This window comes from Ranitomeya imitator, chromosome 2, assembly GCF_032444005.1.
Source record: "Ranitomeya imitator isolate aRanImi1 chromosome 2, aRanImi1.pri, whole genome shotgun sequence".
Taxonomy (NCBI): domain Eukaryota; kingdom Metazoa; phylum Chordata; class Amphibia; order Anura; family Dendrobatidae; genus Ranitomeya; species Ranitomeya imitator.
The window spans coordinates 61,487,812-61,559,900 of record NC_091283.1 but is presented as its reverse complement, the minus strand read 5'-3'; the positions used below and the strand labels follow the sequence as shown (position 1 = coordinate 61,559,900).

The 72,089-nt window shown below is 44.5% G+C and overlaps 2 protein-coding genes across 2 annotated transcripts in view; one reads left to right on the top strand and one right to left on the bottom strand.

Moving 5' to 3' along the window:
- The window catches only part of LOC138666255 (uncharacterized), an 8,738-nt gene extending 5,552 nt beyond the window's left edge, over positions 1-3,186 (bottom strand). The window contains exons 1-2 of the mRNA XM_069754486.1: positions 2,885-3,186; positions 2,047-2,775 (exon numbers count right to left, since the gene is read on the bottom strand). Of these exons, the coding sequence (XP_069610587.1) occupies positions 2,047-2,775; positions 2,885-3,186 (1,031 nt within the window). The remainder of the gene's footprint in view (positions 1-2,046; positions 2,776-2,884) is intronic.
- A 15,816-nt stretch (positions 3,187-19,002) lies between these two features.
- On the top strand, positions 19,003-63,394 carry TMLHE (trimethyllysine hydroxylase, epsilon). Its single transcript, XM_069746852.1, has 9 exons — positions 19,003-19,163; positions 27,673-27,747; positions 29,794-29,975; positions 30,796-30,972; positions 31,540-31,819; positions 32,883-33,002; positions 34,506-34,742; positions 53,510-53,648; positions 63,036-63,394. The coding sequence occupies exons 3-9, from the start codon at positions 29,795-29,797 to the stop codon at positions 63,165-63,167; spliced, it is 1,266 nt and encodes a 421-aa protein (XP_069602953.1). The 5' UTR covers positions 19,003-19,163; positions 27,673-27,747; position 29,794; the 3' UTR covers positions 63,168-63,394.
- The last annotated feature ends 8,695 nt before the right edge of the window (positions 63,395-72,089 follow it).

Below are 72,089 nucleotides of genomic sequence, written 5' to 3'. Positions count from 1 at the left end.
CATCATATAGAGGACTCTCATCATATAGAGGACTATCATCATATAGAGGACTCTCATCATATAGAGGACGCTCGTTATATAGAGGACTGTCATCATATAGAGGATACTCGTTATATAGAGGACTCTCATCATATAGAGGACTCTCATCATATAGAGGACTCTCATCATATAGAGGACTCTCATTATATAGAGGACTCTCATCATATAGAGGACTCTCATTATATAGAGGACACTCATTATATAGAGGACTCTCATTATGTAGAGGACACTCGTTATATAGAGGACACTCGTTATATAGAGGACTCTCATCATATAGAGGACTCTCATCATATAGAGGACTCTCATTATATAGAGGACACTCGTTATATAGAGGACTCTCATCATATAGAGGACTCTCATCATATAGAGGACTCTCATTATATAGAGGACTCTCATCATATAGAGGACTCTCATCATATAGAGGACCCTCATCATATAGAGGACTCTCATTATATAGAGGACACTCGTTATATAGAGGACTCTCATTATATAGAGGACACTCATCATATAGAGGACTCTCATCATATAGAGGACTCTCGTTATATAGAGGACTGTCATCATATAGAGGACTCTCATCATATAGAGGACTCTCATTATATAGAGGACGCTCGTCTTATAGAGGACACTTGTTATATAGAGGACGCTCGTTATATAGAGGACTGTCATCATATAGAGGACACTTGTTATATAGAGGACTGTCATCATATAGAGGACACTTGTTATATAGAGGACTGTCATCATATAGAGGACTGTCGTCATATAGAGGACTCTCATCATATAGAGGACTGTCATCATATAGAGGACGCTCGTTATATAGAGGACTCTCATCATATAGAGGACACTCGTTATATAGAGGACTCTCATCATATAGAGGACTCTCATCATATAGAGGACTGTCATCATATAGAGGACTCTCATCATATAGAGGACTCTCATTATATAGAGGACACTCATCATATAGAGGACTCTCATTATATAGAGGACTGTCATCATATAGAGGACTCTCATCATATAGAGGGCTCTCGTTATATAGAGGACTCTCATCATATAGAGGACACTCATCATATAGAGGACTGTCATCATATAGAGGACTCTCATCATATAGAGGACACTCGTTATATAGAGGACTCTCATCATATAGAGGACACTCGTTATATAGAGGACTCTCATCATATAGAGGACTATCATCATATAGAGGACTGTCATATAGAGGACTGTCATCATATAGAGGACGCTCGTTATATAGAGGACTGTCATCATATAGAGGACACTCGTTATATAGAGGACTCTCATCATATAGAGGACTATCATCATATAGAGGACTCTCATCATATAGAGGACTCACATTATATAGAGGACTCTCATCATATAGAGGACTCTCATTATATAGAGGACTCTCATCATATAGAGGACTCTCATCATATAGAGGACTCTCATCATATAGAGGACTATCATCATATAGAGGACTCTCATCATATAGAGGACGCTCGTTATATAGAGGACTGTCATCATATAGAGGATACTCGTTATATAGAGGACTCTCATCATATAGAGGACTCTCATCATATAGAGGACTCTCATCATATAGAGGACTATCATCATATAGAGGACTCTCATCATATAGAGGATGCTCATCATATAGAGGACACTCATCATATAGAGGACTCATCATATAGAGGACTCTCATCATATAGAGGACTCTCATCATATAGAGGACTCTCATCATATAGAGGACGCTCGTTATATAGAGGACTGTCATCATATAGAGGACACTCATCATATAGAGGACTCTCATCATATAGAGGACTCTCATCATATAGAGGACTCTCATCATATAGAGGACGCTCGTTATATAGAGGACTGTCATCATATAGAGGACACTCATCATATAGAGGACTCTCATCATATAGAGGACTCTCATCATATAGAGGACTCTCATCATATAGAGGACTCTCATCATATAGAGGACGCTCGTTATATAGAGGACTCTCATCATATAGAGGACACTCATCATATAGAGGACTCTCATCATATAGAGGACGCTCGTTATATAGAGGACTGTCGTCATATAGAGGACGCTCGTTATATAGAGAACTCTCATTATATAGAGGACTCTCATCATATAGAGCACCGTCATCATATAGAGGACTCTCATCACATAGAGGACTCTCATTATATAGAGGACTGTCATCATATAGAGGGCTCTCATCATAAAGAGGACTGTCATCATATAGAGGATGCTTTTTATATAGAGGACTGTCATATAGAGGACTGTCATCATATAGAGGATGCTCGTTATATAGAAGACTGTTGTCATATAGAGGACACTCGTTATATAGAGGACACTCGTTATATAGAGGACACTCGTCATATAGAGGACACTCGTTATATAGAGGACTGTCGTCATATAGAGGACACTCATCATATAGAGGACGCTCGTTATATAGAGGAATGTCATCATATAGAGGACACTCATCATATAGAGGACTGTCATCATATAGAGGACGCTCGTTATATAGAGGAATGTCATCATATAGAGGATGCTGTTTATATAGAGGACTGTCATATAGAGGACGCTCGTTATATAGAGGACTCTCATCATATAGAGGACACTCGTTATATAGAGGACTCTCATCATATAGAGGACACTCGTTATATAGAGGACTCTCATCATATAAAGGACGCTCATTATATAGAGGACTCTCATCATATAGAGGACACTCGTTATATAGAGGACTGTCGTCATATAGAGGACTCTCATCATATAGAGGACTCTCATCATATAGAGGACACTCGTTATATAGAGGACTGTCGTCATATAGAGGACTCTCATCATATAGAGGACTCGTCATATAGAGGACTGTCGTCATATAGAGGACGCTCATCATATAGAGGACTCTCATCATATAAAGGACGCTCATTATATAGAGGACTGTCGTCATATAGAGGACTCTCATCATATAGAGGACTCGTCATATAGAGGACTGTCGTCATATAGAGGACGCTCATCATATACAGGACGCTCGTTATATAGAGGACTGTCATCATATAGAGGACGCTCATCATATAGAGGACTGTCATCATATAGAGGACGCTCATCATATAGAGCAGAGGTCCCCAACTCCAGTCCTCAAGGCCCACCAACATGTCATGTTTTCAGGACTTCCTTAGTCTTGTCCAGGTAATAATTGCATCACCTGTGCAATGCAAAGGAAATCCTGAAAACATGACCTGTTGGTGGGCCTTGAGGACTGGAGTTGGGGACCTCTGATATAGAGGACGCTCGTTATATAGAGGACTGTCATCATATAGAGGACTGTCATCATATAGAGGACGCTCGTTATGTAGAGGACTGTCAACATATAGAGGACTCTCGTAATATACAGGACTCTCGTCATATAGGACTATAGTTTTATAGAGGGCTATCGTCATATAGGGAAAATCACCAGTACAAAATACACTCATAAAGTCATAACCGAGAGAGCACAACAGCTCCAGGCAACAACATGTGTTTGAGAGCGCTCTCTCTGTTATGAAGTTACGAGTGCATTTTCCCTATATGACTATAGCCCTCTATATGATGAGAGTCCTCTATATGATGCTAGTGCTCTATTTGACGAGCATCCTCTATATGATTAGCGTCCTCTATATGACGAGGGTCCGCTATATGACGAAATTCCTCTATAAGACGAGCGTCCTCTCTATGATGAGTGTCCTCTATATGACAAGCGTCCTCTATATGATGATAGTCCTCTATATGACAAGCGTCCTCTATATGATGATAGTCCTCTATATGACAAGGGTCCTCTTTATGATGAAATTCCCCTATAAGATGAGCATCCTCTATATGATGAGTGTCCTCTATATTATGAGAGTTCTCTATATAATGGTTTGATTTACTGTTATGGTGCCAGTAGGATATAGATAAGTCAGACATATGTGGACTGGAGCCATAATATAGATCATTTCATGCTACAGGCTGTTGTTACACACTACTCTTGGGATTGTGGTGCCATCTTGTGGTTTCCCACTTTTTAACACGTTTTTACAATTTACAATTTAACATGTTTTTGTATTGTTGTAATAAAAATAATTTGATGTTTTCTGATTATATAGATATGTACTTTTTTGTATTATTGTACATTAGCGATCAGCGTTTTTTATGCAGCTAAAACCTTCACTCCTGGCAGTAAAAACGCTGCAGATAAAATGTGGCTTTCTGGTGCATATTTCAGGCGAATGACACGTGTGATTTATCCACAGAACATGTTAATAAAGTTAGTTTTACTCACCAGAAGCACAAATGTTATGCTGCGATTCTGCTGCAGTTTTCACTTTCTCATTACTTTCAATGGGAAAAAACCAGTGCAAAAACGCTGAAAGAATTAACATGTCGCAGATTTTCAAAAATGCAGCCTGAGAAAAGCAGGCACAGTTCGTGCTGTTTTCAGGCACTGGGTGCTGGAGACAGCTCACATCATTGTCGCCTGCTCTCCCTGCGATCATCACAAACAGGAGACAATGTTGAAAGTTGTACTCAGCTCCTGCTGTCTACAAGGAGTGTAAAATGAAGAATAAAATAAAAAAAACATTGTACTCACCTTAACACCTAATCCCCGAAGCCATTGTCCCCTGTTAAAAAAACAAAAAAAAATATCCCCTCACCTTTACGAAGTTGAAAGAATCAATAGTGTCCTATGCCGTAATCCATCTATGCGACATTTGCTCATCAGCCTATAAGCGGTGGCCTGAGGTGACCGCTCATGCTAAAGAGAGGAGAATGACTTTCTGCAGCGAGAAAGGGCCTATGAGCTGCGCTGACCTCAGTGAGATCATCACAGTTTACCGTAAGACTTCAGCAGCCACCGTTCATGCTGAAGAGCATTTGTTGCAGATGGATTACGGTGTCAGACACTATGGATTCTTTCAACTTCGGACCGGTGAAGGATTTTGTTTTTTATTTTTTTTTTACAGGGGACAATGGCTTCAGTGAACTAGTTGTTAAGGTGAGTATGTTTTCTTTATCTTTTTTATTCTTCGTTTTACACTCGATGTACACAGCGGGGACCGAATACAATGCTCAACATTTTCCCCTGCTCGCGATGATCTCAAATGATGAGAGCTGCCTCCAGCAGCCGGTGCCAGGGATCAGCGCAAATAGTACTGCTGATTGCCAGGCGCTGGTACATGCGATGCTGATGACACACGGATGTCATCCATGTGTCATCAATGTGCACCTGTGCGGGACGTTTTGCGGCCTGTGCTGCTGAAAAAAAAAACAGACATGTCAGCGTGTTTTGCTCAAGGACACATGGTCCATGGAAACACACTGACATGTGTAAGTGTCTCTGATACACGTGAAAACTTTTCACCACACTTACTGGAAACACAGACGTGTGAAGTAGGCCTTAGATTGAGAGTTTTAATGGGAGAAGAAAGAATGAATGCTACAAGGATGTGCACACCTAAGGCTACGTTCACTTTTGCGTTGTGCGGTGCAGCGTCGGCGACGCAACGCACAACGCAAATGTAAACGCATGCACAACGCAGCGTTTTGTGAAGCATGCGTCCACTTTTGCATGGTATTTGGCGCAGAAAAAACTGCATCATGCAGCGTCCTCTGCGCCCTGACGCATGCGCCACAAAACGCAAGTGCAACGCATGTCCATGCGCCCCCCATGTTAAATATAGGGGCGCATGACGCATGCGTCGCCGCGGCTGCGCCCGACGCAACGCTAATGTGAACGTAGCCTAATATATGAATAATTGTATAATTGTATTGATACAAAAGGGACATACATAAGAGTAATACATTCATTTAAAACATGCAACAATACAAAATCATACCCCTGGCCAAATACTGTATAACCAACTAGTACAACAAATTGATATAATAATCAAAAACAACCATGGAAATGAGTTGGAAGGAAACAGATTCTGCTTACCCTCAATGAGCTCAAATAACCGTGCACTGGAGGAGAGGTTGTATGAATACAGTGCCCAGTGACAATAGGGGTATGAATATGTCTTATGGGGCAAATACCTGAATAATTAAAAATGAGAGTGACCCAAGCTACTAATAAAGGTATATGTTGTAATAAACACAACCTAGGCATCCCCAGGAAGACATTATAGAAAGAAACACAAACTATGGAGAGGAATAATCTTTATGAGACATGTACAGTGCCTTGCAAAAGTATTCGGCTCCCTGGAACTTTTCAACCTTTTCCCACATATCATGCTTCAAACGTAAAGATACCAAATGTAAATTTTTGGTGAAGAATCAACAAGTGGAACACAATTGTGAAGTTGAACGAAATTTATTGGTTATTTTAAATTTTTGTGGAAATTCAGAAACTGAAAAGTGGGGCGTGAAATATTATTCGGCCCCTTTACTTTCAGTGCAGCAAACTCACTCCAGTAGATCACTGTGGATCTCTGAATGATCCAATGTTGTCCTAAATGCCTAATGATGATAAATATAATCCACCTGTGTGTGATCAAGTCTCCGTATAAATACACCTGCTCTGTAATCGTCTCAGGGTTCTGTTTGAAGCACAGAGAGCATCATGAAGACCAAGGACAACAATCAGTCGCACACTGCACAAATCTGGCCTTTATGGAAGAGTGGCAAGAAGAAAGCCATTTCTTAAAGATATCCATAAAAAGTGTTGTTTAAAGTATGCAACAAGCCGCCTGGGAGACACACCAAACATGTGGAAGAAGGTGCTCTGGTCAGATGAAACCAAAATCAAACATTTTGGCAACAATGCCAAACGATATGTTTGGCGTAAAGGCAACACAGCTCATCACCCGGAACACACCATCCCCACTGTCAAACATGGTGGTGGCAGCATCATGGTTTGGGCCTGCTTTTCTTCAGCAGGGACAGGGAAGATGGTTAAAATTGATGTGAAGATGGATGGAGCCAAATACAGGGCCATTGTTGAAGAAAACCTGTTGGAGTCTGCAAAAGACCTGAGACTGGGACGGAGATTTGTCTTCCAACAAGACAATGATCCCAAACATAAAGCAAAATCTACAATGGAATGGTTCACAAATAAATGTATCCAGGTGTTAGAATGGCCAAGTCAAAGTCCAGACCTCGATCCAATCGAGAATCTGTGGAAAGAGCTGAAAACTGCTATTCACAAACGATCTCCATCAAACCTCACTGAGCTCGAGCTGTTTGCCAAGGAAGAATGGGCAAGAATTTCAGTCTCTCGATGTACAAAACTGATAGAGACGTACCCCAATCGACTTGCATCTGTAATTGCAGCAAAAGGTGGCGCAACAAAGTATTAAGTTAAAGGGGCCGAATAATATTGCACGCCCCACTGTTCAGTTTTTGAAATGCCACAAAAATTTAAAATAAGCAAATTTCGTTCAACTTCACAATTGTGTTCCACTTGTTGTTGATTCTTCACTGAAAATTTACATTTGGTATCTTTATGTTTGAAGCATGATATGTGGGAAAAGGTTGAAAAGTTCCAGGGGGCAGAATACGTTTGCAAGACATTGTATATGTTGCAATTAACACAAGCTACAACCCTAGGCATCCCCAGAAAGGCGTAATAGAAAGAAACACTAACTATGGAGAGGAATAATCTTTATGGGACATGTAACTATTGAGGTAAAAAGGCAGAAACACCCCCTGCAAGGCAAACCGATATGATCTAATAACATACCCATGGGAAGCGACAGGTACAAGGCACAATGGAGTCTTACATTGGGCTAGGATAAGCCTGATAAATAGGAGAGAGTCAGCATGGGGAGAGGGTGAGGAGAAAGGGGCAAGGGTATGTTAGGCACCCACGTGTATCATCGCCATGCAGCTTCATCAGGGCAAGTGGTGCCATAAAGTATCAATATATGTATAAATAAGTAATCAAGGGAGTTACAGGTTTGCGTGTCTCAGGTCGCGCTAGTTGTTTTGTCACTATGGGCAATGTTGTCCTTACTTTCTTACCTGGGCTTTGCATGCCACATGACACACCCATGTGAGCTACTCATGTGATACTGACCACTTGACTGACTCTGACCCGCCTCCTCATTTCCGGAATGCTGAGACACTGGAAGAAGCTGGCGGCAAAACGCGCGTCGGGGTGAGAGGATGCTGTGGCGAGTCATGCACACATTGAGTATTTTTGACTTGCATATTTGGTGCAGAAAGTAATCTACAGTGTGTCAATTCTCTGTGCGTTTTTCACCATTCACTTCACTCAAATCAATCAAAAATGCAAGGAAAAAAATCTGTGTTTGAGATGCAGAAATTTTACTTGACATGTGCACATACCCTTAAGGTCTCAATGCATGAACATTCTCCGGTTCTGCTGAAATAAACTTCAGTAGGGCAGCAAAAGACCCAGGTATTGAGGTCTTACTATGAAAATATATGTATCTGCATTGTGCACATTTGAAATCAGCCTTAAGCTATGTTCACACGTTGCATTTTTGCTGCGTTTTTTTTTTTTCTGCAGGCAAAATCTATTCTCTTGGCAATAAAGAAGCTGCTTAAAAAAGTCAGTTTTCGCTGAGTTTTTCGCTGCATTTTTCAGGCTCATACATTTCTGCAGCAAAACCTGATACCTGCGTGTTTGCAGTTTTTGGACTTACGCATTACTTTCTATGGTTGAGGAAAATGCTGCAAAAATACTGAAAAAAAGTGACATCCTGCAGATTTAAAAAACGCAGCAGTTTCCCAATACAGTCAGGAAAAAAAAAAAACAATGTGTGTACATGAGATTTCTGAAGTCTCATAGCTTTTTCTCGTAAAACAAAGCATTTAATGTGCATTTTTTTTTAAAAACGCAATGTGTGAACATAGCCTTAGATGTCATTTTTTGTCATATAAAAAAAATGCTAACTGGCCGAAGCAGGGACCGAACTCAGCCAGTGACTCGTCATTTTGGGTATGTTGAGATGAGGCGTCATGACAGAAGAAGCAGGGAATTGATGAGGGGGTTACTTTAAAAAAATAAGTTTAAAGGGACTCTGTCAACACAAAATGACTGTACAAACAAAACACAGGCGCGAAAACACAGGCGCTCGGTGCTCCATGGCTGGGACAAACAATTATATACACCTTCCCACCTGCTTGTTTTCCTCCTGTCGCCTCCCTTCTCTGGCCCTATGAATCCAGAGCTGTCAATCAAAGAAGAGAGATGGAGGGAGCACAAGTGTAACACCCCAGGTTCCTGGTTGTTACAGTGACAATGCTTTCCTCATGGGGAGAGTGATGTCACACTTGGAAGAGAGGAAGGATCCCTCTTATCAGGTAATCACAAGCATGCAACATATTCATACTCCAGGCCAGAAGGGGGAGCTCTGACCCAGTTTGTGGGTGGCTCCCCTATATATATTCTGGTCTGGAGGGAAAGTCAGTGAGTGAGTGTGAGGAGGGAGTGAGTGCCAGACAGCAGACTGGAGCAGTCAGAGGCAGAGAGGAAAGAGAGGGGCTGTGCAGCCACGAGAGGTGCTGGAAAGAGACAAGAGAAAGCAGAACAGATTGCAGTGAGCGTGTAGGGGAAGCGGAGCGCAGGAGAGTGAAGAACTGGGGAGTTAGCTGCGACTGGGCTACCTCCCTACTGAGTGCAGACACCAGTAGCCGGAAGACTGGGGTTGTGAGGGATTCCACGTCTCATAGCAGAAACCGGCAGGACAGCTGGATTACAAGTCACCTGTCCGCCCTTACACCTGAGGACACAGTAGCGCATAGAGCCTGGGTCATGATAGAGATCCTGTAAAAAGGCTCCAGCTACCTGTCGTACGGGTAGTGTCCTACCAACCTGGAGGACAGAGAGAACATGTGAGGACCTTGTGAGAGGCTTAAGGCAGCAAGGGAATACACCACAGCGCTAGCAGGAAGGCTTGTAACCCCATCTGGTAAGGGGGGCTCCCAACTCGCTTCCAAGCTGGCCGGACCATACCTGCACCTGTGATTCGATACCCTGACTGTGGCTGTCTCAATCCTTCAGTAAACCAGGTAAAGAGACTGCAAACCTGTGTCCTCCGTTTCTTGCTACATCATTAACCATCTCTATCTACACACCGGGAGCCCTGGGGACCCAGCTTCACATGTGGGAAGCCATACCATCTCTGCTGCCACAACATCACCCGAGGACCCCATTAAGCAGCGTTGGTCACCTCTGACCGAGAACCACAGGTGGTGTCACAAACACAAACTTTATTCACATAATCCCTTTCAAAGACCTTTCCCTTTTACTTGGGCGCCTAGGGCCACGGACCGGGTCACTGCCACCGTGACACATCCCCTTTAAGTACCGGACCCGATACAGAGTACCCCATGGCCCTGGCAGGCATCACAACTTGGTGTCACAAACAGGATGGACCGACCCATTGAAGTGGGTCTTGTGCGCCTCAGAGACTGTGCTTTATTGAGAGACTATTAAATTGCTAATTGCTGCCAAAACTGCGGCCATTATAGCAACATGGGGCATGCAGGAGAAGGACGTGTTGTCGTGGGTGGCACCTGGAGGAACGGTGCGAGAGCTATGGCCGGCCCTCATCAATACTACTACTGTATGCTCGAGAAGTATGCCCATCAACGAGAAAAGTCCGCCTCCTGGTCTGGGATGACGGGAAGACGATGAGGAACCGCCCACGAAGTCAGGCTTGGTGGAGTGAAACCACGGGAAACCAATCTGAGGAGGAAGTACCGGAAAGCAACCTGGCGGAGGGAGGTGAGCGAGCACCGGAGTGTGGGGTGGAGCAGGAGGATTCCCCAGCCGAGGTCTGCAAGAACTGCACCCGGCATAGAAGTTGGATCCGGACCTCCTGCAGAGAGAAGTGGAAGAACTCACCTGGCAACTCGTGCGGATGCAGCTGGAGGCTGTGGCCAGGTGGAAGGAGGCCTTCCTCGGGAACTTTACCGGATGACCGCCAGCAACCTTGTCTGGTCCGGAGTGAGAACGAATATCCGGGGCTCCGGAAGAAAAGGTAAAGGATGCGACCCTTCCCCCGGCGGCGGAAGTCCCAACAGCTAGGCTTGAGTCACCCCTACCGCAGTACACACCCGACCAGGCTTTTGGGTCCCTCAGCAAAATGTCACCCTAGGCCGAGGGTATCCCGGCCTCCAGTCCCGCTGCAATCCCTGTGCCAGATGACACCCTGGTGGCCCCCCTACCAGCCCCACCAACTCAAAGGCCTGGAGAAGTACGCCATTGGCTACCCCGGGACCGGAGAGACAGCAGCTTGGGTCAGATGGCTGGTCCGCTTATTCCAACCAGTGTGCCCCAGGTTAGCTCTCCGGAACCCGTAGTGTTGGAAGAAGGAACCGCAGGGTAGGACATGATCGCGTTGCAAGGGGAGATCCCCATGATAACCTGGCGGGAGAATTGCAGACAGCGGGAGGAGAGAGATAGCAATCCCTGGCCCAACAGGCAGCCTTTGAAGAGAGGAACTTAAGGCCCCTTCACACTTAGCGACGCTGCAGCGATACAGACAACGATCCGGATCGCTGCAGCGTCGCTGTTTGGTCGCTGGAGAGCTGTCACACAGACCGCTCTCCAGCGACCAACGATGCCGGTAACCAGGGTAAACATCGGGTAACTAAGCGCAGGGCCGCGCTTAGTAACCCGATGTTTACCCTGGTTACCATGCCAAAAGTTAAAAAAAAAACAAAAAAAAAAACAAACACTAGATACTTACCTACCGCTGTCTGTCCTAGAGCGCTGCGCTCTGCTTCTCTGCTCTCCTCCTGTACTGGCTGTGAGCCGGAAAGCAGAGCGGTGACGTCACCGCTCTGCTTTCCGGCTCACAGCCAGTACAGGAGGAGTGCAGAGCAGAGCGCTGGAGGACAGACAGCGGTAGGTAAGTATCTAGTGTTTGTTTTTTTTTTCTTTTAGCATGGTAACCAGGGTAAACATCGGGTTACTAAGCGCGGCCCTGCGCTTAGTTACCCGATGTTTACCCTGGTTACCAGTGAAGACATCGCTGGATCGGTGTCACACACGCCGATCCAGCGATGTCAGCAGGAGTCCAGCGACGAAATAAAGTTCTGGACTTTATTCAGCGACCAACGATCTCCCAGCAGGGGCCTGATCGTTGGTCGCTGTCACACATAACGATTTCATTAACGATATCGTTGCTACGTCACAAAAAGCAATGATATCGTTAACAATATCGTTATGTGTGAAGGTACCTTTAGAGGCCAAGGCCCGAACGTGCAAGATCCCATGGGCAGAAAGGGACCACTACGGCAGGGAGAAGTAGTGGTCTTCAACCAGAGGAGAGGCTGGGGCTTCATTAAAGAACAAGGCACGATAAATGAGATATTTGTCAAACGCCGGGACATTGAAATGCACCTTATGGAAGGACACCCGGACAGGGACCTGAACCCTAGTGACAGAATGATGTATACCCACCATATCGGCGTCAAAGGGTGGTACGCTCTGGACTTCAGAAAGTGCGTACCAGTGCAACAGCAGGCAAAGCACCCAGGCCAGACTGTAATGTCAGTCCCTGGAGGAGCAGCAGGCCAGGCCAACTACAAAATGCCATCAGTCCACCCAGACACCAGTGGTGGAACCAGCCAGTATGCCCTGGTATGCCGTACCAGTGGAAAGATATGATCCAGAATTTTCCCGGTCATGGAGTAGCAGCCGTCCAGAGCTGCCCTGGCAAAGGAGATAGACAGTTTTGATTGCAAGTTTGAATATGACTGTGAATAGTTAAAAGCTTAAAAGTTCGTTTAACCTGACCAGGTTTCCGTTAACAGTTAATTTGCTTGAAAAGACTCTGAGGCCATGGACAGTGAATGGTCCACAAATTTTCTCTGTACATAGTTGGCACCTCTTTATGTGCTTTCTACTGGTTTTACAAGTAACCACTAAAGATACTGCTCATCATTGTTTTGCACTAAAAATTTTGTTTGTCTTCAAGTGACCTGAGGAAAAAACGTCTGGCGTGGCTGAAGACCAGGTCTGGATGCTATGCCTTGTAGCCCGCCTAAGCCTACGTTGGGGGTTTATGACGGGTCCCCGCATCGTTGCTGCTGTTTAAATGTTACTGAATGACTTTAATATCGATTGCACCTTTAATTACACTATCTCCGGATAGGAAAATGTTGAATTGATTGCACTTTATTAAAGTGATAATAATTAATATTGTTAGTGAAGTTAGCTAGCATTTTATTTTATATACCAGATAGTTGATGTATGCATCAGTGATAGTGAGTATTGCAGAGAGTTTAGTAGAGATAATGTTTTGCATAGTGTTGGAAGAAGCTAGTAGAAGATAGTATATCCTTAATGGTAATTGCTGTTTCATATTTAGTATTTAATAACTAATGTTATAAGAAAGTTCTATTTTTTGAAAGTTATTTATACCCTAAATTGAAGTTTGCAACGTTAAAAATGAATTACCTCCCCTAAAGGGAAGCCTAAGTTTTACACCTGTTACATGCATTTTTCAAAATTTTGTATGTCTGTGTTTAACCTGTTATTGTTGTTTTTCTTTTCCCAGTCCAGGATTACTGGATTTAATAGGGGGGAGGGGGAGTGTAACACCCCAGGTTCCTGATTGTTACAGTGACATTGCTTTCCTCACGGAGAAAGTGATGTCACCCTTGGAAGTGAGGAAGGATCTCTCTTATCAGGTAATCACAAACATGCAACATATTCATACTCCAGGCCAGATGGGGGAGCTCTGATCCAGTTTGTGGGTGGCTCCCCTATATATATTCTTTTCTGGGGGGAAAGTCAGTCAGTGAGTGTGAGGAGGTAGTGAGTGCCAGACAGCAGACTGGAGCAGTCTGAGGCAGAGAGGAAAGAGAGGGGCTGTGCAGCCACGAGAGGTGCTGCAGCTCCAGGAAAGAGAGAAGAGAAAGCAGAACAGATTGTAGTGCGCGTGTAGGGGAAGTGGAGCGCAGGAGAGTGAAGAACTGAGGAGTTAGCTGCGACTGGGCTACCTCCCTACAGAATGCAGACACCAGTAGCCGGAAGACTGGGGTTGTGAGGGACTCTACGTCTCACAGCACAAACCGGCAGGACAGCTGGATTACAAGTCACCTGTCTGCCCTCACACCTGAAGACACAGTACCGCATAGAGCCCGGGTCATGATAGAGACCCTGTAAAAAGGCTCCAGCTACCTGTTGTACGGGTAGTGTCCTACCAACCTGGAGGACAGAGAGAACACGTGCGGACCTTGTGAGAGGCTTAAGACAGCAAGGGACTACACCACAGTGCTAGAGGGAAGGTGTCTAACCCCACCTGGTAAGGGGGACTCCCAACTCGCTTCCAAGCCGGCCGTACCACACCTGCACCTGTGATCCGATACCCTGGACTGTGGCTGTCTGAATCCTTCAGTAAACCAGGTAAAGAGACTGCAAACTTGTGTCCTCTGTTTCTTGCTACATCATTCACCATTTCTATCAACACACTGGGAGCCCTGGGGACCCAGCTTCACCTGTGGGAAGCCATACCATCTCTGCTGCCACAACATCACCCCAGAGGACCCCTTTAAGCAGCGTCGGTCACCTCTGACCAAGAACCACAGGTGGTGTCACGAACACAAACTTTATTCACATAATCCCTTTTAAAGACCTTTCCCTTTTACTTGGGCGCCTAGGGCCACGGATCGGATCGCCGCCTCCATGACATATCCCCTTTAAGTACCGGACCCGGTACCGAATACCCCACGGCCCTGGCGGGTGTTCCACAAGCAGGTGGCAAGGTGCACCTAAACGTCTGGCCCCGCCATGGAGCACAAATCACCTATGCTTAGTTTGAACAGTCATTCTGTGCCAACACAGTCTTTCAGATTCCCCCAGAACATCCTTTTAATGTCTATCGTCAAGTGTAATCAGTCTCTTGCAGCAGACACCGATTAGAGAAAGTGGTGGAGGATCTTTTTTTCTATGTTCCTGCTCTCTGCTGTTTGTGATACCGCATTCAGACAAAACAGATAGGTTAGAAGAAATTAGATAATGGCGGGTGCAATATAACCTGAGAAGTGAGGAAAGTTCCAGCTCCTATAGTTCTGGCAGAATACCAATAAATAAGAACCCCTTAATTTCCATGAGCATAAGAAGCAGGACAGTTCCAGAACATATTAGACTGGTATGTACACAAAATGAAATTTAACTTTCTGTGTGAGATGAGGACAAGACCGTGTTTTTCTACTGATTTTGCTTGAAAGGACCCAAGTAGGTTTTCAATAAAAAAGTAAATTAAAGAAATATACACAAGAGTGATCCAGCTATCTTGTAATGCTCCTTACTTGGGTGCTTATCCTCAAGCAGATTTTATTCTATACGGGCGTCATGGTGGGAGACGAGCGGTCTTACATCATTGTCCTTGACCTTCTATTCTAGAATTAGTTCTGACATCAAAGTGCACATTCTGGCGCGCGTCCCATCTCTTTCCTGCCATTTAAGCAACACAACAGTTCCCGTTCACTAAATAAATCACTGTGGAAGGAAACCTATTTATTTAACCTGTGACACGTTCCTGATAAATCCTATCTGTCGTTCAGCGGCTTCTCAGGGCTCAGAATCGGTCGCTTGGTGCAGATTTTGGCGCAGTAAGGCTATGTTCACACGTTGCGGATTGGTGTGCGGATTTTTCCGCACTGTTTTTGCAAAATCCACAGGTAAACCGCACTGCGGATTACGCGCGGATTTACTGCAGTTTTTGTGCGGATTCCTATTATGGAGCAGGTGTAAACCGCCGAGGAATCCGCACAAAGAATTGACATGCTGCGGAAAAAACACCGCTGCATTTCCGCGCCTTTTTTTTCCGCGTCTTTTTTTTCCGCAGCATGTTCACTGCTGATTTTGTTTTCCATACGTTTACATGGTATTGTAAACTCGGGGAAAACTGCTGCGAATCCACAGCCGTCAAAACCGCTGCGGATCCGCAGCAAAATCCAGAACGTGTGCACATAGCCTAAACAACATGCGCCTCTATGGGAAAGAAGGCTAACACTAGGGTTAGTCAGAGCACACCATCGCCGGACATTCCCCCTGCTAATTTACAATGCCCCGGACCAAGGAACCCTCCACATCTACTGAAACATTAGAGAAATGCTGCGTTGGTTAAATAGCAATTCCCTAATATGATGTCACGACAATCAGTAATTTTAGCATCTTTTTTCGCGATACAAATTGCTTTATCTTTACGTCGTCGTTGTCATGCTCTCTGACATTGGGCGATATCAGGGAAAATAAGGGAAATAAGTGTCCTTTTTTTTTTTTTTCCCAACAAATTTTATTGAATTTTAACTTTTTTTTAAACTGGGAAGGATAGACAGGGAAGGGGAGGGGGGGTGAGGGGTAAGGAGAGGGGAAAGAACCCCTATGAGAATAGGGGAAACAGGCAATCATATAATACTGTAAAAATTTACAAGATAGAAGTGGCATCATATAATAATACATAGTAGATTTTGAGTAGGATAAGCGTTAGTCTAGGAAATAATATATATAGCTCTATTAAACCAGGAAAGTATTGACTTTGGAGTTGCGGTAGGCTATAGAATTTAGGCTATTTGTAATGTTATAGCTTAGTATGGCTGAGACAACGTAGTAAAGCCTATAAAATAATAGAATACCATTATTCGCCATAAGTATAGGGAATGTATGAAGACTCTGTATAAACTTGATTAGATCCGCTGTGACATTACGCTGTAGATTAAAGAAGAGAAAAACCTAGAATAAAAGGGATGGTTAAGGAATGCGATGACATACGTAATGCAATAAAGTTCTAAAGCTGTCCAGTAGACATGAGTATCACGTGAAGTGACAGGCCTTCACGTGATACTCATAAGTGTCCTTTTTTCACTTTTTTTTATGACCACGAAGGACCATTAAAATACATTTAAAAATATCTTCCACATTATGTATCTATGTTCCCATTTTTTTTTTTTAAATAGGAGCAGGGCTAGTAACTGGTTTGGATCGAGAGTGGAATTTTTATTTTTTTAACCCGGTATTTTTTTTATTTATTTATTTCACATGTTGGGGCCCCTACAAGGTCATAAAAAAAACATTTGGGACAGGGGATGGGGGGGGGCATTTCAATGTTTAAATATTTGTATTTTAATTTTATTTCCCTTGTAACTGGGAGACGTATATTGGCCCCAGGTTACAGAGGAAATGCAACACACCGGCACCATAATTACAGGGAGAAGTGTCATCAGTGCTTCCTTTTACTCCATACACAGCGATTGAGAAAACATGGACGGTAATAAACCATCTCTGCCTTCTCTATGGGGAGTCTGACTGCTCCCGACAGCCGGAACGCTGCTCCCGAAGCGGTTTAAAAGTAACCATCCTTTTAGTTTATTTTTTCCATAAATCAATAACACACATAAGATATGCAATAAAGTTTCTTATTTTTATCAGATCAATGTTTCTTTCTCCTCCTGGATGGATTATTATTCACTATTTCACAGGGAAAAGTCTGTCTTCGGTGACTACAGACTTTCCATTACTCAGATAGATGACAGTTGGTGCTCATGAAGGTCTATGGAGAAGGGGAGGAGCTGGAGGAAGACCACAGAGATTCTACTGCAAGTTCTCCTATAACAACAGTTACACTTTAAATAAGTGACCTTAAAGAGAATCTGGCAGCAGATTTTTGCTATGTAATCTGAGGACAGCATGAGGTAGGGGTTAAAACGATGAATTCAACTATGCGTCACGTGTCCGGCTGCGTGCTGCTGTTTGCGTAGACTGAAGCTTTAATCACCTGGTGATTATTATCACTGTCTGGAACACAGCAGGGTGTGCATGCTAGACTGACTCCGCCCCCTCCTGTGATAAGCAGCTCACTGTCTATAAACTCTGTACATATACAACCTGGTGTGGGCGGAGTTAGCTTCCTCAGCTCGGCTGCACTGCCAAATCTAAAAACTGCGATTGTGTCACAACTGCTGTACCCAGTAATCCACGTGATACATCGTTGGATTCAGGGTCTCAACCCCTACATTAGGCTGCTGTCAAATGTGGTAGCAAAAGACCTGCAGATGGATAAACTGTAGGATCTCTCTGACTGCCAACCTTCAGTCATCCTCACGTAGAAATCGGGCCACATTTATTTAAAGCACCAACAGGTCAACTACGTTCTTGTGCCCCTCGGAAAAGACGGACACAACCTCAAATGAAAGCAGCGTCCATCTGAACCGCATTAAGTCGCATCGTAATATCTCCATCAAGGAAATCGTGGCCAGAAGCCATGAAAGCGCTACTCCACAGTGTGAATCCAGAAAATTAGGGGTTAAAGCACTGCAAAAGTGATTGCGGCCTAAGGCTTCCTTTATACTAGGCATGTGATCTAGTGACGTCAATGTGTCTCTTACGGTCATGTGATTTTCATGTATAAAAGGCAACAAGAAACAAAGAAAAAAATACATAAAATCAAGTTTTAAGGTTTCTTAACAGAGAGGAAAAAAATAAACGTCTACGGGTAAAAAAAAAAAATGTCACGAGGATGCAGGAAAAAAATAAACGCCGTTACCACAGCATGCTGCCATTTGGAAGCCATAAACAGAAAAAATAAAGAAATAAGAAACGCCATGTGTATATTGTATGCAATAAAAAAAAATTATGCCCTTTACTTCTTTTTTTCTCCTGAATACAAGTAAAAAAATGCAACAAAAATCCACAAAAACAGGTTTATAAATGGAAGACTCGCTTTAAAAAATAGGAAAAAAAATTGAAAAACAAACATTGAACAAATTTGTACAGGAATATCATAACCATGAATGCAGCGCTTTCTTCCACACACGAGGCCAGCCAGCAAGTAACAAGCGCAGGCCAGTCTGCAGGACAGAAAGGAGCCTCGTCCAGCGTGGACGCCGCTTAGAATTCTGGGAGTGATAGTTCCCCTCTTCCTCATAGTGATGAGGCTGATTTGGATCTAAACTACATTTCCCGTCGTCCTTCAGCAGTGGGCGTCTATTGGTGAGTAGCTCGGCGAGTGAGGTCTCGTTTAACTGTGCGCAGTGCATCCTGGGCAATGTAGTCCAGATTATGCATTCTGTAGGGTAATAGAGCATCAAAAAAAACTACAACTGCCATGAGGCCTGGAGTGTAAAGAATTGTGCTGTCCAGATGAAATGTAAAGCTCAGTAACTCGTCCGCAAGGGGCCCCGGTCTTGCCAGGTAATGTGCTGCAAAACTGCTTTTCGTGGTAAAATGTCTCTTTATTTTATAGGCTGGGAATGTGTCATCATAGCTGCACTGAATTGCATTGCTACTACTTACAGTTATAATGCATCTGTTTTTTTTTTTTTGTTTGTTTGTTTTGTCGTTTTTATGTTACAGTGGCTAACTTTGTAAAGCCACAACCCCAAGCATGTCTTTAAAAGTCAGGATCTGCTGAGAGGTGTAATCTCACATTAACCAGTGAGCCGCAGGCGGCAGAATGCTATGAATGTACTGACAAACTGGTTTTTATACTATTTCTGCTGGTTGCCCTCGGTAACAGACTACAGTTTGGGTCTGCTCTGTAGTCAGATACCTTAATTTACGCTGTATGTCCAGCGGCGGTCAACCAAATGTGTTTGGGGGCCTCCATACTTGTCTCTAAGGCTAGGTTCACATTGCGTTAGTGCGTGTCCGCTAACGGAATCCGTTACATGGCGAAATTGTCGCAATTAACACCATAAAACGGATCCATTAGTGCACCCATTGGCTGCAATGTGCTAACAGATCACTAACGCATCGCTAACGTATGCCATTTTTGGCATGCGTCAGCGATGTGCCGTTAGTTTCGGACGGACCTCGAACGCTGCTTGCAGCGTTCAGGGTCCGTTCTTCGCTAGCGCAGAGAGGAGATCTGCACTAGCGGGATTGCCAAACGCAATCCCTTTTTGGACATTGCGATAGCGCAATCCGTTAGCGTATCCGCTAAAAGTATTGCACTGACGCAATGTGAACCTAGCCTTAAACGGTAGATTTAATTTCTCTCCCCCCTCCCAGACTTAAAATAATCTGCTGCCGGGAATGTCCAGTCCCTTTACCCAACGATCCACTGGTAATTGTGCGCAGATGTGACAGCCGCACTATTAACATGCATGGGTAGGAGGTGATTCTACGTAACATTGCTGTGTGACCTATACCAGTAGCCAACATCCTGATCACGGGACCCCCGGCTGGTGCTGCGGCTTCTGGTCTCTGGCAGTTGGCCTTACATCACCGAGATGTGACCCGGTCTCCCGCACTCCCCCTTGTAGGTGGTGTTTCACCGCTGATATTCGAGCGCAGTCCAATATTTTACACGCACCCATAGACTTGAGCAGATCTGAGCTGCTCCATCGTATAACTTTGGGCCAAGTGCAGTCTGATAAAACATTTGATAGCACTCATGCAAGTTATGCGCTCGTGACCCGTACCTACCGTGCCGGCACTGGCTCTCCCGGGGAATTGCATCACGTGAGGTCTCGCGAACCCTGTGGCCAATCAGCGCTGGCTTCACCCGCTCCTCCTTCAGACATAATTGACATTCGGAGGGATCAGCCGCGGCTCTTGCTTCCTCCGGATGTCTGATTTGGGTCTTGATTCGCGATCCCCAGGAGGGCGAGTGCCAACACCACTGGAACGGCGCCGGCGGTGAGTATAGGTTTTATTATTTTACTGGGGGGGAGGGGAATAAAAGCAAAGTCACAATAAGAGGAATTGAAAATTCCCTCAAAAATTCTCAGAGCAAAAAAAAAAAAAGGGGCAGCAGTTTAGGATGTATCAAACCCATGTAATAAAGATAAGCGGCAACACAGGTGCACAATTCTGATGAGACAACCGCTCACAGCCTACCTGTCCATGGAGGGGGTGACTGCTTAATATTAAAATTGTACAAAAGCAGCTTGTATAGGGAGCTGGTCACACACAGGTAGTGCACAGTGTCTGGCTTACAGCCTTTAGTGACGCCCATACTATTAGATCAGGTGGCTGCCCAGCACTAAGTGCACCCCATGAGAACAGTTTTGCACCTGTGTTGCCGCCATCTTTATTACATGGGTTTGCTGCATCCTATTTAGTTCTGAGACCTGGGCAGGTAAATGCTGCTGCCCTCTTTGCTGTGCAAATATTTTGCTGGTGGGTGGGGGGGGTTTACATAGGAGAAAAATCACTGACGTGTGAATGAAGCATTAAGGTCGCCACATATTGGGCAATGGTTGGTCATATGATCGGCCATCTGATAGCTGTCAGACCCAGGACTATGGACACGAATGCTTGGCTCAGCAGAATGAAAAGAAATTAGTGAAAGCAAGGGATAAAAGAGGAAATAATGTCTGCAAATGTTAACTTTGGGGGAAGAACAGCACAATTTACAACAACTACAGTACATATTAGAGTTGAGTAATATGATTCGTAGAACCCTAATCCAGCGGCCATGTTCATAGTCCATGTGGCTGCTTGACCAAAGTTCTGAAAACCTTCTCCTACCTGTCTCTTACTCCTCAACCTCCGACTCCAACTCCACAGCACTGATCACTATGAACATGTACATAAAGTGCAGCACAGATTCATGTCAACTCTGACTCCACAGCACTGGTCACTAGTGATGAGCGAGTATACTCGTTGCTCGGGTGGTCTCCTATTTGTGACTGCTCGGAGATTTAGTTTTTGTTGACACAGCTGCATGATGTACAGCTACTAGCCAGCCTGACTACATGTGGGGGTTGCCTGGTTGCTAGGGAATCCCCATATGTATTCAAGCTGTCTATCAGCTGTAAATCATTCAGCTGAGGCAACGAAAACTAAATCTTCACACAGTCACAAATACTCGGAGACTACTCACCTGGTCACTAACTAAGCATGTACAGAAAGTGCAGCACAGATTCATTTCACATACGACTCCACAGCACTGGTCACTACGGAGCATGTACATAAAGTGCAGCACAGATTCATCTCAACTACGACTCCACAGCACTGGTCACTACTGAGCATGTGCATAAGGTGCAGCACAAATTCATCTCATCTACGACTCCACAGCACTGGTCACTACTGAGCATGTGCATAAAGTGCAGCACATATTCATTTCACATATGACTCCACAGCACTAGTCACTACTGAGCATGTACATAAAGTGCAGCACAGATTAATCTCAACTACGACTCCACAGCACTGGTCACTACTGAGCATGTACATAAAGTGCAGCACAGATTCATCTCAACTATGACTCCACAGCACTGGTCACTACTGAGCATGTACATAAAGTGCAGCACAGATTCATCTCACATACGACTCCACAGCACTGGTCACTACTGAGCATGTGCATAAAGTGCAGCACATATTCATTTCACATACGACTCCACAGCACTAGTCACTACTGAGCATGTACATAAAGTGCAGCACAGATTCATCTCAACTACGACTCCACAGCACTGGTCACTACTGGGCATGTACAGAAAGTGCAGCACAGATTCATCTCATCTACGACCCCACAGCACTGGTCACTACTGGGCATGTACAGAAAGTGCAGCACAGATACATCTCATCTACGACTCCACAGCACTGGTCACTACTGAGCATGTACATAAAGTGTAGCACAGATTCATCTCAACTATGACTCCACAGCACTGGTCACTACTGGGCATGTACATAAAGTGCAGCACAGATTCATCTCATCTACGACTCCACAGCACTGGTCACTACTGAGCATGTACATAAAGTGCAGCACAGATTCATCTCATCTACGACTCCACAGCACTGGTCACTACTGAGCATGTACATAAAGTGCAGCACAGATTCATCTTATCTACGACTCCACAGCACTGGTCACTACTGAGCATGTACATAAAGTACAGCACAGATTCATCTCACATACGACTCCACAGCACTGGTCACTACTGAGCATGTACATAAGGTGCATTCATGTCAGCTAAAAGCCGAGATCCTTAGATCAGGAACAGAACATAGTAACATAGTAACATAGTTAGTAAGGCCGAAAAAAGACATTTGTCCATCCAGTTCAGCCTATATTCCATCATAATAAATACCCAGATCTACGTCCTTCTACAGAACCTAATAATTGTATGATACAATATTGTTCTGCTCCAGGAAGACATCCAGGCCTCTCTTGAACCCCTCGACTGAGTTCGCCATCACCACCTCCTCAGGCAAGCAATTCCAGATTCTCACTGCCCTAACAGTAAAGAATCCTCTTCTATGTTGGTGGAAAAACCTTCTCTCCTCCAGACGCAAAGAATGCCCCCTTGTGCCCGTCACCTTCCTTGGTATAAACAGATCCTCAGCGAGATATTTGTATTGTCCCCTTATATACTTATACATGGTTATTAGATCGCCCCTCAGTCGTCTTTTTTCTAGACTAAATAATCCTAATTTCGCTAATCTATCTGGGTATTGTAGTTCTCCCATCCCCTTTATTAATTTTGTTGCCCTCCTTTGTACTCTCTCTAGTTCCATTATATCCTTCCTGAGCACCGGTGCCCAAAACTGGACACAGTACTCCATGTGCGGTCTAACTAGGGATTTGTACAGAGGCAGTATAATGCTCTCATCATGTGTATCCAGACCTCTTTTAATGCACCCCATGATCCTGTTTGCCTTGGCAGCTGCTGCCTGGCACTGGCTGCTCCAGGTAAGTTTATCATTAACTAGGATCCCCAAGTCCTTCTCCCTGTCAGATTTACCCAGTGGTTTCCCGTTCAGTGTGTAATGGTGATATTGATTCCCTCTTCCCATGTGTATAACCTTACATTTATCATTGTTAAACCTCATCTGCCACCTTTCAGCCCAAGTTTCCAACTTATCCAGATCCATCTGTAGCAGAATACTATCTTCTCTTGTATTAACTGCTTTACATAGTTTTGTATCATCTGCAAATATCGATATTTTACTGTGTAAACCTTCTACCAGATCATTAATGAATATGTTGAAGAGAACAGGTCCCAATACTGACCCCTGCGGTACCCCACTGGTCACAGCGACCCAGTTAGAGACTATACCATTTATAACCACCCTCTGCTTTCTATCACTAAGCCAGTTACTAACCCATTTACACACATTTTCCCCCAGACCAAGCATTCTCATTTTGTGTACCAACCTCTTGTGCGGCACGGTATCAAACGCTTTGGAAAAATCGAGATATACCACGTCCAATGACTCACCGTGGTCCAGCCTATAGCTTACCTCTTCATAAAAACTGATTAGATTGGTTTGACAGGAGCGATTTCTCATAAACCCATGCTGATATGGAGTTAAACAGTTATTCTCATTGAGATAATCCAGAATAACATCCCTCAGAAACCCTTCAAATATTTTACCAACAATAGAGGTTAGACTTACTGGCCTATAATTTCCAGGTTCACTTTTAGAGCCCTTTTTGAATATTGGTACCACATTTGCTATGCGCCAGTCCTGCGGAACAGACCCCGTCGCTATAGAGTCCCTAAAAATAAGAAATAATGGTTTATCTATTACATTACTTAGTTCTCTTAGTACTCGTGGGTGTATGCCATCCGGACCCGGAGATTTATCTATTTTAATCTTATTTAGCCGGTTTCGCACCTCTTCTTGGGTTAGATTGGTGACCCTTAATATAGGGTTTTCATTGTTTCTTGGGATTTCACCTAGCATTTCATTTTCCACCGTGAATACCGTGGAGAAGAAGGTGTTTAATATGTTAGCTTTTTCCTCGTCATCTACAACCATTCTTTCCTCACTATTTTTTAAGGGGCCTACATTTTCAGTTTTTATTCTTTTACTATTGATATAGTTGAAGAACAGTTTGGGATTAGTTTTACTCTCCTTAGCAATGTGCTTCTCTGTTTCCTTTTTGGCAGCTTTAATTAGTTTTTTAGATAAAGTATTTTTCTCCCTATAGTTTTTTAGAGCTTCAATGGTGCCATCCTGCTTTAATAGTGCAAATGCTTTCTTTTTACTGTTAATTGCCTGTCTTACTTCTTTGTTTAGCCACATTGGGTTTTTCCTATTTCTAGTCCTTTTATTCCCACAAGGTATAAACCGCTTACACTGCCTATTTAGGATGTTCTTAAACATTTCCCATTTATTATCTGTATTCTCATTTCTGAGGATATTGTCCCAGTCTACCAGATTAAGGGCATCTCTAAGCTGTTCAAACTTTGCCTTCCTAAAGTTCAATGTTTTTGTGACTCCCTGACAAGTCCCCCTAGTGAAAGACAGGTGAAACTGCACAATATTGTGGTCGCTATTTCCTAAATGCCCAACCACCTGCAGATTTGTTATTCTGTCAGGTCTATTAGATAGTATTAGGTCTAAAAGTGCTGCTCCTCTGGTTGGATTCTGCACCAATTGTGAAAGATAATTTTTCTTAGTTATTAGCAGAAACCTGTTGCCTTTATGGGTTTCACAGGTTTCTGTTTCCCAGTTAATATCCGGGTAGTTAAAGTCCCCCATAACCAGGACCTCATTATGGGTTGCAGCTTCATCTATCTGCTTTAGAAGTAGACTTTCCATGCTTTCTGTTATATTTGGGGGTTTGTAACAGACCCCAATGAGAATTTTGTTACCATTTTTCCCTCCATGAATTTCAACCCATATGGACTCGACATCCTCATTCCCTTCGCTAATATCCTCCCTTAAAGTGGACTTTAGACAAGACTTTACATAGAGACAAACCCCTCCTCCTCTCCGATTTTTACGATCCTTTCTAAACAGACTGTAACCCTGTAAGTTAACTGCCCAGTCATAGCTTTCATCTAACCATGTCTCGGTTATTCCCACTATGTCAAAGTTACCTGTAGATATTTCTGCTTCTAGTTCTTCCATCTTGTCCAGACATAGGACATTTCATAACTTTCCCAAATTCTTATGAAACTACAGCACATCTTGTACTGAACCCAATGTATGATATATTTTAGGAGTTTGAGTCGGTCTATTTTATTCCTACGTCACCAAAATGGACCCCGACTCCACATCCCTGCCAATCAGGGATGCTGCATGATAGGAGCAGGTTCGCAGGACTCCGGTGGGCCATGCACTAACGATGTGGCCACTGGACTAGGTTTCTGCAAATATTTTTGGTCAACTTTAGAACGTATGCAGTACATGCTATTTTAGTTTTGGACAGAATGTACAACTTTACTTTATATAGGAATAGTTCACAATTAAACCATAACGACAGAAAGCAGATAGACCTAAGCAGGGCTGTGGGGCCGGTAAGCCAAACCTCCAACTCCGACTCTTCTGCTCTAGTCCTCGGGATCTGTGAGCTGCTTCTCTCCTATGTAAAACTGTATAATTTGGCCTTATTCACACATCTGTTTTTCACGCCCTTTATAGTCTATGGGATTGACCATACGTGCAAGACAAATTATGAGATGAGTGTCTGCAAAAAAAAATGTGCACGTCCTTTTTTTGATCCAAAGAGTCATGGACAAACTTGAAATGCTCATCAATGGGTCATCAAAAAATAAATGGACAGTATATAGATGTCATCTTACTGCTGTGCATTTTTTACTGTTTACTGGGTAGGAGAAGCTTGCAAAAAAATATATATATTTTTTTTTGTATGCAAGAAAAACGTATGTGACACTGACGTAAAAAGTGAACACACTGACTGAAACTGGATACAGCCCAATGATGAAAACTCTCCCTTTTTTTACTTATGACATAAAATTCAGATGTCCTAAACGGGCATTACTTTTGGCCTTTTGTAAAATTCTTGTTCCCTGCGTGGTGACCACCATTCCTTAGACGCTTTCAGTGCTTACGTTCCCTTATGCTAATGTTTTTGGATCTGGTGAATTTTTTTCATTGTGAATATTCTTGGGTTCCAGTTTCTGGCATTTAGAAAGAAAAATCAAAACGGATCCAGAACAAGGAGATGGGAAGCCATCCGTATGGGAAAGTGTTCCTGTTTTTCCCGTGTGTCCTGCTCTGGGTGAATAGAGATGACAAAAAAAAAGATTTCCACGACCTCGTTTCAGCGTCTTCTGCTGTACTCTGCGGTTGTCGGACCTGGGCAGTGCTAATCTATTTGCTCTTCTCTAATGGTGAAAAATAATGCTTAGCTACTTACCGGTAGCGGTGTTTTTGGGATGCCATGACAGCACCCTTATAATCGTGGTGCTGTCATGGGTGACCGAATAAATGCTTAGCTACTTACCGGTAGAGGTGTTTTTCGGATACCATGACAGCACCCTTATCGTGGTGCTGTCATGGGAGACTGAATAAATGCTTAGCTACTTACCGGTAGCAGTGTTTTTCGGATACAAATGACAGCACCACGATTATAGGGATGCTGTCATGGGAGACCGAATAAAAGTGCACGGCCGATATATCCCCTATATTTCACTGAGTGCCACCATATTTGCGTAGACCTCCTACTACAGCGCCAGGTTCTCCTGCATTTTGCATTTTGGACCATAGGCGCTCAGTTTGCTGTCTCTAGTTACTTGCAGATTTCACTTTTTCCAGGGTAAAATTGTTAGCAAAACTTTAACATGCACGTTACTTTGCAGATTTGCAAAGCCTGTGGAGGCCATTAATGGCTTTTGTAGCCTCAGTCGCTTTCACTGTATTGCAATGTAATAACTTTGATATATTACGTTACGCCATTTGTGTCTCGTCTTTCCAGTTAACCTTTAACCCCTATTTGTAGACGATTCAGGAAAACACACCAACACTCTGGTTTACTCATCAATCATATTTTATGCTTCCTCAGCAACCTTTGATATCTGAGGAGTAAAGATTCCCGGTTCTTCGGTAAGAGCTGGCTTTGAAGACTCCACCAGAGAAGGTTTGTAGGTTTATTTCTTTTAATTCATAATTGTTAGTTTACTTTTTTTATGAATCTTTTTGTGAAATTGCTTTGCACTCCTTGCCTAGGAGCTCAGCCACTTCTGTTAGACTGCAGAGGTGGTCGGTAGTGATGAGCGCAAGTTCTCGTTACTCGACATCTGCTGTCGCTTCGTTTAGGATCTGTAAGATTGGCGGAGCAGTAGATGTCATTCACGGCCACGCTCCATTTCATCCTGACTATGAGGAACGGGGCTCAGAACCCCCCATTGTGTTGATCTTTGGGGCCTCACCGATAATTTATCATTTATCCTGTAGAATAGAAAATCTTTTAATACGTTTGATCATTGCTTTAGTCAAGATTTAGGGTGGTCCCGACAGTCTCTGCTTATTGGCTGCCGCATTTATGTGACCTCTGCAGCCAGTGATTGTCCGCAGAGGTCATGTGTTTGGTAGAGAGATCAGTAATTATCAGTAGCGGTCATTTGAATGATGCATGAGACATCCAGGAAATGAGCAGAGACCGTCAGCAGCAAGTGATTGAAATATCTGCTTTTGTTTTCTTTTTTTATTAACTAATTTCACGCTTTAGGTCATTTTTTCATATATCAGAGACAAAATTTGAAAGGGCTTGTCCACGGTTTTATCACTTATGTCAACTGTAAGGCTATGTTTACATATTGCTTTTTTTGCAGGCAAAACCTGCTTTCTCGGCAGTGAAGAAGCTGCTTAAGAAAAGCGGGTTTTGCACCTTTTTTTTATTTTTGGTGTTTTTTTTTTTTGTTTTTTTTACTGCATTTTTTGGTGCATATTGTATGTCATTTGTCTGTTAGTTTTATTCACCAAAAAATGCAGTAAAACACCTGGTTGGGTTTTTGCACGTACTCAGTTTTTTATGGTGAAAAAAAAAACACTAAAAAACGCTGAACGTGGCATGCTGCAGTATTCACACACCCAGCAGTTTTCCAATTCAGACAGGAAAAAGAAGCAATTGTGATTTCTGAAATCTCATACCTTTTGCTGGTAGTGTAAAAAGCAGCTTGTAATTTGCATTAAAAAAAAGCAGCAAAAACGCAACGTGTGAACATACCCTTAAAAAAAACATTCAAAGGGGGTTCTCTCTTGTTAATTCGGTAAAGCTGCAAAGTAAAAGCAAGAACCATTGCTGCTTACCTCTTATAAAAGGATTATTACTTCTATGGTTTAATACTCAGTGTCTGGGTTACCGGCCACCTCTGCAGCATATCAGCAGTGGCCAGTTTTCCATTTCTGAATAATCACTTACTACCTGGCCCAGGTTGATGAAGAAAGGAAGGGGGGAAAGGATACTTCGACTGGCGCCCATCCTCTGTAGTCAGCACCTCAATCCTGCTGGTCTGGTGGTCTAATCATCCAGCGTGGACATCGCGTGGTCGGCACTGTGGCATTGCAGTGAGGATAACGCGATATTGCTGATCTAGTTAATCTTTAATATAAAGTCTTCAGAGCAGAAGAAAGTGTCTGAGACTGTGCAGAGGTCGTCTGCGTCCCTTCTGCTGTGTAATTCTGCCGGTAATGTGATTACGTGGGGGGCCCGGTCTGCCGGTAATGTGATTACGTGGGGGGCCCAGTCTGCCGGTCGCTTTTGATGTGCACTTTAGGATCATTAGGGGGGCATGGCTGAGGCAGCACCAGGCCGACGGTGGGCTTAGTGTAGCCAGCCTGTGCCTGCTCCTCGGCCCTCAGCTTTGCCTTCCGTCCTGGACAGATTAGACGACTACTGGCCTGGAACCAAATTCTCTGGATGTGAGTTCAGTCCGCGCACTTTGGCGTCTTCACGCGGGTCCGCTCTGCTGACATGTTAATTGCTGGAGTGGTGACACAATAGGCGATGACATTTCAGATTTTTTTTTTTCCTGTCCTTTCATTCTGCTTATTTAGTCCTATATTTAGCAGTTTACCCCCTTTTTCAGTAACTCTGTGATTTTCCGTTGGTCGCTCTCCCGCCCTTTACTTCTGTCTGGCACTGTTGCTTACCATGTTCTCATGACTTTCCGTCCCGGGACAGCATGTGGTGTCGCAGGCTGGCATGGCTCTATCCACAGGCCAGGGGGCTTCTAACCAAGGGGGTTAAACGACAGCATCGATGGACTCCCAGATTGCAGAGATCTTCTCCTTCGGCGGTACGATGGCTCAGCACAGCCTCGGAGGCTCAGGAATGCTCGTGGCTCCTGCAGGCGGATCATTTCGGTAAGTTTACACTTTTGGGAAATATGTTACTATCAGTCACTATTGATTCATCCAATTTTGGAGTTTTTTTTATACTCCTTTGCCGGCCCCCCATCCCTTCCTTGTATATGTGATGTATGGGTGGGATCTTAAGCCACCACCTGCCCCAGATCTGTCTATTGATCACTAGATTCATCATCACCCCCATCATATCACCGTCTGACAACCGTCATTCCCCTCTTGGGGTCACTCAATCCCTTTCCCATCAGGGTCCTACCACAATGTCTATCCCTGTTAACCTATGTGTTGATTTCCGGTCCATGACTGCCGGTGCCCCAGGATCTTCCCGGCCTCATCTCGGTGTGGTCCTGGTTGCTCCTCACCATTGCCTCAGCCTTGTTTCTGTATTTGAGGGGTGCAACAGAAAGCTCCTTGCTGTACTCTGTATGCTTGGAAACAAACAAGCAAATCAGCATCCTGCCGATAACGGGGGTCCTTCCGATAGCCAAGAGCAGACAGCTGAACCTTGTGAAGAACCTCAGTCAGGTGGCCCCAGAGACGTCCATAGACGGGGGCTTTATCAGCACCATCATAAGGGAGAAAGCAAGCCGCCCGTAGTCCTGAAGTTACAAGGAAAGACACAAACAAGGACGCGCTGATCATCAGTCAGAGCATTTGTGAATTCATTGATTGTAAAGTAAGTGGTAAGGGGGTCCGGACGCTGTGAATTTACCCCGGGCTGCAGACTAAAAGATGCTGCTTACCACTTCCTTGCAAAAAAAATGAGTCTTATAGTTTGAAAAATGTTGCATTTATTTCCTTTATTCTTGCTTCTTAACAGAACTGCTGTACTCCGGCACTTGCATGCGCTTTGACTACGTGTGGCTCCGGGATCACTGCCGCTCAGCCTCCTGCTATAACACCAAAACCAACCAGCGCAGCCTGGACACGGCCAGCATCGAGCTGGACATCAAGCCAGCACAAGTGCGAGTAGATCAGACCACTCTGTACCTAACATGTAAGTCTTCAGCATAAGAGTTAGTTACAGGGAACGTTTCTCCCATCTTTAGCCACAATCTGAGCGTCCTTAAAGGGGTTATCTGGGCTGAAATGAAAAGTCTGCAGTCACTCTTTCTGACTAATGAATCGGCACAAGTCCCCTCCTTTCCCCTTGTAGTTGTGTGGTCACGTGCCATGTAGACTCACATGGCTTTTATAAATGGAAGAGAAGTAAAAGAACCTGGATAAGACTAGTCGGCACATGATCGCCCACCTGCATGAGGATAAAATATATGCACACAGCAAATTGTCACGGTTCAGCTGTCTGGAGTCACAGAGAGTGCCTTCAAATTTTTCATTTCAGCTCAGAAAATTCCTTTAAAAAGAATATCTAGGATTGGAAAAAAAAAAACAACAACAAAGGTCCTGCATTTTTTACATAAACAGCACCACTATTGTTGCTGGACTGTGTCTAGTATTAATATCAGATCAGTGACGCCCGACATTTCCAAGGATCAGCTGTTCTCGGTGCCTTTATGCAGCACGACCTATAGTACTACCCTATTATTGTTCCTTCTCATCGCAGGGCCGGACGGACACATGACCCGGTACAGCCTGGAGTGGCTCTCGCAGCACAGCTATGAAGGACAGAAGCAGCAACTCGTGCAGCCCAGGGTATTGTGGAACGAGAAGATCTATAGAGAGGCAAACGTCCCGGCCGTCAGCTACTCTGCTTTCCTGGAGACAAATGAGGGGCTGAAAGACTTTCTACAGAATTTCCTACTTTATGGTATTGCTTTTGTAGATGATGTTCCAGCCACCCGAGAAGACACGGAGAGAGTGGCAGAGAGGATAAGCCACATCCGGTAACTTCACGCTATATGTGTTGTATTCATCTACGTAAATAGACGATGAGCGATAAAATAGCGACAAAGGGAAGTAAATGCTGAGCACAGGGATGGTAAACCACAGCCATATTATTGTTCTACCCTCTATAAAGCTGCGCCCGGCAGAACGTCACATTTAATTGTGAGCTGAGCATTTTTTAACACAAAGGTTCAGGTTTCTGAATTAGGACTTTAGAGCAAAATTGTTCATATTATTTCTGATTACAATGGTTTCCCTAAAAAAAAAAAATTAAAATAATTTTCTTATTACCTACTAGGGGGAGCTTCAGATCTCCCAATGTTAATTTAGACCAATTAATTTTCTAGTCTGTGCTTAATATTTCATTATTTTAAAGAGGTTTTGAAGAGTTTAGCCAAGAGTGAGGATTGGGTTAACTCTCCCGACACTACATTGATACCCTCGACGTATTGGTTATTTCCCGCATTCATTGCATGCCATATATCCTTCACGGGCTGTATGTGCCCCCCATTAATGCCGAGAACAGTGATTGGCTGCAGGGGTTCTGTGAATGATGTGCATCATGTGATCGTTGCAGGAGGTAAGCAAAGACCAAACAGAGCCATCTAGAGTGTGCGTGAGATTGAAGAGGTTGAATATAGGATTTTTTTTCTTATTTTCACAATTCTCTTCCAAATCCTTTTAGAGGTTACAATTCTTATATTTTGCTAAAATTTAGTCATGTAACCTTGTGCAAATACATCTGTCCACCCCTTATAGAAGCTTTGCTCAGCCTGTCTTGTAAATCATTGTCATACTTTGACTTCAACAGGGAAGAAAGGAGAGAAACTTCTATTACAGTTACTGATGATTACTGCACAGCTCTTGTCACACAGTTCTACTGTAGCAGATGACAGTTCAGACTTATGGTGCATACCTATAAACTATTAGCTTATATAGAGGAGGATAATCAGTGTTACCAAAGCAGGCAGATATTTCTAGTGTCTTACATCAGAGCTGACTGCATGTGCCGGTATTCGTACATTATTATTATGATTATTTCTGTATTTTTAATTTCTCTAGCGAGACCATTTATGGTAAAATGTGGGACCTCACTTCTGATTTCTCACGAGGAGACACTGCATATACCAAACTCGCCCTGGACCGTCATACTGACACTACTTATTTTCAGGAGCCTTGTGGGTAAGTTGATTTTTGCTTGCAAACTATAGGAGCACTATTGTATCTAAAGGGGTCACCCGACCCTGATTTTTGTTTTCTAACTACCCAAGAATGCTCAAAATCTACAAAATGACGTATTCTGGGATTAGCCCTTTAAAGCACTTTGTTATGCTGCTCCATGTATTGGACTGCAAAGCCAAGCATCCTTATGGTATTAAAGGGGTTGTTCCAACTTCTGTGCTTGGGATCAGTGTGTTTTCCAGGTGCCAGCCTCCCCATTGATTAGCATGTTATCGTCACCTATCCCGTGGAACGGTGAAGACATGCTAAATTGAGACAACCCCTTTAAAAGGGGTTTTCCCCACAAACAAAGTACTTTTTAATTAAGCAATCTTGAAATAAAAATAAGTTCCACAATTGGAGGGGTTCATAAATGCTCCTGTGCTGCGATAATCTTATAAATGTGCCCCCGTTGTGTACTGTGTGATGACCGTGTCTGACCGTGCAGGAACATGGTGTGATCTTGGTTTGAACAGTCATTCTGTGCTGACAGTCCCTGTAAAAAAACAAAAACAAAAAAAACAAACTTTACAGTTTGGTATTGCTGTAATTTTACTGACCTGGGTCATTTTTATTGCATAATAGACACTGCAAAAACGAAATAGCAGCGGATTAACAGTTATTTATGTATTTCTTTTCACCTTGCACCGCAATAGGAATTTGTGTCTCCCATTTTCCAACACATTATATAGTAAAATCTATGGTATTATTCAAAACTACAACTCGTTTTAACAGAAAAAAAAAAAGCCCTGTTTATGGAAAAATTTAAATGCAAAAAAAAAGAACCGGAAAAATTGCCCGGTCATGAAAGGGTTAAAGGGTTATCCCAATCACCAAGATCCTAACTCAATATATAGTAGTTGTAGTAATAATACTATTAGCAAATACCTCCAATTAGAAATGTTGCATAGTTCTTCTGATTCACCATGTCGTTTACCCCATGTGCAAGGCATTGCAGTAGCTTAGGTATCCATAGTTACCAACACTAGCAACTCACTATATGAGTGGTCGTAACCATGGATACTTAAGCTACTGCAATGCCCTGCACATGGGGTAAGTGACGTAGTGAATTAGAAGAACTATACTACATTTCTTAATAGGAGGTATTTCTTAATATTATTACTACACCTACTACTTATTGAGATAGGATTTTGGACATGGGAATACCCCTTTAAGTGACTTGTGTTTTGGTTCTACTAACTGTAGACCACCTTAATCCCTTTCATGATCTAATCCTTAGATTTGCAGAATATCCAGGATTCTGCGGTTCCTTAATCTCAGCCACATTTTTCACTACTAGAGCAGAATTCCCGGGGAGTTATGAAAACAATAAACTTTTGCTTTTCTTTTACATCATCAAAGTACATTAGGGTTAATTTTTAACATTTTGATTTTTTGGGGGGCAGGAGACTTGTTTTATCCCTATACGTTACTATTAGTAATCCACGTGTTTCGCTGTTGCAGAATGCAGCTCTTCCATTGCCTGCGGCACGAAGGCACCGGGGGGCGCACTCTTTTGGTAGATGGCTTCTTTGGCGCCGAACAGGTGCGACAACATCACCCCGAAGAATTTGAAATCCTCAGTAACATTCCCCTGAGGCACGAGTATATTGAAAATGCCGGAAGGAGCCACAATCACATGGTGGGGATTGGACCAGTATTAAATGTTTACCCTTGGAATAAGGAGCTTTATATGATGAGGTAGGTGGCTCCTCACTGCGGCACATCTGCCCTATGTTACTCACCATGGCTCCTCCATACTTGTTTGTATGGCTTTGAAGGCAGGGAAATGACGGGAAGGTGTCCTGGTGGTTCTCCTGATGAAGAATTGGTTCAGCTGCGAAACGCACTGAGAATAAACCGCATGATCTAATCCTTCATCACGTCTTCCGGATTTCTTGACTCTACTCCTGCCTCCACCAGTTGTTCTTTTGATCTTGTTCTGCTTTTTACTTTTATTTTTAACAAGTTCATGACAAGAGATATATGGTGGCCTGATTCTAACTCATCGGGTATTCTAGAATATGCATGTCCACGTAGTATTTTGCCCAGTCACGTAGTGTAATGCTCCATGCAGTTATGGCCCCATAGATGTCCCATATAATGCTCCATGCAGTTATGGCCCCATAGATGTCCCATATAATGCTCCATGCAGTTATGGCCCCATAGATGCCCCATATAATGCTCCATGCAGTTATGGCCCCATAGATGCCTCATATAATGCTCCATGCAGTTATGGCCCCATAGATGTCCCATATAATGCTCCATGCAGTTATGGCCCCATAGATGTCCCATATAATGCTCCATGCAGTTATGGCCCCATAGATGCCTCATATAATGCTCCATGCAGTTATGGCCCCATAGATGCCCCATATAATGCTACATGCAGTTCATTATGGCCCCATAGATGTCCCATATAATGCTCCATGCAGTTATGGCCCCATAGATGCCTCATATAATGCTCCATGCAGTTATGGCCCCATAGATGCCCCATATAATGCTACATGCAGTTCATTATGGCCCCATAGATGTCCCATATAATGCTCCATGCAGTTCATTATGGCCCCATAGATGCCCCTTATAATGCTCCATGCAGTTATGGCCCCATAGATGTCCCATATAATGCTCCATGCAGTTATGGCCCCATAGATGTCCCATATAATGCTCCATGCAGTTATGGCCCCATAGATGTCCCTTATAATGCTCCATGCAGTTATGGCCCATAGATGTCCCATATAATGCTCCATACAGTTATGGCCCCATAGATGTCCCATATAATGCTCCATGCAGTTCATTATGGCCCCATAGATGCCCCATATAATGCTCCATGCAGTTATGGCCCCATAGATGTCCCATATAATGCTCCATGCAGTTATGGCCCCATAGATGTCCCATATACTGCTCCATGCAGTTATGGCCCCATAGATGTCCCATATAATGCTCCATGCAGTTATGGCCCCATAGATGCCCCATATAATGCTCCATGCAGTTCTTTATGGCCCCGTAGATGCTCCATACAGCATTGTGCCACATGTAATGCTGCTGCAATTAAAAAAAAAAAAAAATCACCTCGTCGCTGCTCCTCAGCATCCCGTCTCCCCGCACTGACTGTTCAGGCAGAGGGCAGCGCGCACACTAATAAGTCATCGCGCCCTCTGACCTGCACAGTCACTGCATGAGGACGGGAAGACGGAGCGGCGCCCGGCGGATGGAACGCGGACAGGTGAATATGAAATACTCACCTGCCCCTGGCGCTCCTGACGCTGTCCCTGCCTGTCCCATGGTACCGCAGCTTCTTCGCGCCTGCGCGAGAAGGACCTGCCATGACGTGACTGTCACATGACCGTGACGTCATGGCAGGTCCTTCTCGCGCAGGCGCTCAGGGCTTGTGATAACGTTGCGGTCAATGACCGTGACGTCATGGCAGGTCCTTCTCCCTTACCATCGTTGGCACCGGAACCTGCCGCTTCCATGGAGCGGTCACCGGAGCGTCGCGAGGAGCGGGAAAGGTGAGTATATAATAATTTTTTATTATTTTTAACATTATATCCTTTTACTATTGACGCTGCATAAGCAGCGTCAATAGTAAAAACTTGGTCACACAGGGTTAATAGCGGCGGTAACGGAGTGAGTTACCCGCGGCATAACACGGTCCATTACCGCTGGCATTAACCCTGTGTGAGCGGTGACTGCAGGGGAGTAGGGAGGGACTTATCGGACTGTGGCCGTCGCTGATTGGTCGCGGCAGCCATGACAGGCAGCTGCCGAGACCAATCAACAAATGAATATCCGTGAAGGACAGACGGAAGTGACCCTTATATTATATATATATATATATATACTATATAGTTGTCTAACGGTGGGAGCGTCACTCTGTCCGAAGCCTTTATAGACTGCGCAAGCGCGACACACCACGCCTGCGCAGTCTGGACCAGAGTGACGCAGCCGAACTTGCTTATCCCCCCAATATAGCGGCCATGGGGGCTCCACACACCCGTGTATCCCCCATAATATAGTGGCCATGGGGGCTCCGTGCTCTGCATCTCCCGTCAGGGTAGATGTAGAGACCAGCGGAGCTCCAGGACCCTCGATGATGTCACCAGCATGTGACCAGTGACGTGAGTGGGCGGAGTCAGCCCTTGGTGTGCTCGCTGCAGGGGTGCTGTATCCATTATAGCCAGCGCCGCACTCAGGCAGTAAGTACAGCCACTCTCACGCAGTACAGCCACACTCACGCAGTACATCCACACTCACGCAGTACAGCCACACTCACGCAGTACAGCCACACTCACGCAGTACAGCCACACTCACACAGTACAGCCACACTCGCCTGCACTCACACAGTACAGCCACACTCAGCTGCACCCACACAGTACAGCCACACTCACACAGTACAGCCACACTCAGCCGCACTCACACAGTACAGCCGCACTCACAGTACAGCCACACTCAGCCGCAGTCACGCAGTAGAAGCACACTCAGCCGCACTCACGCAGTAGAGCCACTCAGCCACACTCGCAAAGTATAGCCACACTCAGCCGCACTCACAGTACAGCCACACTCAGCCGCACTCACGCATTACAGCCACACTCAGTATAGCCGCACTCATGCAGTTCAGCCACGCTCAGTATAGCCGCACTCAGGCAGTACGGCTGCGCTCAGTATAGCCGCACTCAGGCAGTACAGCCGTGCTCCGTATAGCCGCATTCAGGCAGTACAACCACTCTCAGTATAGCCGCACTCAGAGAGAAAGCCCCAAACAACCGAACTATGGACTGCCAGGAAGACACCAAAACCAGGAATTTATATAAAAAAAATGCCTTTATTCTATACTCCTTGTGGCAACAATTGACCCCCTGACGAAGGTAATTAACCGAAACGCCCGTCGGGGTGCGCCATTGCAGGACTAGGTGACCATCTAAGGTATATACCGATATTTTTTTGAGTCCCTTTCCGCACTTGCACTTTTGGAATACACAGACATACGGTCTGTCTGTTCATCTTATTGCACTGGTTAGAGCTTGTGTTTTCTGTGGATACATATAATAGTTTACTTTGAACATTGCACCTTATATGATTGGTGTGTCTTGAGATATTTTTTGTACACAGCACTTGGCACATTACAGGTTTGCTGCTGAGAAGATATATATTTTTAGTGCACTGCACATTGCTTCATATGGATTTGTTATATATAAGTTATCACTTTGTTTTGTAAGGGACTTACTTTTCTATCAGGTCTGCCATTAGGATGTTATGAGATGTCCTGTTATGCGCACATATTTATTTATATAATTTTTTTTAAATGTGATCTTTTTAATTGTTGCCACAAGGAGTATAGAATAAAGGCATTTTTTTAATATAAATTCCTGGTTTTTGTATCTTCCTGGCAGTCCATAGTTCGGTTGTTTGGGCCTTTCTCTCTGTCCGGTGGTGGTTGCCACCTATTTACATAGAGCACCGTGAATGATTAAGCAATATTGAGTGTATGTGTGTATATATATATATATATATATATATATATATATATATATATATATATATATATATATATATATATATTACATACTAGATTGTGCCCGATTCCAACGCATCGGGTATTCTAGAATATGCATGTCCCCGTAGTATATGAACAATGATGATTCCAGAATTCGCGGCAGACTGTGCCCGTCGCTGATTGGTCGAGGCAACCTTTAGGACATCATCGTCGCCATGGCAACCATTATGACATCATCGTCGCTGTGCCCGTTGTTGATTGGTCGAGGCCTGGCAGCCTCGACCAATCAGACGAGGGATATCTACGTCCTTTATGACATCATCGTCGCTGTGCCCGTCGCTGATTGGTCAGAGACGCGGGATTTCTAGTCCGTAGTATATGGACAATGATGATTCCAGAATTCGCGGCAGACTGTGTCCGTCGCTGATTGATCGAGGCAACCTTTATGACATCATCGTCGCCATGGCAACCATTATGACATCATCGTCACTGTGCCCTGGCAGCCTCGACCAATCAGAGACGCGGGATTTCTACGTCGATGCTCTGCCCGTCTCTGATTGGCCTCGACCAATCAGAGAGGCGGGATTTCCAGGACAGACAGAAAGACAGACAGACGGAAAAACCCTTAGACAATTATATATATAGACTAGATTGTGGCCCGATTCTAACGCATCGGGTATTCTAGAATATGCATGTCCCCGTAGTATATGGACAATGATGATTCCAGAATTCGCGGCAGACTGTTCCCGTCGCTGATTGGTCGAGGCAACCTTTATGACATCATCGTCGCCATGGCAACCATTATGTCATCATCGTCGCTGTGCCCGTCTCTGATTGGTCGAGGCCTAGCGGCCTCGACCAATCAGACGTGGGATTTCTACGTCCTTTATGACATCATCGTCGCTGTGCCCGTTGCTGATTGGTCGAGGCCTGGCGGCCTCGACCAATCAGAGATGCGGGATTTCTACGTCAATTATATATATAGATTGTCTAAGGGTTTTTCCGTCTGTCTGTCTTTGTCTGTCTGTCTGTCCTGGAAATCCCGCCTCTCTGATTGGTCGAGGCCGCCAGGGCACAGTGACGATGATGTCATAATGGTTGCCATGGCGACGATGTCATAAAGGTTGCCTCGATCAATCAGCGACGGACACAGTCTGCCGCGAATTCTGAAATCATCATTGTCCATATACTACGGACTAGAAATCCCGCGTCTCTGACCAATCAGCGACGGGCACAGCGACGATGATGATATCCTGCGTCTCTGATTGGTCGAAGCCACCAGGCTTCGACCAATCAGCAACGGGCACAGTATCGACGTAGATGTCATAATGGTTGCCATGATGTCATAAAGGTTGCCTCGACCAATCAGCGACGGGCACAATCTGCTGCAAATTCTGGAATCATCGTTGTCCATATACTACGGGGACATGCATATTGTAGAATACCCGATGCGTTAGAATCGGGCCACAATCTAGTATATATATATTTATATTTATTTCTTTTTCTTTTTTTTCTTTAATGATTTGTGGTGGTTCTGTGTTCTAATAAAATATAGCCGCACTCAGGCAGTACAGTCGCGCTCAGTACAGCCGCACTCATGCAGTACAGCCGCACTCAGGCAGTTGAACTGCACTCAGTAGAGCCGCGCTCAGGCAGTATAGCCGCGCTCAGGCAGGATAGCTGTTATGATCTGGTGGTTTAGGAGCAACATGGGACGAGCTCTGAAGGAAGTGGTACCTGTACTGACAGCAGTCCCTAAGCTCAGCACAACACTAGAAGTAGCCGTGGGATGCTCCTGACACTCCCTAGGCACCTCGTCACAGCCTGAGAACTAACTACCCCTAAAGATAGAAACAGGAAAACTATCTTGCCTCAGAGAAAATCCCCAAAGGATAGATAGCCCCCCACAAGTAAGGACTGTGAGTGGAGAGGAAAAAGACATACACGGAATGAAACCAGGATGAGCACAGGAGGCCAGTCTTGCTAGATAGATAGGACAGGATGGAATACTGTGCGGTCAGTATAAAACACTACAAAAAATCCCCACAGAGTTTACCAAAATCTCCACACCTGACTAAAGGTGTGGAGGGTAAATCTGCTTCCCAGAGCTTCCAGCTACACAGAATTAATTCATACTGACAAGCTGGACAAACATAGAAAGCACAATACGGATAAGTCCACAACCTGTGGACAGAAAAGAGCAAGCAAGGACTTAGCTTTGCTGAACTGGTCAGGATAACAGGGAAATCCAAAGAGATGTGAATCCAACCAGGAACCATTGACAAGTGGCACTGGCTGAAGAGAGAGCCAGGCATAAATAGCTGAGCAGAAAGACAATCAGTGGAAGCAGCTGCAGACTGCTAAATCCAAGGAGCAGCCATACCACCCAAAACCACCGGAGGGAGCCCAAGAGCAGAACTCACAAAAGTGCCACTTACAACCACCGGAGGGAGCCCAAGAGCGGAATTCACAACAGTACCCCCCCTTGAGGAGGGGCCACCGAACCCTCACCAGAGCCCCCAGGCCGATGAGGACGAGCCAAGTGAAAAGCACGAACCAAATCGGCGGCATGGACATCGGAGGCAACAACCCAAGAATTATCCTCCTGGCCATAACCCTTCCACTTGACAAGATACTAAAGCCTCCGCCTCGAAAAACGAGAATCCAAAATTTTCTCAACCTCATATTCCAACTCTCCCTCAAACAACACCGGGGCAGGAGGATCAACCGAGGGAACAATGGGCACCACATATCTCCGCAACAAAGATCTATGGAAAACATTATGAATGGCAAAAGAGGCTGGAAGAGCCAAACGAAAAGACACCGGATTGATAATTTCAGAAATCTTATAAGGACCAATAAACCGAGGCTTAAACTTAGGAGAAGAAACCTTCATAGGAACATGACAAGAAGACAACCAAACCAAATCCCCCACACGAAGCCGGGGACCAACACACTGACGGCGATTAGCAAAACGTTGAGCCTTTTCCTGAGACAACGTCAAATTGTCCACCACATGAGTCCAAATCTGCTGCAGCCTGTCCACCACAGAATCCACACCAGGACAATCAGAAGGCTCAACCTGCCCCGAAGAAAAACGAGGATGAAAACCAAAATTACAAAAGAAAGGTGAAACCAAAGTAGCCGAACTAGCCCGATTATTAAGGGCAAACTCGGCCAACGGCAAGAAAGCCACCCAATCATCTTGATCAGCAGGCACAAAGCATCTCAAATAGGTTTCCAAGGTCTGATTAGTTCGCTCAGTTTGGCCATTAGTCTGAGGATGAAACGCCGAAAAAAAAAGACAAATCAATGCCCATCCTAGCACAAAAGGCCCGCCAAAACCTAGAGACAAACTGAGAACCTCTGTCAGACACAATATTCTCCGGAATGCCATGCAAACGAACCACACGCTGAAAAAATAATGGAACCAAATCTGAGGAGGAAGGCAACTTAGGCAAAGGTACCAGATGGACCATTTTAGAGAACCGGTCACAAACAACCCAGATAACAGACATCTTCTGGGAAACCGGAAGATCCGAAATAAAATCCATGGAAATATGCGTCCAGGGCCTCTCAGGGACCGGCAAAGGCAAAAGCAACCCACTAGCGCGGGAACAGCAAGGCTTGGCCCGGGCGCAAGTCCCACAGGACTGCACAAAAGCACGCACATCGCGCGACAAGGAAGGCCACCAAAAGGACCTAGCAACCAAATCTCTGGTACCAAAAATCCCAGGATGACCAGCCAACACTGAACAATGAACCTCAGAAATCACCTTACTTGTCCATCCATCAGGAACAAACAGCTTCCCCACTGGACAGCGGTCAGGCCTATCAGCCTGAAATTCCCGAAGCACCCGCCGCAAATCAGGGGAGATGGCAGAAAGAATCACCCCTTCCTTAAGAATGCCAACCGGCTCAAGGACTCCAGGAGAATCAGGTGAAAAACTCCTAGAGAGGGCATCAGCCTTAACATTTTAGATCCCGGAAGATACGAGACCACAAAATCAAAACGGGAGAAAAACAGGGACCATCGAGCCTGTCTAGGATTCAGCCGCTTGGCCGACTCGAGGTAAATCAGATTCTTATGATCAGTCAAGACCATAACGCGGTGCTTAGCTCCCTCAAGCCAATGTCGCCACTCCTCAAACGCCCACTTCATAGCCAACAACTCCCGATTGCCGACATCATAATTGCGTTCCGCAGGCGAAAACTTTCTGAAAAAAAAACACACGGTTTCATCAAAGAACCATCAGAATCCCTCTGAGACAATACGGCCCCTGCCCCAATCTCATAAGCGTCAACCTCAACCTGAAAAGGAAGAGAAACATCCGGCTGATGCAACACAGGGGCAGAAGTAAATCGGCGTTTAAGCTCCCGAAAGGCCTCAACAGCCGCAGAGGACCAATTCGTCACATCAGCGCCTTTCTTCGTCAAATCAGTAAGGGGCTTAACCACACTGGAAAAGTTGGCAATGAAGCGGCGATAGAAATTAGCAAAGCCCAAAAATTTTTGAAGGCTCTTCACAGATGTGGGTTGAATCCAGTCATGAATAGGTTGGACCTTAGCAGGATCCATTTCCATAGACGAGGGAGAAAAAATAAAACCCAAAAAAGAGACCTTCTGAACTCCGAATAGGCACTTAGACCCCTTCACAAATAAAGCATTATCACGAAGGATCTGGAACACCATCCTGACCTGCTTCACATGAGACTCCCAATCATCGGAAAAAATCAAAATATCATCCAAATATACAACCATGAATTTATCAAGATAATTGCGGAAAATATCATGCATGAAGGATTGGAACACAGATGGAGCATTAGAGAGCCCGAATGGCATCACAAGGTATTCAAAATGGCCTTCGGGCGTATTAAATGCAGTTTTCCATTCGTCACCCTGTTTAATACGAACAAGATTATATGCCCCTCAGAGGTCAAACTTAGTAAACCAACTAGCCCCCTTAATCTGAGCTAACAAATCAGAAAGCAAAGGCAAGGGGTATTGGAATTTGGCCGTGATCTTATTAAGAAGATGATAATCTATACAGGGTCTCAAGGAGCCATCCTTAGCAACAAAAAAGAAACCCGCTCCCAATGGTGACTAAGAGGGCCAAATATGCCCTTTCTCCAAAGATTCCTTAACATAGCTCCGCATGGCGGCATGCTCTGGCACAGACAGATTGAAAAGTCGGCCCTTAGGGAACTTACAACCAGGAATCAAGTTAATAGCACAATCACAGTCCCTATGTGGAGGAAGGGAACTGGACTTGGGCTCATCAAATACATCCTGGAAATCCGACAAAAACTCAGGGACCTCAGAAGAGGGGGAAGAGGAAATTGACATCAAAGGAACGTCACTATGTACCCCTTGACAACCCCAACTAGTCACAGACATAGTTTTCCAATCCAGCACCGGATTATGTTCCTGTAACCATGGAAAACCCAGTACAACAACATCATGCAGGTTATGCAACACCAGAAAACGGCAATTTTCCTGATGTGCAGGAGCCATGTACATGGTCATCTGCGTCCAGTACTGAGGTTTATCCTTGGCCAATGGTGTAGCATCAATGCCCCTCAAAGGAATAGGGCTCTTCAAAGGCTGCAAGGAAAAACCACAGCGCCTGGCGAATTCTAAGTCCATTAAGTTCAGGGCAGCGCCTGAATCCACAAATGCCATGACAGAAAAGGACGACAATGAGCAAATCAGGGTCACAGATAAAAGAAATTTAGGCTGTACAGTACTAATGGTAACAGACCTAGCGACCCTCCTAGTACGTTTAGGGCAAACAGAAATAACATGAGCAGAATCACCACAGAAAAAACACAACCTATTCTGACGTCTGAATTCCTGCCGTTCTGTTCTAGTCAAAATCCTATCACATTGCATAGGTTCAGGACTCTGCTCAGAGGACACTGCCATATGGTGCATAGCTTTGCGCTCGCGCAGACGCCGATCAATCTGAATGGCTAGAGACATAGATTCGCTCAAACCAGTAGGCGTAGGGAAGCCCACCATAACATCTTTAAGGGCTTCAGAAAGACCTTTTCTGAAAATAGCAGCCAGAGCATCCTCATTCCATTTAGTGAGCACAGACCATTTCCTAAATTTCTGGCAGTATAATTCTGCCGCTTCCTGACCTTGACACAGGGCCAACAGGGTTTTTTCTGCATGATCCACAGAATTAGGTTCGTCATACAATAATCCGAGCGCTTGAAAAAATGCGTCTACATTCAGCAATGCCGGATCCCCTGATTCAAGGGAGAATGCCCAGTCCTGAGGGTCACCGCAGCAAGGATATGATGATTTTAACTTGCTGAATGGGATCACCAGAAGAACGGGGTTTCAAAGCAAAAAACAATTTGCAGTTATTTTTAAAGTTCAAAAACTTGGATCTGTCCCCAAAAAAACAAATCAGGAGTAGGAATTCTAGGCTCCAAAGCCGGAGTCTGGACAACATAATCTTGGATACTCTGTACTCTTGCAGCAAGTTGATCCACATGAGAAAACAAACCCTGAACATCCATGCCAGAGCATAAATCCTGAACCACCCAGAGATCAAGAGGAAAAAAAAGACAGAACAGAGCACAGAAAAAAAAATGGCTCAGAATTTTTTCCTTCTTTTGAGATGCATTTAATTCATTTTTGGCCTCTTGTACTGTTATGATCTGGTGGTTTAGGAGCAACATGGGACGAGCTCTGAAGGAAGTGGTACCTGTACTGACCGCAGTCCCTAAGCTCAACACAACACTAGAAGTAGCCGTGGGATGCTCCTGACACTCCCTAGGCACCTCATCACAGCCTGAGAACTAACTACCCCTAAAGATAGTTTTCCTGTTTCTATCTTGCCTCAGAGAAAATCCCCAAAGGATAGATAGCCCCCCACAAGTAATGACTGTGAGTGGAGAGGGAAAAGACATACACGGAATGAAACCAGGATGAGCACAGGAGGCCAGTCTAGCTAGATAGATAGGAGAGGATGGAATACTGTGCGGTCAGTATAAAACACTACAAAAAATCCCCACAGAGTTTACAAAAATCTCCACACCTGACTAAAGGTGTGGAGGGTAAATCTGCTTCCCAGAGCTTCCAGCTACACAGAATTAATTCATACTGACAAGCTGGACAAACATAGAAAGCACAGAACGGATAAGTCCACAACCTGTGGACAGAAAAGAGCAAGCAAGGACTTGGCTTTGCTGAACTGGTCAGGATAACAGGGAAATCCAAAGAGATGTGAATCCAACCAGGAACCATTGACAAGTGGCACTGGCTGAAGAGAGAGCCAGCCATAAATAGCTGAGCAGAAAGACAATCAGTGGAAGCAGCTGCAGACTGCTAAATCCAAGGAGCAGCCATACCACCCAAAACCACCGGAGGGAGCCCAAGAGCAGAACTCACAAAAGTGCCACTTACAACCACCGGAGGGAGCCCAAGAGCGGAATTCACAACAGATAGCCACGCTCAGGCAGTACAGCCGCACTCAGTAGAGCCACACTCAAGCATTAAAGCCGCACTCAGGCAGTTCAACTGCACGCAGTATAGCCGCACTCAGGCAGTATAGCCGCACTCAGGCAGTATAGCCGCACTTAGGCAGTATAGCCGCACTCAGCACAGCCGCACTCAGGCAGTAGAGCCGAAGAGAGAAACATGGGAGCAACATATGGCAGAATGGAAGCAGGAACAGGCAGAATGGGTGCAGCACATTACAACAGAATGGGGCAGAGGATGGGAGCAGCACATGACAAAATGGGGGAGCAGAATGGGAACGGCACATGACAATGGTTGCGCACGATGGGAGCACCACATGACAATGACAGAATGGTTGCGCAGGATAGGAGCAGCACATGACAGAATGGGGGTGCAGGATGGGAGCAGCACATGACAGGATGGGGGCACAGGATGGGAGCAGCACATGACAGAATGGGGGCGCACACATGACAGGATGGGGGTGCAGGATGGGAGCAGCACATGACAGGATGGGGGTGCAGGATGGGAGCAGCACATGACAGGATGGGGGCGCAGGATGGGAGCACATGACAGGATGGGGACGCAGGATGTAGCAGCACATGACAGGATGGGGACGCAGGAGGGAGCAGCACATGACAGGATGGGGACGCAGGTTGGAGCAGCACATGACAGGATGGAGGCGCAGGTGGAGCAGCACATGACAGGATGGGGGTGCAGGATGGAGCAGCACGACAGGATGGGGGCGCAGGATGGAGCAGCACATGACAGGATGGGGGAGCAAGATGGGACCAGAACATGACCGGATTGAGACCATATACCAATATAAATGTTCGCCACCCGGGCGTAGAACGGGTTCAATAGCTCGTGTGTGTATGTATATATATATATATATATATATATATATATATATATATATATATATATATATATATATATATATATATATATGTGTATATAATTTTTTTTTATTATATATTTATGTATATATTTATTATGGATATATATTTATTATATTTTTTCCTTCATACACGTGGTTTTAATTGCTCTAACATTTATTCTTTTAAGTTATAACATTTGCCGCTTTTTCCGTGATAACTTTTTTATGTAATTTTTATTTTGTGCTTTTTTTTTTTCTTTTTTTTTTACTTTCCAATAATCATATAAAAATGTAAAGATATGTTTTGTTTTGTTTTTCTTTTTTTAAAGGCCACAAATATTAAATTATAACTAATCTAGTTTGTCATGCAGGGGATGGTTGGATGTGATGTAGTAGGGGGTATGGCTTATCGGGAGCAGGCACTGTGCAAGGTGCAGGCATGGAGCACTGTGATGGTAATTTGGTGAGGGCACTATATACATAGCCTCAATAATGTGTCACAGTATCTTCCCCTAGACCACCATGGATTGGATGACCTTTTGTACCTGTGTGTGTGTGCATATATATATATATATATATATATATATATATATACATGCTAGCCACCTTAGGGAGAGACCCAAGTTGGGCTAAATGTAGCGGGACGAAAGAGACCGAAAAGCCCTCTACTTAAAGGAAATACATAGTGGATGCTTTCCTGAAACGGAAAGTACTTGCAAGCAGCATAATACAAAGAATAGCAGGTTTACCCAGAATCCTTTGCAGTAGGCAGAGCTATGCAAATCATCTCTTTCCACCCCTGTCTAATCCACAGCGCTTGGAACCGCCAAGCGTGCAATGCTGCGGATTAGTTTCTAAATTTACACAGCCAACCAATTCCTACCTGTGGACACGTGTTTCGGGCTTTAGGCCCTCATCAGCACAGGGCTGGAATTGGTTGGCTGTATGGAGTGGGGCTCGGTGAGCAAGCGATACATACATGCTAGCCACCTTAGGGAGAGACCCAAGTTGGGCTAAATGTAGCGGGACGAAAGAGACCGAAAAGCCCTCTACTTAAAGGAAATACATAGTGGATGCTTTCCTGAAACGGAAAGTACTTGCAAGCAGCATAACACGTGTCCACAGGTAGGAATTGGTTGGCTGTGTAAATTTAGAAACTAATCCTCAGCATTGCACGCTTGGCGGTTCCAAGCGCTGTGAATTAGACTGGGGTGGAAAGAGATGGTTTGCATAGCTCCGCCTACTGCAAAGGATTCTGGGTAAACCTGCTATTCTTTGTATTATGCTGCTTGCAAGTACCGTATATACTCGAGTATAAGCCGAGATTTTCAGCCCAAATTTTTGGGCTGAAAGTGCCCCCCTCGGCTTATACTCGAGTCACGGTAGCGGTGGGGTCGGCGGGTGAGGGGGTGAGGGCGCTGAGGTATACTTACCTAGTCCCAGCGATCCTCGCGCTGTCCCTGCCGTCCCACGGGCTTCGGCGCTGCAGCTTCTTCCTCTCTTCAGCGGTCACGTGGGACCGCTCATTACAGAAATGAATAAGCGGCTCCACCTCCCATAGGGGCGGAGCCGCTTATTCATTTCTCTAATCAGCGGTGCCGGTGACCGCTGATAGAGAAAGAAGCTGCGGCACCGAAGACAGGAGGGGACAGCGCGAGGATCGCCAGGACTAGGTGAGTATGTTATATTCACCTGTCCTCGTTCCAGCCGCCGGGCGCCGATCTATCTTCCCGGCCGGCGCCTCCATCTTCCCGGCGTCTCTGCTCTCTGACTGTTCAGGCAGAGGGCGCGATGACGCATATAGTGTGCGCGGCGCCCTCTGCCTGATCAGTCAGAGCAGAGACGCCGGGAAGATGGAGGCGCCGGAACGAGACGCCGGGAGCTGCAATCAAGGGAGGTGAGTATGTGTTTTTTTTTCTTTATTGCGGCAGCGGCGGCACAAATTTATGTGGAACATCTATGGGGCACAGTGAACGGTGCAGAGCACCGTATAAGGCACAGCACAGCTATGGGGCACAATGAACGGTGCAGAGCACCGTATATGGCACAGCACAGCTATGGGGCACAGTGAACGGTGCAGAGCACCGTATATGGCACAGCACAGCTATGGGGCACAGTGAACGGTGCAGAGCACCGTATATGGCACAGCACAGCTATGGGGCACAGTGAACGGTGCAGAGCACCGTATATGGCACAGCACAGCTATGGGGCACAGTGAACGGTGCAGAGCACCGTATAAGGCACAGCACAGCTATGGGGCACAATGAACGGTGCAGAGCACCGTATATGGCACAGCACAGCTATGGGGCACAATGAACGGTGCAGAGCACCGTATATGGCACAGCACAGCTATGGGGCACAGTGAACGGTGCAGAGCACCGTATATGGCACAGCACAGCTATGGGGCACAGTGAACGGTGCAGAGCACCGTATATGGCACAGCTAGGGGGCACAATGAACGGTGCAGAGCACCGTATATGGCACAGCACAGCTATGGGGCACAGTGAACGGTGCAGAGCACCGTATATGGCACAGCTAGGGGGGGCACAGTGAACGGTGCAGAGCACCGTATATGGCACAGCTAGGGGGGGCACAGTGAACGGTGCAGAGCACCGTATATGGCACAGCACAGCTATGGGGCACAGTGAACGGTGCAGAGCACCGTATATGGCACAGCACAGCTATGGGGCACAGTGAACGGTGCAGAGCACCGTATATGGCACAGCACAGCTATGGGGCACAGTGAACGGTGCAGAGCACCGTATATGGCACAGCTAGGGGGCACAATGAACGGTGCAGAGCACCGTATATGGCACGGCTATGGGGCACAGTGAACGGTGCAGAGCACCGTATATGGCACATCTATGGGGCACAATGAACGGTGCAGAGCACCGTATATGGCACAGCTAGGGGGCATAATGAACGGTGCAGAGCACTATATGGTTCACACCTATGGGGAAATATGAACGGTGCAGAGCACTATATGGCACAGCTATGGGGAAATAATGATCTATTTTTATTTTTGAAATTCACCGGTAAATGCTGCATTTCCACCCTAGGCTTATACTCGAGTCAATAAGTTTTCCCAGTTTTTTGTGGCAAAATTAGGGGGGTCGGCTTATACTCGGGTCGGCTTATACTCGAGTATATACGGTACTTTCCGTTTCAGGAAAGCATCCACTATATATATATATATATATATATATATATATAGAAAGAGATATAATATATGTGTATGTATAACATATATAATTATTATTATTCATTTTTATAGCACCATTTATTCCATGGCACTTTACATGTGAACACGGCAAATATAGACAAATACAATAAACATGAGTAAAACAAGGCACACACAAGTACATGTGGAGAGAGGACTCTGCCCGCGAGGGCTCACAGTCTACAGGGGATGGGTGAGGATACACTAGGAAAGGGTAGAGTTGGTCATGCGGCTTTTCAGCAGACAGAGGATCGCTGCAGGTTGTAGGCTTGACGGAAGAGGTGGGTCTTCAGGTTCCTTTTGAAGGTTTCCGTGGTAGGCGAGAGTCTGATATGTTGTGCTAGAGAGTTCCACAGTATAGGGGAAGCACGGGAGAAATCTTGTATGCGGTTGTGGGAGAAAGAGATGAGAGAGGAGTAGAGAAGGAGATCATGAGAGGATCGAACGTTGCGTGTAGGTAGGTACCGGGAGACCATGTCACAGATGTATGGAGGAGACAGGTATTGAATGGCTTTGTCTGTCATTGTTAGTGTTTTGAACTGTAGCCTCTGGGCAATAGGAAGCCACTGAAGGGCCTGGCAGAGAGGAGAGGCTGGGGAATAACGGGGAGACAGGTAGATTAGTCGGGCAGCAGAGTTTAGGATGGATTGGAGTGGTGCCAGAGTGCTAGAGGGGAGGCCAGAGAGTAGGAGGTTGCAGTAGTCGAGGCGGGAGATAAGGGCATGCACTAGTGTTTTTGTGGTTTCATGGTCAAGGAATGCATGGATCCGGGAAATGTTTTTGAGTTGGAATCGACAAGAGGAGGCAAGGGCTTGGATATGTGGCTTGAAAGAGAGGGCAGAGTCAAGGATCAACCCGAGGCACTGAGTGTGCGGGGCCGGGGAAAGTGAGCAGCCATTGACATTGATGGATAGGTTGGGTGGAGGGTTAAAGTGAGGTGGGGGAAAGATGATGAATTCTGTTTTGTCCATGTTCAGTTTTAGAAAGCAAGCAGAAAAGAAAGATGAAATCGCAGACAGACATTGTGGGATTTTGGTCAGTAAGGAAGTGAGGTCAGGTCCAGAAAGGTAGATCTGTGTGTCATCAGCGTAGATATGATATTGTAAACCGTGGGATTCTATGAGCTGCCCCAGGCCGAAGGTGTAGATGGAGAAGAGTAGAGGTCCTAGAACTGAGCCTTGGGGAACACCGACAGACGGGGGGCCAGATGAAGAGGTGGTGTGGAAGAGGGAGACACTGAATGTCCGGTCTGTTAGATATGATGAGATCCAGGATAGGGCCATGTCTGTGATGCCAAGAGATGAGAGAATCTGTAACAGGAGGGAATGGTCCACAGTGTCAAAGGCAGAAGACAGGTTCAGGAGGAGGAGGACAGAGTAGTGTCGCTTGCTCTTCACGGTTAGTAGGTCATTGATCACTTTAGTTAGGGCAGTTTCAGTTGAGTGATGTGATCGGAAACCAGATTGTAACCGGTCAAAGAGGGAGCAGGAGAGGTGCATGTACAGTTCAAGATGGACATGCTGTTCCAGTAGTTTTGAGGCATAAGGGAAAAGGGATATTGGGCGATGGCTGAACACAGAGGATGGGTCGAGGGAGGGTTTTCTGAGGATAGGTGTGATTGATGCATGTTTGAAGGATGAGGGGAAGACACCATTTGTAAGTGGGAGGTTGAAGAGTTGTTAGGGTTGGGATGAAGACTTTGGCAAGGTTAGGGATGAGGTGAGACGGGAGCGGTTCAAGCGTGCAAGTGGGGAGCTGTGATCTTGACAGAAGGGTGGAGAGCTGATCGTCTGTCATGGTGGAGAAGCTGGCTTTGGAAGAACAGGGCTGAGCAGTCAAGAGGAGGAGCATTGGGGGCTGCGTGCCAAAGCTTTGTCTGATGTTATCTATCTTCTGCTTAAAGAAAGAGACAAAGTCTTCAGCAGAATTGATAGGAGAGGGAGGAGGTGCTGGGGACGGAGTAGAGAATTGAAAGTGTTGAAGAGCTGTTTAGGGTTGTGAGTCAGGCAGGATATAAGAGATGAGAAGTAGGTTTGTTTTGCGGCAGTGAGAGTGGACTTGAAGCTGGCGAGGGACTGCTTGTATGTGATGAAGTGCTCAGCAGAGCAAGATCTCTTCCATCTCCGCTCAGCGACCCTGGAAGCCCGTCTCAGTTCTTTGGTCAGGCTGGTCAGCCAGGGCTGTCTGTTGATTGTACAAGTTTTGCTATGTGTGACGGGGGTGGCCAAATCAAGTGTAGCTGTTATTGTGGTGTTATAAAAAGTGGCAACAGCATCTGTGTCATGGAAGGAAGCTATGTCTGTAAGAGAGAGAAGGGACTCCGAGAGCGAGTGTAAATTTAGGTGTGTGAGATTTCTGCAAGGTAGAGTGAGTTTGTGGAGTGGGGGTTGCGCACTAGGAGAGGAGAGGGAAGACAATGTCAGTAGGTTGTGGTCAGACAGGGGTAGGAGTGAGTTAGTGAGATTAGTAAGGGAACAGAGGCGGGTGAAGATGAGGTCCAGTGGGTGGCTGCGGAGGACCATTGAGTGAAACCAAAGGAGGCAGTGTGTGATATAAGTTTAGAGGCAGCTGGGGTGGAAGTGTCAGTGGGGATATTGAAGACACCCATGATGATAGTGGAGATGTCGGCTGAGAGGAAATGAAGTAGTCAGGTGGTGAAGTGGTCAAGAAAGGTGGAGATGGCTAGTTCTGGGGGGCGGTAGATGACAGCCGGTTGGAGGGGGAGTAGATGCGGATGGAGTGCACCTCAAATGAGGGAAGAGTAGCGGAGGGTGGTAGAGGAATTGGGGTAAAGGAGCAGGTATCGGACAGGAGTAAGCCAACTCCTCCACCACGTTTGCTAGTGGGGCGAGGGGTGTGAGAGAGATTGAGTCCGCCATAAGAAAGTGCAGCTGGAGAGGATCGTGGCAGGGGGTTAGAAATGAGTGTGGGGATGTGTTGAGGAGGGCCAGGATTTGGGGATACGTCACCAGCGATGAGGAGTAGCAGGCAGAGCGTTAGAAGGTGGGAGCTGGATAGGTCATGATGTGGCCGTGTGTGTCTGGAGAAAAAAGGATTGCATGTGGAGGAACAGTTCTGTGGAGGAGGTGAGGTGGCTGGGGAGGATGGAGGGAGAAATGACTAGTTCCTTACTGGGTGGAGGGATTACAGGAGATAGGAAGAAATAAAGTAGTGTGGGGGTGAATGTTAAAAGAAACCTAAACATTATAGTAGTTTTGGGGAAAAAAATCCTTCTGGGTATGTACCAAATCTCATGCTATAGTCCAAAAAAACGAAGGCAGCACTCCAGTAGAAAAAATAAATGTGATTTATTGGCCCATGTGCGACGTTTCGGTCCAAGATGTGGACCTATCTCAAGCTATGTGTATATATACATCTATATAATTTTTTTTTTCTTTTTTCAGGTACAACAACTATGATCGAGCCGTCATTAACACAGTACCCTACGATCTAGTGCGACGATGGTATTCTGCTCATCGCACCCTCACCACAGAGCTGAGGAAGCCTGAGAATGAGCTGTGGGTAAAATTAAAACCAGGCAAGGTGAGCGGAGGGGAAACAGAAATATCTAAACTTCGAGGATTAATCCATCTCTATATGTAATGGTGACATCATCAACTGGGAATGAAATTTTATGCATTCTGACTACATGAATTCATTATCTACATGTATGTATAGGTTAGATCTTCTGTAGACTCTTCTGGCTGGTGGCCTTTCCTACAATTTTCTTTAGGGATGTTTTACCATGCTGACATGATAACATTGCATAGCTGCTGAAAATTGCTTGTGGTCATGCTACTATAAACCCTTAAAGGGTCATTGTAATTTGAAATAACTTTCCAGAATAAGCTTCGCTGTGTGTCCATGAAGAATAACACTATTTCTGGGCATTTTATGACTTGTATCCTACCTTGTCACCAGTATTCCCTTCTGCAGGCTCTTTCTCTTAATTTGCAATTCACTCTGGGCTGGTGGGAGGAGACGAGCTGCTAAGATCTTCCTTACACACAGCACACACACACACACACGGATTCATTCCTGCTCTTCTTTCCTTTTTTAAATCGGATACATTTTTATTTATACAAATTCAAGGTACAAAGCAATAAAACAAAAATCGCAATGAGAACAACATTAACAATGGTCATTAGTTTCCGAATATGAGGAGGAACCCTTATCTCCCTTCCCCTACTCTTCCATATCCTCTGGCTCCTCTTCAGATAGCGATGTTGGGGGGCCATCCATGCTTTCTGACTGAGAACACGGATAAATTAGTAAAGGCTGTCAGATCCTCAATGGGCCTAAAAGATGAGAAAGCGACTAAATCCTTAGAGGACATTATGTTTGGAGGAGAAAAGGAAGCGTACATTCCCAGTTAACGCTAAAGTAAAAGCCCTTAGAAAAGGAGTGGAAGAAGCCTGAGAAATCGGGTAGTCTCCCCTCAGCTTCTAAAAGACGTTACCCCTTCGAGGATGGTGCGGTAGCTAGGTTATCTAAAAAGTCATCCCTTCCCTTAGAGGGCTCTGGCGTATTAAGGGACCCCTTGGACAAAAAGGCGGATGGGTTCTTAAGACACACCTGGGAGGCAACCTCAGGGGGTTTAAAACCGGCAATAGCTGGAACTTGTGTTGTCCGCTCCCTTATAGTCTGGCTACAACAGATAGAGAATCAACTGAAATCTAAAGCGCCAAGGGAAGAGATCCTAGCTAATATGACAATGGTTAAAGGAGCTGCAGCCTTTATAGCAGATTCCTCAGCAGACTCCGTAAGGCTAGCAGCTATGGCAGCAAGCTTATCCAATGCAGCTAGATGTGCTCTATGGTTGAAGGGGTGCCCGGGCGACTTGCCTTCAAAAAATAGACTTTGTTCCATACGGTGTGACGGCCATTTCCTCTTTGGTCAGAAGCTGGAGGACATTTTAGAAAAAGCAGGGGATAGGAAAAAGAGTTTTCCTCGCTTTCGGGTGGACATTAGAAGACCTTATTTTCGGAGAGGAAAATTTAGTAGAGGTCGCCCTCCGGGAGATAGAAGAAATTGGGACTCCAGAGACAGAAAAGGATCTGGATACATGTTTAAGGGTCCCTCTACATCAGCAAAAAAGCCCTCCCAATGACGCCAGGCCAGAGGTAGGGGGAAGACTCTCATTCTTTTTCCCCGCCTGGGTAAATATCTCCCCCAGTCGTTGGGCATTGAATGTTATCAAAGATGGCCTAAAAATAGACTTTATTTATCCACCGCGACAGATATTTTTTTTTTTTTTTTTTTTTTTGACGTTCCAAAGAAAATCCCTGGAAGAACAGCTAGCCTTGGAAGCGGAGGTATTGGAACTAGTGTTAAAACGGGTTCTGGTAGAAGTCCCTGGGGAAGAGGAAGGAAAAGGTTTTTATTCCCCTCTTTTTTTTTTTAATACGAAAACCGGACGGTTCACTAAGGACTATTGTCAGCTTAAGAAAACTCAGTCAGTAGTAAATTGCTCCTTCAAAATGAAGTAGGTAAATACAACGATAAAGCTTTTGTTCCCAAACTGCTTCATGGCGGCTATAGATTTAAAGGACGCTTACTACCATGTCCCAATCCATCGGGACTACCAAAAATTTCTAAGAGTAGCAGTTTATGTCCAAGGACGACTCAGGCACTACCAGTGCGCCCTCCCATTCGGCCTGTCTATAGCGCCAAGAATATTCACCAAGTTAATGTCAGAAGTCATGTCCTTCCTCCATTCTTGAGACGTAGTTATAGTCCCATACCTAGACAACTTCCTTATAATAGGGAATTCGGCGGTACACTGTCTAGCACAAATAGAAGAGGTGACAGCAACACTAGAGGTGTTGGGTTGGAAAATAAATTTCACCAAATCAAGGTTGACGCCAGAGGTAGTTCAGTCCTTTCTGGGCTTGGTTTTGGACTCCAGGTGTCAGCTTTGTCTCCTACCAGAATACAAACTAGTCAAAATACAAAGTCTCGTGGATTTAGCAATACAACACCCTGTAACGACACTAAGGAAGGCGATGTCCCTGTTAGGTTCACTGACATCCTGTATACTCGCTGTGAGATGGGCACAATTTCACCTAAGACAATTACAGTCGGAGGTCCTGTCAACACTATGTCTCTGTTACATAGGGTACATTCATTTCTGGAGATTGACGGAACCACGGTGCGAGCGATGTTCTTCGATTTCTCGAGTGCATTTAACTCCCTGCAGCCACTTTTACTACACAAAAAGATGACTGATATGAAGGTGGAGGTGGGGATGAGAAATTGGATAACTGACTACCTATCAGATCAGCCACAGTTTGTACAGATGGGAGCAGTTGTGTCAAGCAGATTATTGAGCAGTGTAGGTGCCCCCCAGGGAACGGTGCTTGCACCCTTTCTATTCACACTGTATACTTCAGACTTTCAGTATAAATCTGAACTTTGCCACTTTCAAAAATTTTCGGATGACTCCGTGGTTGTGGGATGCATTAGGGGAGATCGGGGGGATGAGGAATATAGAAGGGTGGTGTCGAATTTCGTGGATTGGTGCAATGGTAACTGTCTGCAACTAAATGTTAAGAAAACTAAGGAGTTGGTGGCCAACTATAGCAGGATTAAGTTGGAATGCTTACCGATCACTATTGCTGGTCAGGAGGTAGAGCAGGTGGAGAGTTACAAATATTTGGGGGTCCATTTGGATAGCAAACTGGACTGGAGATGCCACTCAGAGTTTGTCTACAAGAAGGGGATGAGCAGATTGTATTTCCTAAGGAAACTGAGGTCTTTTAATGTGTGCAGCAAAATGTTAGAAATGTTCTACCAATCTGTAGTGGCAAGTACCATCTTTTTTGCAATCATATGCTGGGGTAGTAGTGTGCGGGCCTCTGATGCTAATAAGCTGAATAAGATTACTAAGAAGGCAAGTTCTGCTGTGGGCTGTAATCTGGACTCTTTTGGGGAGGTAGTGGAGAGAAGAACTCTGAAAAAGTGTATGGCAATTATGAACAGTCCCTGCTCGCCCTGCACCTGAACCATGTACTGTATTCCCAGTCTCATCCAATTTTTAAATTCTCCTATTTTAACAAATTCCGGTAGGGTCTCGTTTTGCCATATTGGGGAAAAATTTGTCAATTGCTCCAAACTCCTAATCTTTTCAATTGCCTCCCAGACTTTATGTATCAGTGCTAAAGTAGGATTCATCAAACCCATCTTCCTAAAACTTCCAGCCTCCAACCCTTGAACCAAGAGATCCCTCCCCATCACCTGGACCAAGACCCTTTGTATTGAACCAGTCCTAGACACATCCTTCCACCCCCTCATTTGTTGCCCCTGAGCAGCTAAGGCTATGTGCACACGTTGCGGATTTGGCTGCGGATCTGCAGCGGATTGGTCGCTGTGGATTTGCAGCAGTTTTCCATTCGGTGTACAGTACCATGTAAACCTATGGAAAACCAAATCCGCAGTGCACATGCTGCGGAAAAGCTGTGGTTTTGAGCATGTCAATTCTTTGTGCGGATTCCGCAGCGTTTTACACCTGCTCCTCAATAGGAAAACGCAGGTGAAATCCGCACAAAAAACGCAGGTAATCCGCAGGTAAAATGGTGTGTTTTACCCGCGGATTTTTCAAAAACTGAGCGGAAAAATCCGCAACATGGGCACATAGCCTAAGTAATAAATCCAAAGGTTCAGAAGCACCAGTCCCACTCCATCCTTGGGTCTCTGCTATATCTCACTGCGCTTCTTTCCTTAGTTAGCACACAGAGAGAAGCAGCAGAGGAGGAAATTAAACACAAGTACTGAGCAGTATAGATGAGAATCCAGCTCTGGATGAGGTAAAAGACTTGTTGGAAAGCTCAGCACGATCTTTCTGTGTCTTTCTTTTCTTCACTCCGCCTTCCTTTCCCTCTTTGTAGTATATAACTTGACATCTCACTGAGCTGACAGTTCGTCTTGTCTTGAGGTGGATGGAGTTGAGTTGAGGCAGGGGTGAGGTGATGAAGTGGCTCATAAGTGGAGAATGAAGCCAAAATTCTCCGATAAGATATATTACAAAGTTTTGTATATTTGCCTGTCGTATTGATCTTTACTTTGTTCTATAAACATTTCCGTAACTGTCTATGGACATGAAAGGCAGAGCTGCAATACCGCGCACAACCTGTGAACAAGTGTGGTGCTGTTTTCTGAACAATGCATCTGGTATTGTACTTTATTTAGTAAATCCTACATGTTTTTTTTTTCTTGCCTACAGTATTTATATTTCAAAAACTATGAGAGGAAGGATAAATAAGGGAATGACGAAAAAACCATGACGAGTTCCAAAATTAATTTTGTGTTTATTTTTTCATCTATAATATTAAAAGGGTTTTTTTGTGATTGTATGGGAAAAAATCAACAACGTGTGGTGAGAGTTTTTTATTTGTTTGTTTTTTTTTAGTGGTGTGGATTTTTTTTTTGTTTTTCTTATTATTAGTCTAGATTTGTATACATACACAAGAGTAAATATGCTCCACCACACCTTACTAACAGCGCTGATGTGGGTCTGCTGGGGCCTAGCAGTAGGAATGAGCGGACCCGTAGAAGTTCGGGTTCTAGTATGCAACCCAAACTTTATTCCAAAGACTTGGACCAGAACGCAAACCCCATCAAAAAGAAAGAGGTCCTGAACTTTTGAGCTGAAAAATTCTCTCTCTCGCGGAACATTCCAACGGGCTTCCGGGAGTATTCCGTGTTCAGAATTTGGCAGCGGACACTAACCGGTAGACCTAAACTTTTTAATTTTGGGTTCACTCCTCTCTACCCGCCATCCCTTCTGTTCCCGGCAGACACACCAGAGATCATTGGGCCGCCAGGTCCCATAGAAGCGTTGGCAAAGCGGATACTTCTATACTCTATAGTTTTTCCCTAAATAAAAATTGAGGCATCTGATTTTTTTTATTTTTCTTATTTTTTTTATTGAGGCTGAGTAAACTTATACAAATTATTCTGGCTGTAATTATCATTATTTTATAGTTTGCTGAGAATGCAGCTGATGTCTCCATATCAGAATTATGGGCTGTAGACCTGGATAAATCATAACGATTTATTCTGGTTTTCCAATGTGTCCGTAAAAAAAAAATATTGCTTGTTCTACGCTGTCCAGAAAAAAAAAAATGTTAAGTTGGCAACTGACCACTATGTAATAATTGGTAAAAGAGAAGACAGAAGTGGTACTACACCGCGTCTGTCTTCTCCATGAAGTCCATCTCCGCTCCTGTTTCTGCAATCCCGCCACCTCTGTCCAGCACTATTCTGCTCTCCGCCATGAATGCCTTAGAGGGGTCCTAGTGAACGGCCGTTACTCCGCAAGCACCATACGCCGTGAGGGGCCATCAGACAGGCCACTGTTGCTTGTAGCATGACTTGTGAATTTCAAGTTTAGTAGTTTCTCTCTTACAGGATGCCACGAAGAGGCGATGGTGATTGTGGCTTGTGTGCTGAGCAGGATGTGGAGATTTCTGTACATTTTAGTTTTTCGGTTATTGCTATCATAATGAAATATCTCGTGATAAAAAATGATAAAAGAAATAAGAAATACTGGGGGAGGACGTTCAGTTTACATCCTTTCGACTCACAAATTAATTATTAACTGCGATGATTGTGTTAGATTAATGTGCGACGGACACAAAGATGTTTCTACAGATTAATCCGTAATATGGAGCCATGGGCACCGTGCGCCATATGCCGATGGCAAGATCTTCTCCAAATGCAGCGGTACTAGGGAAGAATAGGACGGCATGTGATAACATGGCACAATTTTTTTTTTTTTTTTTTTTTTGCTGGATTCATACGCAAGTCCCAACATTGAAATATTAAACATTCCAATATTGTAATATTAATTTGTGCAGCGGTAATGATGCACCAAAGAAATCCTGCAAAAATTGGAAAGGTTAAAAGGTATCGATATGGAAGAAGCTATATACCTTTTATAACTCTTTTTTTCTTCTCAGGAGCAATGTGATGACAACAAGGGAGCATTTAGTAAGCCTTCAGCTGCCGTGGCAAACAAATGACTCAACAGCCTAGATCAGTGCTAACTCCGATCACACTGTCGGCACATGGTTCATCCTGTGTTGGGAAGGGGATAAGGTTATTTCTAAAAACGTGTTCACATATTCTGACTTAGAACTATGCATTTTTTAGTTCATGTCACTGCTTTTGCATGTTTTTGGCATTTGTTTTTTTTCCAAGAGACTTGGATACTGCAGATTTTCTGTGCAGATTTACATACAGAAAATCCAGAGCGGATTACAGGAACCACGCGTATGCTTGAGATTTCAGCTAATCTTATCCCTGTGCTAAGGATCTTTCCTGCATTGAAATTGACTTGTGGTGCAGTCTTCATTGTAGATTTGTGTTGGATTCTTCTGTACTGCATGCGCGTACCATATCATAGAATATTAGAGTTGGACGGGACCTCAAGGGGGTCATCATATCCAACTCCCTGTTCAATGAAGGATTCACTAAACCATCTCAGACAGATGTCCGTTCAGCCTTTCTTTCAAGACCTCCATTGAAGGAGAACTCACCACCTGTCGTGGCAACCTGTTGCACCGATTGATCACCCTCACTGTCAAAAATTTTTTTCTAATATCTAGTCTGTATCTTCTCTCTTTCAGTTTCATTCCATTGCATCTCCTGTTTCCATGTGCAAATGAGAAAAATGATGATTCCTCTACACTGTAACAGCCCTTCAGATATTTATAGACAGATATTAAGTCTCTTCTTAGCCTTGTTTTTTGCAATCGAAACATTCCCAGATCCTTTAACCGTTGCTCATAGGACATACTTTGTAGTCCGCTCAGGATCCTGGTATCTCTTCTCTGAACTTGCTGCAGTTTTTCATTGTTTGTTTTTTTTAAGTGTGGTGCCCAGAACTGGACACAGTATTCCAGATGAAGCCTGACCAAGGAGGAGTACATATGGGATAATGACTTCATGTGATCTAGACTCTATGCTTCTCTTAATACATCCTAGAACTGTGTTCGCCTTTTTTGCTGCTGCATCACACTGTTTACTCATGTGCAGTTTGTGATCTATTAGTATGCTCAAGTCTTTTTCACACGTGCTGTTGCCTAGTTCTATTCCTTCCATTCTGTAGATGTAATTTTCCTTTTTTTTTCTTGCCCAAATGTAGAATCTTGCATTTCTCTGTTAAATACCATTCTATTCGTCGCTGCCCATTGGTCAAGCTTCTGAATTCTTTCTCTGCCTTCTCTAGTGTTGGCTATCCCTCCTAGCTTTGCATCATCTGCAAATTTGATTAGTTTACCTCCAGTTCCCTTATCTAGATCATTTATAAAAATGTTGAACAACACGGGCCAGGACAGAGCCTTGTGGTACCCCACTTGAAACACTCTACTAATGGGATGTGCAACCATTTATCACAATGTTTTGAGTAAGATCTCTGAGCCACTTATGAATCCACCTAACCGTAGCCCTGTCAATGCCATACTTGGTCATTTTTTCAATAAGGATAGTATGAGTTAACGTATTTTTCGAACTATAAGATGCACTTTTTTTTCCTACGCCTCATTGGGGGACACAGGACCATGGGTGTTATGCTGCTTGCCACTAGGAAGACACTAAGTAAACACAAAGAGTTAACTCCTCCTCTGCAGTATACACCCCTTGACTGGCCAGTAACGACTCAGTTCTTGCTTATTGTCTGTAGGAGGCACTTGGGTCTGTTCAGACTCCACCATTTTTATTTTTATTTTCTGTAAATTTTTATTTTTTATCTTTCCTCCAAAAATGTGGAGGAAAATGGGGGTTGCGTCTTATAGTCCGGAAGTACCTGCTCTGGGTGTGGATGGGGAGGTGGGAGAGATGCAGCGGCGGTACAGCGGATCACAGGAGGCAGGAGCCGGCGGCTGCAGCTAACTCCTGTGCCCGCTGCTAAAGAGAAATGAATATTCACTGCATTCCACACCCATGGGAGTGGAAAGCAGTGAATATTCATTTCTCTTTAATAGCAGACACGTTGTTAGCCTCAGCCGCCGGCTTCCAGCAGCCATGTGCCCACTACTTAAGGGAATGAATATTCACTCCTCTCCACTTCCATAGACATGAAATGCAGTGAATATTCATTCCCTTTAGTAGCAGACACGTGGTTAGCCTCAGCCGCCGGCTTCCTGCAGCCATGTGCCTACTACTTAAAGGAATGAATATTCACTCCTCTCCACTTCCATAGACGTGGAATGCAGTGAATATTCTTTCCCTTTAGTAACGGGCACAAGTGAATGCCTGGCAGCTGCAGGAAGCCGGCGGTTGCGGCAGGACGGAGATGGGGGCTCTGTATACCAGGATAGGGTTGAGGAGGCTTTGTATACCAGGATAAGGTTGAGGAGGCCTTGCATACCAGGATACGGTTGAGGAGGCCTTGCATACCAGGATACGGTTGAGGAGGCCTTGCATACCAGGATACGGTTGAGGAGGCCTTGCATACCAGGATAGGGTTGAGGAGGCCTTGCATACCAGGATAGGTTTGAGGAGGCCTTGCATACCAGGATAGGGTTGAGGAGGCCTTGCATACCACTCATACTATCACTTGTTATTGACCCTGGACTGTGACCTGACTTACGGCTTCGTCTTTTTCCTTGGTTATCTACGTACTCTCTTGGTATTGAATCCGGAACGTCTGACTTTTCTGCCTCACGGTCTCCTTGTGAGTAGTGACTAGTGTCATACTTTTCTTTTTGAAGATGTCTTAGTAGTGGACAACCCCTTTTTAAGCGATTTTTTTCAGAGCGAATGATGAGTTCAGGCTGCAGGGGATGAGAAGAAGTGGCTCATAAATTGTGAAAGCAGTTTCTTGTATTCAGTTAATTTATGCAAAGTGTTTAAACAACCCTGACTATCATAATAGACTCTGTAATTGTAGGTGCTACTCTAATCCTAAACTAATTCTTCTCATTTCAGGTACTGTTTGTGGATAACTGGAGGGTACTACATGGACGAGAGTCCTTCACCGGTTACAGACAACTCTGCGGTTGCTATCTCACCCGGGATGATGTCCTGAACACGGCACGATTACTGGGCCTTAAATCCTGATCATAAAATGATTAAAATATATTTTTTGTCAAATCATTTCAACCAAAGGATTAACCCTACTGAACTGGCCCCATTACATTAGTTGGTCATCCTTTCGAAGACTTTCAAAGTCATAAAGTATTTATCATTTTCACTCCGCACTTCACGTTCCTGTTGTCTAAACACAGGCTTTTCTATTATACAGTTTTTAATTTCAGTCAGATAAATCAGTGAATTATTTACCGTCATTCATCAGTTCCCTGTATACATTCTGGTAGGACCGTGTTAATGTACCGTCGTCCCGACAATGTGGTCTCACAAGCGGATGCAGCATTTAAATCCGATCAGTGTTGACTAATTTTATGGAGACTCAAGGGTATGTGCACACAACGTTTTTTTCAGGCAGGTTTGGAGGAGGTCCGCTCCGAAACCCACCTAAACGAAGGAAAAAAACGCTCAAAAGAATGAACATATCTATTTCTATGTAAAAGTGACTTACTGTACATATGTTTAGATTTTTGAACATCTTTAAGCCACTTAAGGTTACTTAAAGATGCCACGGGTGAATAAAAATAAAAAAAGTCCATAAAACGCCTATTTTTTAAAAAAAAAGTGCCCCAAAACTGCTCGAAAAGATGCTAAAAAAAAAAAGTTGAAAAATCATTCCGGAAATAACTAAAAAAAAAAATGCTGCTTAAAAACGCTTTAGGTTTACAGATATCAAGGGGGGGAAAAAAGCAATTCCTGAAACTTCTGCTTGAAAACCGACATTTTTTGGCCACTTGAAAAAGATGCCATGTGCACATACCCCGAGCATATGCAGCTCCTCTTAGCAGCCAACTAAACCCATCATTTTGCTCATAAAAAGAATTTTATGAGCAAAATGATGGGTTTAGTTGGCTGCTAAGAGGAGCTGCATATGGTAATATATGAAACGTATGACATTCCTAGGGTCGGGATGATCGGCTGTCTGGGACATTCTGCTCGTCAATAATCACCAGCCTACGTTAGATAATTAAGTGCCTTGTTCTATTGTATAGCCTTATATCTCGCTGCCTACTGTCCTGTTATTAGACGGCAGATTACTAATGTGAAATAATGGTTTAAACATACCGTAATTGTTTTTCTGTTTTTTTTTTTTTTTTTTTTTTTAATTTTCACATTCTCGTAATTTCAGCATTGAAAGTTCTATGAAGTTTTTAGTAACTTTGGAAACCACTTGTACCACTTCTCAGTTATATCTTGTACTTTACTACTTTTATATAGTAGTAAAGAAAACGGGCAGCAGGATATCTTCACTTTGGTGTCAGATATATATCAGAACTTGGACCCCAATTAATCATGTCTGGCGTTTTGCACACCAGTTTTGATGAAGTGTGTTAGATGCACCAAATTCATTAAGAGGCATACTTTCACAAATCGTAGTAAAGACAGACGGCGAAGGGCTGGTTTTTATACACTGGGGGCAAGGGGCCAGATATTATACACAGGGGGCGAGAGGCCGGTTGTTATAGACCAGGGGCTAATGTTATGATCCGGTGACCTTGGAGCCGCATGGAACTTTCTCTGAGTTGGTGGTAACTATACTGACCGCAAATCCTGAACTTAACTGCGCAACTAGAAGTAGCCGTGGGGTGTGCCTAACAAATCCTAGACACCTCGACACAGCCGGAGGACTAAATACCCCTATAGATGGAAATAGGAAATCTACCTTGCCTCAGAGCAGAACCCCAAAGGATAGGCTAGGCAGCCCCCCACAAATATTGACTGTGAGTAGTAGAGGAAAAGACACACGCAGGCAGGAAACAGGATTTAGCAAAAGAGGCCACTCTAGCTAAAATAGGAAAGTATAGGACAGAATACTAAGCGGTCAGTATTAAAACCCTTCCAAAAATATCCACAGCAGAAAATACAAAAATTCCACCATCTAACTAAAGATGTGGAGCGTATATCTGCAACTCCAGAGAATCCAACAAGACTGAGAAAACACTGACACAATCTAAGCTGGACAAGAGAAAACAAATGAATAGCACAGAATTATTAAGCACACAGCATGTGTGCCACAGAAACAAAAACCAGACACTTATCTTTGCTGAATTGGCAGCAAGGCAGGAGGAACAGACAAAGATCCAAAACCTCCCAGAACCATGGACAACTGGCAAGGACTAATGAATCCTGCACACCTAAATATCCCAGTCAGAACTGCAATCAGCAGATACACCTGGCCAGGACTGCAACTCAGGGACAACTGCATTCCCACCTACAACCACTGGAGGGAACCCAAAAGCAGAATTCACAACAGGCTAAGGCCCATATGTCATACCCCAGAGGCTGGATATTATGCGCCAGGAGCCAGATATCATACCCTGGGGTGAGAGACCGGTAGTTAAAAACCAGGTGCTAAGGCATGGATGTCATACTCTGAGGGTGAGGGGCTGGATATTACACACCGGGGGTGAGAGGCTCGTTGTTATACTCCGAGGGCTAAGGCCCAGAGGTCGTACTCCGGAGCGTGGAGCGGGGTATTGTACAGGGAGGGCAAGAGGCCGGATCTTATACACCAGGGGTGAGAGGCTGGTTGTTATACACAGGGGACTAAGGCTCGGATGTCATACTCCAGGGTGAGGGGCCTGATATCTTACATGTGGGGGCGAGAGGCTGGTTGTTATAAACCAGGGGCTAAGGTCTGGACGTCATACTCTGAGGTTGAGGGGCTGGTTATTATTCACCAGGGGTGATAGGCTGGTTGTTATACTCCGGGAGCTAAGGCGAGGATGTAATACTCCAGGGAGAGGAGCAGGACATTATACAGGGAAGACGAAAGACCGTATCTTAGGATACTTTCACACTTCCGTCTTTATAAAGATGTTGCAATGCTTTGTTCTGTGCAAAGTTGCCCGCAGGATGCGTTTTTTGCACATAGACTTGTATTACCGACGCATCGCGACGTATGGACACACGTTCCATACGTCGTGCACTGGATGCGTCGGTAATTGGCGGACCGTCGTCACAAAAAAAGTTCAGTGTAACTTTTTTTGTGCAACGCGCCCGCCATTTACGAACCGCGCATGCGCCGGCCGAAACTCCGCCCCTTCCTCCCCAGAACTCATAATGGGCAGCGGATGCGTCTGAAAACTGCATCCGCTGCCCACATCGTGCACTATTTTGCACAACGTCCGTCGGTACGTCGGGCCGATGGTTTGCAACGGCCCCGTAACGATGGAAGTGTGAAAGTAGCCTTATACACAGAGTGTGAAAGGCTGGTCGTTATACAGCTGGGGGGGAGGGGGGCGCTAAGGCTCAGATGTTATAGTCTGAGGCCAAGAGGTCATTCATTATAAACCTGGCGTGAGGGCCCGGATGGTTATACACGGGGGGGGGGGGGGGGGGGGGGAGTCAGTGAAGGGCTAGTTGTTATATACAGGGGCTAGGGCTTGGGTGTTATAAATCGGGGGCGAGGAGGCGGTTGTTATACATAGGTGCAATGGTACTGAAACCTAAATTCAGTGATTAAGGTGTTAGATCTGGATTTTTGGTCCATATTGTATGTTTCCAGCCTATTGCATACAAATAAGTTTAAACAAATGTATGATAAAGTAGACATTCTCACACACAATCCATGTTCTCTTTTTATTGTTTGGCCAAGTCACTATTTATTGTTAATTCTGTCATTCAGATACTGACATTACAATATTATTTTGCATGTTACCTACATCAATAAATGGTGAAAATTGTTGAGTGATGAAAGTTTTTTTGTGTATTTCCCAGGTGGTAGGGAAAATCCTTTTTATCTGGTGTGTGCAAATGCATGTTTACTGTGAAAAAAGGAAACCATGAAGGAGCCGGTGCTGACATCAAGGAAACACTCAGCAGCTGTGAGGGGGAACTCCAGCATTCACATAAGAGACACTGGAGACCACAGACTCTGCTGTGCGAGTCATATATAGTCATATATAACACTTCTGACCTCTAACAATGGCTTTCTAATGTTAAAAAAATGTCTCTGTTTCCATCTGAAATTCTGTGTTTTGACAGCATTTATGCTGTTGTTGTTAGCAGACAGATTGGCCAAAGTAGTTTGGATTACATGTCCACAGCGGTGCCACCATGGCGGTCCATGTTGGACAACATGTCATCACATTTCAATGGTCGGAGACACCATGAGTACAGTACGAATACTGAATTTTAAATTGATTTTCTGGGCTGGAAAATACATGAGGCTAATTCAGAAATCTATAAGCTTCTGTTTCTCCCCAGCAGAGGGCTCTCTGTCTCCTTCACATCAGGTTCCTACGGTAACCCAGCGCACTCCCGCAAATGCATGCTCCCTCACCTTTTAGGCTAGCTCAGGTAGCTGTAAGCTGCCAGAATATTTAGGTTGTAGAGACACAGAGTGTCTTAACCTACTCAACTCTACATCACTGAGCTCTGCTTCATCACCACAAAGAGTCTCTTAACATACTCAACTCTACATCACTGAGCTCTGCTTCATCACCACAAAGAGTCTCTTAACCTACTCAACTCTACATCACTGAGCTCTGCTTCATCACCACAAAGAGTCTCTTAACCTACTCAACTCTACATCAGTGAGCTCTGCTACATCACCACAAAGAGTCTCTTAACCTACTCAACTCTACATCAGTGAGCTCTGCTACATCACCACAAAGAGTCTCTTAACCTACTCAACTCTACATCACTGAGCTCTGCTACATCACCACAAAGAGTCTCTTAACCTACTCAACTCTACATCAGTGAGCTCTGCTACATCACCACAAAGAGTCTCTTAACCTACTCAACTCTACATCACTGAGCTCTGCTACATCACCACAAAGTCTCTTAACCTACTCAACTCTACATCACTGAGCTCTGCTACATCACCACAAAGAGTCTCTTAACCTACTCAACTCTACATCACTGAGCTCTGCTACATCACCACAAAGAGTCTCTTAACCTACTCAACTCTACATCACTGAGCTCTGCTACATCACCACAAAGAGTCTCTTAACATACTCAACTCTACATCACTGAGCTCTGCTACATCACCACAAAGAGTCTCTTAACCTACTCAACTCTACATCACTGAGCTCTGCTACATCACGAAGAGTCTCTTAACCTACTCAACTCTACATCACTGAGCTCTGCTACATCACCACAAAGAGTCTCTTAACCTACTCAACTCTACATCACTGAGCTCTGCTACATCACCACAAAGAGTCTCTTAACCTACTCAACTCTACATCACTGAGCTCTGCTACATCACCACGAAGAGTCTCTTAACCTACTCAACTCTACATCACTGAGCTCTGCTACATCACGAAGAGTCTCTTAACCTACTCAACTCTACATCACTGAGCTCTGCTACATCACCACAAAGAGTCTCTTAACATACTCAACTCTACATCACTGAGCTCTGCTACATCACCACAAAGAGTCTCTTAACCTACTCAACTCTACATCACTGAGCTCTGCTACATCACGAAGAGTCTCTTAACCTACTCAACTCTACATCACTGAGCTCTGCTACATCACCACAAAGAGTCTCTTAACCTACTCAACTCTACATCACTGAGCTCTGCTACATCACCACAAAGAGTCTCTTAACCTACTCAACTCTACATCACTGAGCTCTGCTACATCACCACGAAGAGTCTCTTAACCTACTCAACTCTACATCACTGAGCTCTGCTACATCACGAAGAGTCTCTTAACCTACTCAACTCTACATCACTGAGCTCTGCTACATCACCACAAAGAGTCTCTTAACCTACTCAACTCTACATCACTGAGCTCTGCTTCCTTACCACAAAGAGTCTCTTAACCTACTCAACTCTACATCACTGAGCTCTGCTACATCACCACAAAGAGTCTCTTAACCTACTCAACTCTACATCACTGAGCTCTGCTACATCACCACAAAGAGTCTCTTAACCTACTCAACTCTACATCACTGAGCTCTGCTACATCACCACAAAGAGTCTCTTAACCTTCTCAACTCTACACGGCTAGATTCAGACTAACATGCGGACATTTGTCGTCTGATATATTAATGTAACATCTTGTCTCCCATATGGCCCAGCTTTAAAAAATTTGAATTAAATGTTCTCAAATAAGTTATGCCATTGACTAATATAGTTTGTGTCTGAATGGTGTCCTAGTTTTCTGCTAGCAGCTTCTCTTTAGGGTCCCGGCATGTCCTCTTCCTTTTGTGTCCGACTCAGGGCAGCATTTCTTGTGTATAAAAAGGATTGATTGCTTCTTTTCATAGCTAAACCAACCTCTTGCTTCATTAGTACATCGTCTGTGACAGAAGGGGGCTGGCCACAACTCAAATCATTGCTGACAGAGGAAACTTCTCTTCCAATCAGCCTAGTGCCAACAGTTATGATTCCACCACAAAAAAAATGTTCAGAACTCAAGTAGCTGTAAAGCGCACCCACTATTAACCTTAAAAGGAATCTGTAAGCAGTTTTTTGCTATGTAATCTGACAGCAGCATGATGTAGGGGCAGAGACCCTGATTCCGGTGATGTCACTTACCTGGCTGTATTTTGCTGTTACAATAAAATTAGTGTTTTATCAGCAGGACATTATCACTACAGGACTAGGTATCTTGTGCCTCCTAGTCCAACCACTGCTCCACCACTGATTAGCAGCTTTCCGTCAATGTACAGTGTACATAAAAATCTGCCAATCAGTAGTGTGAGCTGGGTTTTTCACAGTTCAGCATTCTGAGCTCTGCTACATCTCCAGCAGAGAAAACTGTGATTCTGTCACATCTGCTGAACTTAGTAATGTAAGTGACACGGCGCTGGAGTCAGGGTCTCTGTCCCTACATCATGCTGCTGTCAGATTACATAGCAAAAACCTGCTGACAGATTCCCTTTAAGCTGTGATTCCATCTCCTCCAGTTCTTCTATTCCTGCTAATATTGCTGCCTTTACTATCTTTTTGCTTATCTATTACATTTTTGCTATTTTTTTTTCATAGAACGAAACTTGGTGGCTTACTAATTCAAAACCTCTAAAATGTTTGCAATGACTGGATTTTTTCAGTTTCATATTCCTCATGCAGACGCGAGAAAGCAAAGCTGAAGCCTAAAACCAGTTAAATAAATGCATTTTGTCAATAGGTGACTCTCAGTAATGTCTGGATACCTGATATTTGCATCAAGAATTTGTTGAAATTTCTTTGAATCCATTCTTCCCTATACTGTACGTGTGAAATGTTCCCTGTGCAATTGGCTGCAACACAACCCCAAAGCATGATTGGTCCACCCCCATGCTTAATGGTTGGCAAGATGTTCTTTTCCTGAAATTCTGAGCCCTTTTTTCTCCACACATACCTTTGATCATTGTGGCCAAAGAGTTCTATTTTAACCTCTTCAGTCCACAGGACTTGTTTCCAAAATGCATCAGGCTTGTTTAGATGTTCTTTTGCATACTTGTGAAGCTGAATTTTGAAAATGCACAGGAGAGGTTTTCTTCTGATGACTCTTCCATGAAAACCATACTTGTGCAGATGTCTCTGAACCGTAGAACAACGTATCACAACTCCAGAGTCTGCTAAATCTTTCTGAAGGCCTTTTGCAGTCAAGCGGGGGTTCTGATTTGCCTCTATAGCAATCCTACGAGCAGCTCTGATTGAAATTTTGCTTAATCTTCCAGACCTTATCTTGACCTCCACTGTTCCTGTTAACTACCATTACATTTTGAGCTGAGGAAAAGGCAACTTTAAAACACTTTGCTATCTTCTTATAGCCTTCTCCTGTTTTGTGGGCCTCCACCATTTTCAGAGTGTTAGGCAGCTGCTTAGGAGAACTCGTGGCTGCTGGTTTTAGCCGCAACGTTAGAGGAGGGTGGGTTTTTATAAAGCTGGGAAATTTGCAATACCTGGACTTTCCTAAAGATGAACGTGAACAAGCCATAACCCTGACAGGCCAACTAAGGTCTGAAACATTGGTCAAAGTTATCTGAGCATACAACTCTCCATGGGTGGCCAAACTTTTGCATTGGCCCATTTTCCTTTATGTAATTTTTAAAATGTAAAACTAGGAAAAAAAATAAAAATTATATATATTTGCCTAAATAACAAAGGACATGTGTCATCTTTAACTTTAGGCCTTTTAGAGACTATTTCATCTTCGACTTGTTTAACTGTTCACAATAACAGTAATTTTGACCAGAAGTGCCCAAACTTTTACATGCCACTGTATATCCAATATGTATGTGCTAGACCATTAACAAACATGAGACAAACCCCTTTAAAAGGGGTAAACGGATAAATCATGCAACGGTGCCTATTTGTTTCTATTGCAGCAGTAAAAAGTGACCTGACTTCACCCCATTTGCCTTCATCGTCCTTCATTTGTGCAGCTTGCATGCAGCTGTGGGTTTTCGCATTCCCCAGTGACTACAGATAGGTGAACTGATCTTCCGGTTATGGTTTCTGATCTAGGTCACGTCACGGTTTTGTTGTACACGACTGATACATTTATTTGTCCACTAAATCTTGAACTTTATAAATACGTTTGCTCGTCTGTGTTAGTAAAATGGTTCCCACTAGGGAAAAAAAATAGTTACAAGCTGAAACCTCAACCTTCATAATATAGGATAGTGACAAGACCTATGAGTAAGACTGAGGTCATAGAATATGAGAAAATGACCTTTTGTTCCAACAAGATGCTGTGTTATATATATTTATATATATATATACAGCGAGCGAATTAAGTGTTAATCACGTCACCAATTTTCTAAGTATGTTTGTAAAGGTGATATTGACATGAAATTCTCATCAGACGTCGGTAACAACCCATCCAATGCACTCAAAGAAATCAAACCATAGATGTCCATAATACACACCATGTTTGGAGGCCAAAAGGCACTGCGCCTCACCCCAAAAGCACCATACCAATGATGTTTTGGAGGTCAAAACATTATGGTGTGGG

What these genes read in the sequence shown, in the direction of transcription:
- TMLHE (XM_069746852.1), top strand. Translation starts at nt 29,795, where the DNA reads ATGTGGTGTCGCAGGCTGGCATGGCTCTATCCACAGGCCAGGGGGCTT. An exon ending in GAGAGGATAAGCCACATCCG is followed by an intron (nt 31,820 to 32,882) that starts GTAACTTCACGC and finishes TAATTTCTCTAG; the next exon opens with CGAGACCATTTATGGTAAAA. An exon ending in AAGGAGCTTTATATGATGAG is followed by an intron (nt 34,743 to 53,509) that starts GTAGGTGGCTCC and finishes TTCTTTTTTCAG; the next exon opens with GTACAACAACTATGATCGAG.